This window comes from Mercenaria mercenaria, chromosome 7 (genome assembly GCF_021730395.1).
Source record: "Mercenaria mercenaria strain notata chromosome 7, MADL_Memer_1, whole genome shotgun sequence".
Taxonomy (NCBI): domain Eukaryota; kingdom Metazoa; phylum Mollusca; class Bivalvia; order Venerida; family Veneridae; genus Mercenaria; species Mercenaria mercenaria.
Window position 1 is genome coordinate 68819740 of NC_069367.1, and position 68373 is coordinate 68888112.

At 33.8% G+C, this 68373-nt stretch overlaps 1 protein-coding gene and 1 long non-coding RNA gene across 2 annotated transcripts; one reads left to right on the forward strand and one right to left on the reverse strand.

Annotated features, from left to right (window-relative positions):
- Positions 1-5578: 5578 nt before the first annotated feature.
- Positions 5579-47093, reverse strand: LOC123553984 (carbohydrate sulfotransferase 11-like). The gene is made up of 3 exons (XM_045343791.2): positions 46744-47093; positions 8573-8658; positions 5579-7262 (listed from the first exon to the last, which is right to left on the reverse strand). The coding sequence occupies exons 1-3, from the start codon at positions 46844-46846 to the stop codon at positions 6132-6134; spliced, it is 1320 nt and encodes a 439-aa protein (XP_045199726.2). The 5' UTR covers positions 46847-47093; the 3' UTR covers positions 5579-6131.
- LOC123553985 (uncharacterized) lies at positions 25682-31160 on the forward strand. The gene is made up of 3 exons (XR_006686928.2): positions 25682-26009; positions 26833-26929; positions 27446-31160. It is a non-coding gene; the product is annotated as an uncharacterized LOC123553985 (long non-coding RNA).
- Positions 47094-68373: the final 21280 nt, after the last annotated feature.

A 68373-nucleotide genomic window follows, 5' to 3' on the forward strand; every position in this document is an offset into this window, starting at 1 on the left:
TCTAACAAAAATGACATACCGTAAGCACCTCGTAGAAATCTATCGTTTATTTCATATACATATCAAAAGCCTGAGTGAAGTTGTCCACTTTATCCTTGTCCTGTAAGCTTGCAGTTTTGTTAACTGATTTCTGAAGATGTGATTTGTACATTATCAGGTGGATCTCTTAGTGTTTATCTCTGATTTTCTTCCCGCAATTTTCTGTATATTTCCTCATCTGTCTCTCTTGACTGATTGAAAAGTGTTTGTTTCCCCTGTTCATTTGGGTTAGCAACAAGTTTCTCACGTTTCTTAGGTTTTAGAAAGCATATAATACATCTATTGTTATAGTAAGACTGGTCCGAAACACGTGAACGCGTAAATGGAGATGGTCCAAGGTAAAAAACGACCTTCTACCTGAGCCTCATCTTGCTCTTCTAAACTGCTCAAATTTCTATTACCTCGTTATAGCTGTATGTATTCCAGACCTGTTAATAAGAAGATAAATTTTGTATTACACCTGCTTGGAATTTTAAACAATTTCTTGGGATCAGCTGTACAACCTCTCATTGTCAACACAAAAAAGACCATTTCATAAATCAGGTTCTAGAATGTTTCAGTATTTTATATCATTAATGAAAAGGTATAAAACATAGTATTTGAGTAAGCACGTGCACGTGCAAAAATATAGTGTTTGATATTCTTAATGTTGTTTAAATGTACAACGACTTATGTGCGATATTTTGCAGAAGAACTGAAATGTTTGAGAAAAAGACTTACTGTAGGCGTACATTTTTTAGTGCGGCAAAAATTTAGCGCAAACGCAATTTTTGGTAAAATATCTAATTAATGCGTTGACGTGAATTAGCGCTCTCGCGAGGCCTCTAATTTCTAATTTTAGCGCTGTCCGAGATGAGGCTCTCGGAGATTTACGGAGATTCGCGAAGATTTTCGGAAATAAACTTAACCGTCGGCAATTTTTCTGTTATTTGTTTCTGCTGTAATTATACGTCATATTGATGAAAATCTTGACGTAAACCTAAAATTGAGTAGATTTAAACCTATCCATGCTGCCTGGCTGGTCGATGCACACAGACATGTGAAAAAGAATCAGTCATGACATGGTGGCGCCTTACAGGTCTAATGGATGCAGTCGAAAAAATCCGTTAGCTAAAAACTTTAAAACATGTACCAAGTATGACTTTAAGATAGTGTGCCGTGATGATACTTGTATTTTTTCAATGATATTTCCAACGGTGATGTTGCTTTATGTTTACGTACAGTATATAAAGTATAATATTGCCTACGTAACTGTATTGTCTTCTTGTATTAATTATAATAATCTGCATGTTTTATATTCTGTATACTAGTTATAATTACTGAAATAGAACGGGATTGTCGCACATTTTAATCATTGAATCCCATTTGTCCTAAAGCATTGTGTCTTTAAGTTAATACAAACGTTCACACCTTTCCGTAAACAAGCGACTGCAACAACGAACATGGCCGAAGGTGATACGGAAATCGATAACAACTTAATCAAATGAGAAAAAACACAAACTACAAGCTTAAATATTTTATTTTGCATGGTCATATATTTAAAATAATAATATGAACAATAAACAGGAATATCATACGAACCTTAAAATATTAGCAAGCAGTGTAACTAATGCAAACTCTCATGAGTATTTATTTGCAAATGTTCGAAGAAAAAATCATCAAATGAAAATGTACATGAAAATGCTTGGACAAATTAATGCGCGGACATGAATTAGCGCACGTGCGATAGCGCTAAAAGCGCTGTTATTAGTACACCGCTAAAATAAGTAAGCCTACAGTATCTGTATGCAACTTTTTCAATGTTTTATATCATTTTTTAAAAAAAAGGTTTTTCTATCACTTGCAAGATTCATTTGTATTTCCAGTTTCAGGAGCAATTTGCCCCGGCAGAGGGAATAGCGTTTTCAGTAAAGAACCTTTTACTTTCAGGATGTTAGCTTTGCGATGTGTTTTCTCGATGGCAGAGTCCAGAGTTGATATTTACACTTTGTGTAATTTGTATACGAAATGCATAACACGATTTTCATTTTTGCAGGTGTTGACCTGAAGCAAAATCTGAAAAGCAAATTCGATGAAGCTGGAGTTGCTATCGATAATGAAGACTTTGTTGTACATAGAATGGCTTCTCATATTTTACAATCGAGAGCAGATGGAACCGTATCTAAATACTCTTTACATGTGAATTTATTCAAAGACTTTTGTGCTAACAAAAGATTTCCGGTAAATCCTGCATTCCCTATTCATGTGGCTATGTATCTTTCCAATTTGATAGACACTGGAAAATCTTGTGCGGTAGTGTCCGCGGCGTATTACGCTATAAAGTGGTACCACAACATCAACGATCTGCCCGATCCTACGAACAGTTCATTCGTTTCAAGCATGTTGGAATGTGCTAAACGTAGAAACTCTAAACCTGTTCAGAAAAAAGACGTTTTATCTTCCGATCATATGGCGAAATTGTGTGACATGTTTAGTGAAAATTTTGAGCATTAAGAGATCTTGCTATGATTTTAGTATCTTATGCGGGTTTTTCAGGTTCAGTGAAGTTAGTGAGCCAAAGTGTTGTGATATAAAGTTTCACCCTGAATATATGATAATTCATGTAAGAAAGAGTACAAGGGGCGTTACAAGCGCGTGTCCGGATACTATGTTAGATAGGTACATGCATCATGCCGGTTTACGTTCTGATTCTGATATGTATTTATTCTGCCCGGCCTGTAGATCCGGTTCGAAATGTTTTCTTTTAAAAAAAATAAAAACTCGAGCGAGAGAATATATTGTCGGTAAACTGAAATTAGTCACTCCAAATTTAAGGTTGGGAACGCATTCGTTGCGCGCTAGTGGCGCCACCACTGCTGCCACTGCTGAGGGCGTGTCAGACCGCTGTTTGAAGCGTCATGGCAGGTGGAAGTCTGATCTAACCTTTGCATTTGGTTCTATCGAAGTGTTGCTCACTGCAAGTAGTGTTTGTTATTTGTGAGAGGTACGTTAAGACTTGAAAGTTCTGCTCGTTACCTACGTAGCGGGGTACAAATGCACCGAGTCATTTGTGCGTGAAAGTCACGTGGTAATTTGGCGGTACAAATGTACGAGATAACGTAGATAACGTAGCGTTTTCAGTTCTAGGCTTGACTTCGTCGATACAACACGTCAACTGTTTTAAATTCGAAAACTAGTGTTCTAGTTTCAGTTTATTTCATATTTTAACAGAGTGGCTGTTACAAGTATTTTTGTATTATTAACGTGGCCTTGTTTAGCCAAAGGTTCATATAGCTACTTGAACATTTCTGGTAATGTTTGTCACATGACTTTTAAACATACTGTACTGTATTGTTCACACAAACATGTTCGAACAAATCTAGTAATTCTTCAAAGACTGTTAAGTTAAAACTTTGAGCAATAAGTACGTGAAAAGTCTCGAATTTAAAAATCCCGTAAAACATTATCGTGAGGGCAGCTTAACACTTGCAACGGGTAAAGGTTTCCTCCTTTAAAAAAGTGGGATTTTTCCTGAGCGGCCATGGTGTCTTATCAATGACGGATGATATTTTTTGTACGAGGTCAAATACATTATAGAAATTTAAGCAAAGAGTTGCAAAAATCCAATATGTAATGTAAATGATCATGAAAAACGTAGTTAAAACAGGTATTCTCTAAGACATTTACAATGTATTATCTTAGTAAATCATTCTGTTGTAGAATTATACGTGTACAGCATATTGTAATATTCAAACAGAAAATGCCTTTACATTTCATGATTGATGCTTTTTATTTTGAGATTTTATTTGTTAATTTTATGAGTCACCTGTAAACATGAACTGTATCACATTTTATATGAAAAAAATGTACTTATTAGCAACTCGTCCAAAATAAATCGAAGTCTTGCTCACTGCAAGTACTGTTTATTTGTGAGAGGTACGTTAAGACTTGTTAGTTGTCGGCAATTGGTAAAGTTACTATACAGTGGTTATACAAATATTTATTTGTCATCCGTCGGCAATTGATGTAGTTACAAAGCATTGATTATAAAAATAGAAACCTGTCAGCTGTTGGCTACCGATGTGGTGGTTACCATACGTTGATTATACAAATTTAAATTTGTCTCCCGCCGTTTTTTCATACATTGATTATACAGATTTTATTAAGACTGTTCTGTATTATCGCATATTCAAAAGAGTAGATGGTCTTAAATGACCCATTAGTATACATGTTTTATAGTTTATGTAACATTCCACTCTATAGAAACCGCAAACGTACCAACAAACTAGCTCATCATAACAAGTGTACCCATGTGATCGAAATCATTCGTTTGATTTTTAAACGTCCGTTTGAAAAACAGGACGTATTATGGGAACGCCCCTGGCGGGCGAACGGGTTGCTGGGTGGGCGACGGCCACAGACTTTGTCCGAAGCATATCTTCTTCGTGCATGGATGGATTTTGATGACATTTGGCACAGTTGTTCACCATCATGAGATTCGCAAAATCCAGGTCTTTAGGTCTAACATCAAGGTCACACTCAGAGGTCAAAGGTCAAATCAAAGAATGAATTTGTCCGGAGCATGTTTTTTCATGCATGAAGGGATTTTAATGTAACTTGGCACAATTGTTTACCATCTTAAGACGGAGTGTCATGCACAAGAACCAGGCCACTAGGTCTAAGGTCATGGTCACACTAAGAGGTCAAAGGATAAAAGAATGAAAACTTTGTCCGGAGCATTTCTTCTTCATGCATGGAGTGATTTTGATATAGCTTGGCACAGGTGTTCACCATATCAAGACAGAGTGCCATGCGCAAGAACCAAGTCCCTAGGTCTAAGGTCAAGGTCACTCTTAGAAGCCAAATGTCAGATACAAGAATGACTTTGTCCGGAGCATTTCTTCTTCGTGCATGGACGGGTTTTGATGTTACTTGGCACAATTGTACACCATCATGAGACGTAGTGTCATGTGCAGGTCCCTTCTTTAGAATTACTTCCCTTTGTTTTTACTAATATAGCTTATATTGTAACTTTTTCATTACTAGTCGTAGGGAAAATTCGAAACCACTTTTCTGTAGTTCAACATGCATGATACATCCAATTATGTGGTGTATTTTGACCTATCTCTACCTGGTAATGATTTTTGTGTGGACTTACAATTTGTTTTAAGATTAACTGCCCTAAGTTGTTACTATAAATAATTATATTGTAACTTTTTTATGATTGACCGTAGGGAAAAGCCAAGACCACTTTTCTGTGGTACCATATAGATGTTACATTCAAATTTTAGGTGTATTTTAAAGTATCTCTACCTGGTAAGGAGTTTGATTTTTTGGACTAAGAAAAACAAAAATAATTACAATAATTACTAAACAACCACACAATTAAAATTCTATTTGCAAAAACAGGTGCTAATGTAAAGAAATTTGCTGTGATGGGCGTATATTGTGACATTCTGGCACTCTTGTTCTAGTATACAATTTGTTCTGAATCCTAAGACGAACTTGGTCATTTATACGTATGCTATGCATAGTTATACTAGATATTTTACCTCGAATATAAGTCGACTTAGTTTTATTTCTAGAAAATGATTTTGTTCTAACATTTGACAAAATCATGAACTAAATTATTTGTATTGGCTTGAAAGATAACATTTATATGATCGAACTCTTTATGCTACAGCCTTTGTGTAGTTAACAATTGAAGTCGTAATTTCAGTACTGAATGCAATCTTGTCGTTGATTATCACCAGCCTAAAAGTATATAATGAACGATATTTTAATAGAATATCAAAAACACCTTTTTTCGTTTAATATAACGTTTATAGACTGGTTTATATAAAAAAACTAAAAACCAATGTTGTACTTTTATGAAAGTCATCCGATATCGCGACAGCATAAGCCGTTTTACTATTTATTCAGTTACTACAAGAATTGCGACAAAACTATTCAATATATAAAATATCAAGACAAATTTGTGAGCATCTTAATTTTTTTTTTTAAAAGGCAATGTCCCAAATAGCTGAAACTGAAATCTTGTTGGTGTTCTTCTCAAAATGACAAGTGTATTTTCCTCAGTTATTCCGTCATACTTCATCATTTTGTTAAAACCTTTAGTATATGTCAAAGTATCGGAATTTCGGTACATATGATTCTGCGATTTTGATATTTTCAGAATATGTCTCATAGCCAAAAAGTTCTGCATCGGCACTCAACTCTTTTCTCAATTCGGTACGCAGTTCATATGGTAGGGTAGAGTAGGCCTCGAGAAATGCTTCTTTTCTGTTTAACTTTCTCTTTTCTCGTGTCCCGGACTGCGCATGTGCATTGAGTAAGGCTTCTTTGTATTCATCGATATGAACTGTCTCTACTGACGTATTTGAAAAAGGAAACGGAACATCTTTACTGATTATTCCTCGTATTTGCAACTTTTTGTAAATCCTTAGGAGTGTCTTATATTTCGTTATGCATTCGTCGACTCTTTCATAAACATCAAATCCCCAATCAATTGCATCTGTTATGGCATCACGTTCAGTTTCTTTCTCAAAATTCTTTATTTGAATAGTGTTGTCAAGTCCCATTTCTTTCAGTATAAACAAAGTGTCCTCTTTGAAATTTTCCAGTTTGGCTATGTAATCATAGTCAATTTCACATGGTCTACAATGTTCGTAATTGTGAGAAAAGTGGACGTCCTTTCTAGTATTGGTTTTGTGAGAGTGAAGGTAGTACCGGACAAATTCTTCGAACGTGACGTCATCACCACAACTCGAAGCAGACGACCCGCCATTTTGTCTAAAGCTCTTTACTATAAATCTTCCTAATTCAAACCAATATGGCGCGTTGGGTAAAAATAATTTGTCAACGTATCCTGAAAGAAGACGTTCGTAAGGTTCTCGTACAAAGATGAATTTTGTAGAATATGATAGGATTTTACTTATTTCGTAAAAGGGCATCTTTTCAGCCGTTTTGTAACCTCCAAATGCAGCCATCCCGCGTGTTTTAAAAGGGTCCGTCACGTTTTTAAAGCCATTTAATATCTGGAACACTCTTCTCCAAAATGTACATCCGTTCTTTTCAATTGAACAATAAACTAATCTATATTTATCGTCAATTATCAAGTGTTGTTTTACTGCTACTTCTGATGCCAATGTATCAAGAGATATATTGCTGCATTTATCTTTTAAATGTTGCTTCCTCTCTATAAATCTATCAACAACTGTAGATTGTTTCTCGGAGCCTGTATTCTGAAATAAACACGTATATATAAATTGGTTGTTAACAAAATGTGTTCTGTAAGAAGGCCCCTCGGGCAGTTTTATTGCCAAAGAACGCTACCAAGTAAAATGATACCCCACCCGTCTTAAATTATTGTATTAATGTTTTAATAGAGGCAATTGAATATGCAGCACCTGACCTCTGTAATACATTGAATGGACACACTGTAATTCGAAAGGAAAAGCCGACTGAAATTCGTATATTGCTGAAATGTTGAAAAACAGTAACTGAAATATATTTTTGGGTCGAATCAATAATCATCAAAGTAAAGTTATGTCTTTTGTTTTACAGAAATGCATAATATGTACAATATTAGAAAATATCATTCTGTTTAATTAAAATAATGTTGTTATGTACATGTTTTCCCCATAATACTTCACTTTTTTTAATACTGATGAGTTATAATTGTTAACTGTGAAGCCTATCCTACGTTTTAGACATCATGTATGTCATGTTATTTATATTCTATAGTTTTCCTGAAGGTTCCTTCACATATTCTTATAAACAGGATGTTAACATTATTACAGTTTTTCATTTCGAAGTTTATAAATTATGACTTTTGAAAATAAGTTTAGTTGTTGATAAAAATTGCTTGTTTATTTTTCTGCTACTTTATGTTTTTTCAGCAACAAGCAATTGTTACCAATAGATATGACAATGATAAAATGATCGATGAATAGATATAATGTTCATAACATCGATGTAAATGTAGATAAATTTGCTCACATTTTTAAAACGTGTATATAGTTTTCATCGTATGCTTGTTTTAGTAGAAGTGAGTCCTCAATAGATAATTGGATTTTTGATCATTTACTTTTGTGATTACTTACTTACAATAAATCTAAAGAGATTAAACAAAACAAAGCTACTTTTTGGAGAAATTCACATAAATTGATTGCGCTTGTGTAAATGTTTGTAGCCAGACCAATAGGCATTTTCTTATAAACTCTTGTTGAAAAACAAAATATCAGTAGTGGTATAAAATTGTATTTATACATGTCTAAATCTCTAAATCTAAGTTCTAGAATCATGTTCATATTTTGAATGCATCTATTTTAATTTGTGATATATAATTGTGAAGCGCAAAAGAATATTTCATAATTTTTGCGCTATATGAATGCCATATATTTGTATTTGTATATAAATAGATCTGTATTGTTACCATTCATACAACTGCAATAGTTGCAAAAAGTATAAACCAAAATAAAACGTACAATTTTGTAGTTTAATCTATATCGGGCTCTAACTTCTTAAAAATGGTTACCAATCGTTTCCTTACCTCGTTCCTGGTTATTCTCTTGCCCTGTGATATATCACCATAGTAACGGCTACAACTCTGGCGTAACAGCTCATCTGTCGTTCTCACTGAAAAGGAAAACAATATAACTAGTATATAATAAATAGTGACGACTTTTAGTTGCACCAGATACTACGTCATAAAAAATATTGTTTGTCCAGGTTCAAAGTCTGCTTTTATTTTTCGGTCATACCGACCATGGCAGCTTTTAGGAAATATATTGCGTTATAGCATAGTAAGAGTAAATATAGCAAAGCATAGTAAGGAAAATTCCTATAAAACAGGACAACGAAGATTTTCATTAACACAGATTATTAAACATACACCTTGTAATTACATATGGATAAATAAACAAATTACAGCGACAACATGAATATGTAATTGCTGCCTCGGATGATGATCACAGCTTTATATCAGCTAATGTCTTATATCTAAACTGTTATTGTAAGATGGTGTGGAGAATATAACCTTCGTTAAGTTAATAGAAGTTTATCTATATGTTAGTAGATTTGTATCGGGAAATATGAACGAGTTCTGCAGCGGAAATATTGCGCGACTTTATTTGTATCGGGAAATATGAACAAATTCTGCAGCGGAAATATTGCGCGACTTTAGGAGAGCAATATTCATCCACTTGAAACGAGTGCATATTACTGATGCAAAGATAATAACCTTTCTATTACATACGTTTCTACTCGTGTAAAGGTAATGGCTACATTATGAATTTGTTAAATAGCCTGAACATAATTGACAATACTGAACTAAGTAAAAGAATTAACACAACGGCACACATTAAATGACGTCACGCACCTTGCATGAAATTCAGACGCCAGTTTACGGAAATTATTGACGTTTCTGGTACCATTGTAATAATCATCAATATTATCAAACAGTAAGTGTTGGATTGTATGACTTCAGTATGATTAATATCGCTGTTAGATTGTTCTTACAGTCAATACACAATTTTTTAGAAGTGTTACACGGCCGGTGATTGTATTACGTGTTTACGGAAACCAGATATAATTGGCTGGTGTTTGGCAGGATTTATATTTGGTTTTTTGTTGTTTCTTTTTTTTTTCAGAAATATGTATGAAATTAGAAATTATCTACGTAAAAGGTCTTGAAAAATATCTCAGGTGTCGGTTAAATGAAACATAATGTCTAAAATCTCCTCGACGTCTTTTATCTTTGAAAAAGAATCACTATTCCATAACATCCGGTGCCAACACCTAAATATTTATTAGGGGTGAGTGAGTGAGTTCGGTTTTACGGCAAATCGACACAAAATGGTCATATATCGCCGAGAAGAAGTCATTTTGCAAGCGCCAACTGTAAAGCATAAACATTGATGTAAAAATGTAAAGCATACCCAAAAACATCCATGTAAAATGTAAAGAACACTATGAATAATGTAAAACAAATCTAAAAACAGCCATGTAAAAATGTAAAGCATATCTAAAATCAGTTATGTAAAAATGTATATATTTTTGTGTTAAAATATCAGCTGCAAACATAATAATATTGAAAGATGTAAATAAAAATATGAAATGTGAGATTTTTTGATAAATTCCTATCTGCTTTAAAAACGATAAAATAATTCCGACTGAAACGTTTTCAAATAACTCTTTCAAAGATTGAACGTCATAATATGTACCGCGCTGTGTAGCAAAGTCCACACAGTCGATTAATATATGTTTCATAGTTAGCCGTGTTTGACATGGTACACATTCGGGTTGATCTTCTTTATTCAAAAGATAAGAATGAATCAAACGGGTATGACCTATTCGACAGCGAGAAAGAACAACTTCCTCCCTGCGAATAGATCTGTTCCCTTGGTGCCATTCCCCTAGAGTAGGTTTAATATCATGAAGTTTATTGAATGAAGCATTGTTCCATGACGGTTGCCATTTAGATAAAATGTATTTGTTTATATTGGGCCTAAAATCGGTATGTGGTAATTTCAAACTAGATTGTGATAATGAAAGGGATTTCTTTGCTGCAATATCAGCATCCTCGTTTCCATGAATACCAACATGACTGGGAATCCAACAAAATATGATATACTTTTTAAAGATTGTTCATGAACCCTGAGAAGAATATTTTGAAGAATTTATTAAAAAGGATCTACAAATAGTCTATATTTGCCTTAAGCTATTGTCAATATTGTCGACATCTGTTTAAGCGTGTTATCCATCATTCGTCTTTAGATAGATTAATAATTGCTAAGTCAATGGACGGATCTAAAACTGTCCATCATTAATGTTTACATTAAACAGATTGTCCAATACGATTGACATAGTTTACACAATATACCTGTGATACCGCTTGTGAGCACTTGACCTTGGTATGAATGGAATAACAATAGACGGAGGAATTAGATAAAATTTATCGACAAAAACAAAACTGGAACTGTTCATTAGTCATGATAAGTCCTTATCATAAAAAGACAAACAAAAAACGATGGCAATGCAGTTAGATTTGCTATCTTTCAAGACATCCGTTATCTTATTATGAAATGATGATTTATGTTTTATAAAAAGCAGTTTTGACACGATTATTTTGAGAAGTACTGCATGTTTTGTATTTATCTCTTCGATAGTCGTATGCTACGAGGGTCCTGCAAAACGTTCTGTCACTGGGTTCGGATTCCTTAAGTACGACGCTTTATCAAATTTATTTTTATCACAAACCTTTAAAATGTCCCCCCTTTACCAAACCACATGAAATGTTTGCAACTTTTTGCCCAATCGCGAAATGCGTATATTTATTTCCAGAAAGCATTTTCTTAATAACATCTGTAATAAGATCCGTTGGAAGCAAATAATGCAATCAAGAAGAATAATAGCAGACTCAGTTTGATTGAGTCTGTTCATGAGAGGTTATGAAATGTGTAACACCTCTCCGGCTTAAGTGGAACTATATTACGCATATGTTGAATGGACTCAATGATACCAAAGGACAAATAAATATAACAGCATTGAAGCACTGGAAATAAAAAAAAGTCACAGGGACTGAGGTCAGGTGAATAAAGCGGATGGTTTACAACTTCCACCTTTTCAGAAGACAAAAAAGACTGAACAACCTCACACTTTTGAGAGGAGGCGTTGTCGTGTATAAGATGGACTTCTGACCATCCTTTGCTTGGACGTTTCTTATTGTAAGACTCTTTCACTTTCTTCAGTACAGAGTTATTGTAGAATCTCCCAGTTACTGTATGACCAGATGGACAAGGCACTTGAACGACTAACCCACTAGAAATGAAGTATATTGCGTACGACATCATTTACGAAGTTATGGTTCCCTTGGCATTACAGGGGCGTTTTTGATCTTTTCGCTTCAATTGCTTATTATCAGCCGTTCTCTGTGGCTCAAACATGTGCACCCAGGTTTAGTTACCTGTTAGCAAGTTAGACATAATGCAACTATACAGCTTTTGTATGTTTTTAAAAGTTCCGGCGCGTTGTTTCTTTTACTCCTGAGTAAGTGAATGATGTACCCACCTAGCGCAAACCTTACTCAGGTCCAAACGCTTTTTTTTCAGAATTGTTTGAACGCTGCCTTCTTATATTCAAGTACAACTGGCTATATCTTTCACCGACAATCGCGCATCTTGTTCGACCACAACTTTTATAGCAGCGATATTTGCCTTGGTAACAGAGTTACCAACACATTTGTTTTTGTATTGACAGAACGCCATGATGTACAAAATTACTCGTGATTTGTCATTTCGATCAACACTGCCCACGCCCCCTAGCACCGGCTTAAGCAGTATTCAACTTTCAAATCTATTTTGAAATCAATGATCCCGAAGGACCAGAAAATATAACAACACTGATATGAAGTCAGCCATTTTCTTTTTGTAATACAACTGACCCAAAATATGACCAAAAACCAGTTCTTCAGATAAGCTTGCTGTGCACAAAGTTTGATGACAGTAATTAAATCCAAACTAAAATTATCAACCGGAAACCACCCTTTAATGATCGCAGTGAGAGAAAAATCTATTTCAGTAACTGTGACCTTGACCTTGACCCAATGACATGAAAATGACTATCATCAAAAAAAGAAGAAGAATAAAAAGTAATAAAAAACATATTGATGCATCGACAATTATGTTCGAGTGCTAAAATTACACATACGGAAGGTTTTCATAGTTTTCAAATAGTTACACAGAGTTCAAACAAAATTTTTACAATTGATGTTTGCAGCAGTGTGTATAAAATTAAATTTGCCTCAAAAATACTTGTCCATATATATTTTGTACAATCTGTGTTGTTCAGAGACAATCGATTCTCCAGTACTTTCAGTCCTTTGATTTATTATATCTTACTTTTTATAGTACCAAAACTGCATAATGACAGCATCCTGTGACACAGGCCAAATAAACGGAATCGGACATTATAACCGAAAAACGTAATAACCGGATATTGGAACACCTGGGAAAAGTAACGGTATTCTTTTATGTCATTTGACCCTGTGATTAGTGATGAAAATATTCGTTAACATCGATATTGTATACTATAAATTGATTTATTTGAAACAAAAGTAATCGTTATTGTGATTAGGTAAATAGTAAACTGTTCATTTGACGACAATTGCGTCCGTTTCGTGTTTATTAGCACATTTTGACTCGGGTTACGCCTTCGTACAAATATAGATTAACTTATGCTGATAGATACTTCAAGCTCGCAATTACCATCAAACAAGCGTAATATCATTTTTTATTTTTCACACCTGACAAAAACTTGAAGTTCATGTATTTCTATGAGCTTGGAAGATACGACTGATATGACCGAAAACTGTATCCTATAGAAACATCAAAGGCCGTTAATACAGGTAACACAAACAAATAATGTGTTTCTTTTCTTTTCGTTTTTGAAAGTTGTCTTGATTCTTGATGTCAAAGCTTGATTCGTTTACATCTTAGAATGTTCGTGAGTTTTCTTATTCCTAATGTACCTCCTCTTTTCTTCAATGTCTTCAATGTGGATGAATTAATTCTTAACCAAGCCGACAAATAATGTAGGTTGGATCCTTTGGTTTTCAATGTTTTAGCCATTGACATATTTTAAAATACAATGTATTAGTTAGGTATTTCAACAATCAAGCCTAGAGAGTCAAGAATGTTCTTGAAAACAAGTACGATTTGAAAGAAATTACATGGCTTCAGTATGGTAGAGTCTGTTCAAAGTTTTTCGAATGTTTCGTGTCATCAATGGTACGCTCAGTAATATCTGAGGGAAATGTATGTTACACTGAACGATACAACTTCGCTCAAGTGACACTAACTTTAACACCCTAGACGGCTAACAAAATTAGCGACAGATTATGGCGGTCGTTTGTCCAAATGGTGAACGATCTGGCCTAGCTATTGAAATACATTCAGTCTGAACATGCTTTGTCAAAACTGAAAACACATTTTATTTAGCATTTTATAACAATGATGTTAGTTTGTTAAAATCAAAATATCAGAAGTGTGTAAAATAGTTTTTAAATAATGTCCAAATCTAAATAATTCTGATCCTGTTCATATTTTGTATGTATATATGTTAAATGTGTGCTATGTAATTGTAAAGCGCAATAGAATATTTTATAATTTTTGCGCTATATAAATGCCATGTATTTGTATTTATTTGTATTTATATGTTTATTAACTATATCAACACAAAGAGCTAAAACAGGTGTTCGAAATGTCAAATTATTTGAAAAGTTTAAAATTTTTGTGATCTTAGTGATTTGGAAGACGAGTTTCACATTTTTTCGTAAGTGTAGCAAGTAATTTTAGACTAATAAATTATTAAACTCAAAATATAAGATTACACTAACGAAACTTGCATTATACATCACTAAGCCCGTCTAATGTTAGACCAGATGTCGCTAAGATATTAGGCTATTTATATACATTCGTGTTTTAAAATATACTCTCGCATCTCTTTGTTATGCTTATGTTTATTTTGATTTTCTCGCATCTTTACATGAACATGTTTATTTGTGACTAGTAATTAATTAATTAATTAATTATTAATTATTATAATTTTTAGTACACATGATTTTCCGTTTTAACGTCGAATAAGGTGTTTTTCAGTTTATATATCAAGTTTAGATTAATGAAAATGAAAGAAATATATCACTTGCTTAACAGATATATCTGGAAGCTTCTTGAAACGTGACAGATAGTTTTATTTGACACTTCTGTAAAGATATTACCAAAATAGTAATATATTACATAAGCTGTCACGTGAAGTGTTGTCATATATTCTATCTATATTATTATTATTATATTATTATACCAGATTTATATAGCGCCCTTTTCATGATAAACACGTTCAAATGCGCTTTACTTATAGCAAACGCAGCCACACAGGGCGCGAAATTCATCCTCTACTAGGACAGACACAGAGCGATCTGACCAGAGGGACAGAGTGAGATAAAGCCCCCAGAACAGATAGAGAGAAATCATTTTAGATACAGGCCTGTCCGGCTAACTTAGCCTAGCTCTTTGCGAATAGAAAGTCTGGTTCTTTAACGTGCCCGGTGTATAGCACCGATACACGCGAAGCTGTCTTTCCTCGGAAGAACCAGTACATGCCTCTTAGTAAGGTGGGAGACACTCAAGATCGTCTCAGATCTATATAGATAGTCCTTCATTTAGGTCATAAAGTGAACAGCTCTGAGACCATCAAGAAACCCTTATCATACATATCTGCTTAAAAATAACATGAATTGCGTTACTACGGAAACACGAGCCCCGCCGCATATACATTTTAAGCTTATAGTAGTTCTAAAAAAAGGCACGTCCAGATACTAGCTACGGTACCATGTTATATAAAACGCAGTCTTCTGTAGATAAGAGTTCATGCAAAATATGGTGAATGTCTTAAATATCAGTACTTTCCTTTTTATTCAATTAAAAATAATATATCACAAACAGTGATTTGTCGTTGAATAAAATCAGTTTAGATGCGAAGGAATTATATCACGTGGGCGCAGCCCAAGTGATATGATAATACGCATCTCAACGACAAACAATGATTTTATTCGCGCGCAAATCACTGTTTGAGGTATGTTTTATCGATTCTAACACGTTATCAGTGATTATTAATTCGTCCTTGCCGATATCCATCAAAAATTTGCCCGATTTCTATTGATTTCTTTTCAAACGCGTCGCTATGCCGTCTAACGCCATGACGTAATTAATTTTGGCGTCAGAAAACTGAATTGTTGAATAATAACACACAGTTTTCAACCTTCTTTGTTTATTAGGAAAACAAATCGGGTCGTGTTAGAAAACAAAATAATTTTAGAGGGTTATTTACTTTAAACCCGGATAAAATGTTTGCTTGAACGGACGAAGAAAAATAAACATTAGATTTCTGCATTCAGTTTTACGAAGTACAATGAAATTCTATTGCTTAATACATTTAAACCTACCCTTGTAACAAGGTATACTTTTTATTTAATACAGATGGTCGCTAAAACAGGTTAAACTGCTTTCTGCATAAGGCCGTTTTAAAAACATTTCTTTGCGCAAAAGAGATATTACGTTTGAAAGCCAGCACTGACAGAAAAAGAGAAGATGCAAAAGAAATCGTAGTGTTTTATAGCTTCCTCTGTAGGTTAACGTATTAGCACTTTATTTGAAATATAAAACATGATAACGTTAAGTGCTAAACTAACGGTAGAAAATGTTAAGTCACAGAAAGAAATATGACTGATCCCTATGCAAAATTAGATTTTGACCGATCGGAAATACTAAACATAATTTACTTCTTCCCGCGCCATATCGTATGGAGCGATTATTTTCAGTCACAGAACAGAGTTTCCTCATACATCTTTCAGAATACAACTATTTCTCAAACTAAAGAGATATCGCAAAAAAATAAACTTTTCCTGTAGTCACTGAATACGTAGTAAAACAGTTTGTCAAACTGAACTCTATAAAAAGACACTACTACATTGACAGTTCTTGGTGTTTGTTTGGTCTCCGTTGTCCATACAATTTACATTTATATTATATATTTTACATGTCAAAGTATTTTTGATACATTTTCCATTGCTCACCTTCAAACATACGCTGCTATAAGGTTTCAGTGTAAGGGAGGGGATCTTTTCATTTTAAAAAGAGTTGCCCGTCAACCCTTTGCATATTTATTCGAATTTTCAAAATAAAAAAAGCTTGCATTTGAAGTCCATCGTCTTTGAATTCGGACTAAATATGTTAGTAGCTCATATTTGTTGGGTATGATTGCTTAGTCGTGGAGAGTCTCATTTTCCAGTCTCTATATTGACGAATAGTCAGTATTTTTATTTAAGAAATAGGTTCCAAAGTGTGGTTTATCGTAGAATAACCCATGTTTTGAGTTCTTTATGCGTAAGAATATATTACGAAGGTCGTAGGCCTGAGTGATATATTGTTTCGCATAAGAACGAAAAACTAGGGTTATTCTACGATAAATCACTCTTGGGAACTTGTTATTTCGATTCTAACGCGACATACTAGTATCACCAGTGTTAGAAAAAAATGGTACCGTGCTACCCACCTGGATCGGATGACGTCATTGCACGCGAGTGGTTTATTGCAGTATAACCCGTGATATAGTTTACTTCACATGTATGTAGGTTATTCGCTGGTTGTGTTAGAATTATTCTTATTCTTAGAAAAGCAGATGACAAATGGAACGATCTTCATTAGGTGGTCGAAGCTTTTTCGCGTAAAAATGTTATTAAAAGTGAAAATGCCAATAACAGATCAAGTTTTAGGCTGAATAATTTAACTTTTCACAGTAGAACTGTCGGCCCCGAGATTAGATTCGGAATGCTTATTATGTTCCTCTTGTACTGTTTGCTCGGAAGAGGCAAAAGAACTTCACGGTGGAGTAAAATCTTAAATAAAATTGTAAGAAGAAATTTTCTAACGGAAAGCCATGGCAAATAAAAACAAGCCATCAGTAACTCTAAAGTCGTGCATTATTTTCATTAGTCTAAAGTATATAAATTTATATAAACAGATAAAAATATAATTTTCATATATCTAAAATTATGAAAGTTATAGAAAGCACAAGTAATATTAGAGATACATGTATATACTATGTACAATATGTTCAAACCATTTATAGAAAATTCAAATCTAAAATTCGTCATTTGTTCCAGTGGGCAATGTTATCAAAACAATTGAAAAATAATTAAAAGCAGTGATATTTGTTATCTAGATGCAAAAAATAAAATTCCCTCACCGTTCATAAATGTTAGCAGCATCAGCGCTACACCCGTCAAAATCAGCAAGTTCTGCGTAGCAGGTCTCTTTGTACATCTTAGAAATCTAAGCATTGTTATTAAGATCAGAGCTAATTTGTCCAATTTTAAGAATTTAACAAGCAAATCCGATGAATTGGTATCCCCCGCCGAAAGGGTTTGTGGTGAGGAATGGCAAAAAGATATACCGGCAAAAAGTTAAGGATGTTAATAAGAAGCAAATAATTTCATTAGTCAAAATCAATTTAACAGAAAACAAATGTTTAATTAAAGAGTACACAATAAATGTATGATACTTTGATCCGGACTAAAGAATTTATTTTGAATGGGATATGCTTACTGTAATAAGCTTGGCTTTTAAAATTAAATGCAGTTAATTGAAATGTGAGCTTGAAGTTTAACTGGAATGAAATATTGTCTTTGAGTGGTTTGGCACCAGGTGTTGCTGTTTTACATGTACATTTGAACTTAAAAGATCAGATGTCCTTAACAGAACACAGATAAGATATCTTGAACATGGCTGAGGGCAAGGTTTGTGCAGTCACAACTTAACATGTTGAAGGTTTGAACATTTAAAAAAAAAAAGGAGTGTAAATATATATATCTATATATTTATTTTTTTAGGGGGTGGGGGTGCAGGGGAACGGGAGAGGAAACAAAATTTCACATGCTGATTATAAATATTGATTGAAAATTAAAAATGAAAAAAAAAAGGTAAAAGGGTGAAGTTGGAGTGGGGGGTGGAGTGGGGGGGGGGGGCAGAGGATGCATGATCAGTGGTGGGCATGACTGGGTGGAGAAGTGAGGTGGGGGAATAGTACAACTTGGAAAGTTTGAAAAAAATCTAAAATAAATGAAAAAAAAAATGGGGAGGGGGGGGAGTGGGGTTGGGAGGGGGAGGGGGTGTGACTAAGACAAGTGGGTGACCAGTTGTGGGTGCGCAACTTCACATGTTTATAATAAATGTTCACAGAAAAGAATGAAAGAAATTTAATGAAATTCTGCCAAATGGTAAGTTTGTTATGTACAAATATGTGGATTTTTAGATAATTAAAGGGCAATAACTCTGAAGTTACAAAAAGAAATCCGTGATAAATTGTCTGTGCACAACCACGTTATAGTGCTCTAAATTCTGTTAAAGTTTCATAGTTCTAGGTCAAATATATCAAAAGTTATGATGCAGAAATTGGCATATCTATAGATCTATAGTACCCTATATAGTTAACACTAGAAACTTCTAAGGGCCATAACCCTGGTGTTACTTGGGCAATCTGTCTGAAACTTGATGGGCCCCATAACCTCATAGTGGTGAACATGTATATGAAGTTTGTTTGAAAAAAATCTAAAATAAGGAATGATTTTTTTTTTTTTTTTTTTTTTTGGGGGGGGGGGAGGGGGATAGGGGGAGGGAGGTGTGTGATCAAGGTAAGGGGCGACCAGGTGTGGGTACACAACTTCACATGTTTACAATAAATGTTCATGGAAAAGAATTAAAGAAATTTAATGAAATTCTACAAAATGGTAAGTTTGTTATGTACAAATATGTGGATTTTTATACAATTAAAGGGCAATAACTCTTAATTTACAAATAAATCCAAATGAAATTGTGTGTACACAACCACATTATGGTGATCTAAATTCTGTTTAAGTTTCATAGTTCTAGGTCAAATATATCAAACGTTATAATGCAGAAATTGCCATATTTATAGTACCCTATATAGTTAACACTAGAAACTTCTAAGGGCCATAACTCTGGTGTTACTTGGGCAATCTGACTGAAACTTGACGGGCCGCAAGAACTCATTGTGGTGAACATGTATATGAAGTTTTAAATAAATATTCCCAACCATTTCCTAGATATGGCTCCGGACGGACGGACGGACGGACGGAAAGACGGAAGGACGGACGGACGGAAAGACGGACGGAAGGACGGACGGACGGACGGACAACGCCAAAACTATATCCCTCCGACTTTCGTCGGGGGATAATAATGCAGACCACAGACCGAAACAAAGTAAATTCACGTGCAGTTGTTTAGAGATTCAATAAAAACCCGCTTAACGAATCATATAACTTCAGAGCTGCTACTCGAGTGCAGAATAGTCAACTTTGAAGTTAGTTGTATTGCTTGTAATATTTCAGATGCCAGAGCAACTCTCCTTTAAGTATATTTTTGACTACGTCATAAGCATTTTTCATAAAATAGATCAAACAAAGAGAACACGAGAGAATCGGTAAAACCAGCTGTCAATCTGAAGAGCAGTCATAATAATTGTCAAAGCATATTAATGGTGTGCCACTTCAGAAATAGTCTTGTCTTTGAACGATTATTGGAATGGATACATACATTAATGCAAATCAATACACAGCTGTCATCTGAATAGAATCTACACTATGTCCTAAGATATTTGTTATCGTTCAACAATCGGATGAAAGATGATATTCGAATACAATACTTAATTTGCAGGAAAGCATTGTAACGCTGATTTGATTTTGACTAATTCTTTATTAATTTTTTGATAAAATCGAATATCTCTGTTGCTATCGAAGCTTTTGACTTGAAACTTAAAGAAAACTTTTAGTTATTTAATACAGGGTTTACTCCAGGACAAAATCCCCATAACTGTCTGATTTGAATTTTGACAGAGTTATGCCCCTTTTAACTGTTTTTTTTTTAGTTAAAAGTTTTTGATAACACAAAATATCTCTATTGATTTGAAGGCTATTGACTTGAAACTTAAAATAGTTATATACTGTCAAAGTCTACACCATAGACCTTGAGCTGACAATTGACCCTGCTCCCCCCCCCCCCCACCCCCCCAGGACATTTAAAATACGTTACCATGCAAATTTTCATTTAATTCACCATTTGTGTTAATTTAATATTATAAACATGCCTGTTGTACAATTAATCGTAATAAACAAGTCGCTTAGATAAGTTTATGTATTTAAAATAGAAATTATCATATGTTCATATCATTTTAGGTGAATAGATGTTATGTATTATCCGTAACTTACGTTACTTCTTTTGAAATTACTAGAACATAGAAATATATCAACAATGATGATTTTTTAAATTGTAAAATACTGATAATGGCCAATACACAGTTCAGTAATTAAATTTATATATAATAAAACTGTCCCTAGAGTTAAATTATTCAATATGTCACATATGATACGTTACCTTTCCGAAATATGTGTTAAAGAAAAAATATTTAAAATTTTGTTATTACCTATATGGTCAGGATTTTAAAAATAATACACACTGGACTATAAATAAACATCACCAGACATGAACAACATTATCAAATAAATGTATATAGATTTTATAATTCATTAGAAATATTATTTAAATGTATATTAAGAATATATAGCTCTTTGAATGTACCAGTATGACTGCATATCATAATTATCATTAGTATAATTAAATAACATAGACTCCGCAATGCGAAGCAATATTAGTCCCTATAAGGTATGACCTCTGACGACTAAGTGTGACATTGAGCTTGAAGTGAAAAATGGTATTCACTATACACCCTTATTAGGGGTGGAAGAGGTTTCTAACGCTAAAAGGCAGATGGCCTTAGATTTCGGTTGTTGATGATAAATACAACTGCATTCAATAGAGTTTGGTCTAGAGGAGATATTCCTCGTAAACGATTGATCCTCCTAGCCATGTGATGTCGATCCTCCTCGCTGATTTGCTGTTTCTCCTGTGACCTCTGACAGTGACCTTGGTTACCATTAACAGCATTCTCACTACACTCCCCCAGCCCTGTTCTATAAAGTGGGTCATAAGGGCTTGGGAGGCCACAAATGGATTCCTTGCAGAATCAGACATAACAGGGATACCCTGCAGGATAATTAACATGGAGGTTTTGCCAATAACAGTCATACATCTAATGCGAAGCAGACCACAAGTACTTCCTTCTTAAAACAGACGAGATTCCCCAATGAATGGTTAATTACTATACTGAAGCAGTTATTCCACACATATCTTATAATAACAAAACTTAAGGTCATGGGATACCCTGACCCAAGTTCATAAACTTCCGGGATGCCTGGAAAAAATACCAAATTATCAAGGCCCTGGGATACCCAGAGCAAGGACCATAATACTGACACTAATGTATGCCAGGTGATACACATACTGCATTAGTTCATAAACTCTTGGGTTGCACGGAGAAATGTTCCAAATTATTACCGTGCTGGAATACCCATACTAATGTGTACTATGGGATACTCATTCTGACCTATATTTCTAAAACACAGTCAAGATACCTAGCAAAACATACAAATATGAGAAACTTGGGTTTTCTTGAAAGTTTGGCGGACGGATGGACATAGCATCTGCATCTTTCACAAGGATAAACCTGGAATACCCAGGAAGCTTGGAAGACTTCAGACAGATGGACACAGTTTCTGCGTCTATTGCTGTACTGGGCTTTGCCTCTGCTGACACATATCTAAACGAGGGTCTCAAGTAAATGATCCATGACCCGAAGTCCCTTTCCTAGGCCTCCAGCCCAAGAATCTCTATTGCTTAAACCAGACAGGTCCCTCAAAAGGTCCCGAAATACCAATACCCATCTGGAAGGGACTCGTGTTTCAACCCAAGTACAAAGGATGTTGTGGTTAAATAAAGGCTGCACAGCCATATCTACCATCAGTTTTAGAGACTGCAGTCTCACACTGGAGACAAGTCGATCTTGCCACCACTTAACTAAAATCCACACGTCCACTTACTGAGTAAGGGTAAGCAAGCCAAAACCAGACAAATAAGTGAGACTCTGGCACAACGTACCCCTACTGGTCTATCCATCAGAACAGGAGACATGAACACATCCCATAGACCCAGCCCCTCCAAGTTGATGTTTCCATAATTGTGTAAAGCCATAGTTTCAGGAGCAAGGTCCATACAGTAATTGTTGTCATAACCCAACCCTTTCCCCCGAAATGTGCACAGTAAGGGTAGTGTAAACTACCAACCTCGAAATGAAGGAATTAGTAAAATAGACATGAAGGACACTGATCCCCAAACAATGACACTGCAGTTTGCGACGCAGGACAAGTATTGCTCAACATATATTTGTTCCACAGTTGCTGTCATGGAGATGGACTTGATGTACATGCACTTAGGTTAAATGCAGGAAGATGGAACCCTGTTAGAGAAGGTGGTACCGAATACAATAAGGTTTCTAGTGGTGGCAACCACCAGACCTGTATGCCCTCATGACCTAGACAATGCCCTCATGACCTAGACAAAACAATGATAGATTGACTGTTGGTACCCAACATTATTAAAAGGCAACTGCCCAGTGTGAATGAAGGGCAGTACTCAAGCGGCTTTTGATGTTGATGTTGAATAGGGTTGCTAGTATGAGGTACACAAACCTTTGGAAGAAAGTGGCCTCCGAACTTCACACAAGTGGCTTGATTTTCAGTAACAATATTCCCCAATAGTGTTATTTGTCTCTGACCTTAGGTTCTCTAGAAACCAGTTGAGGTTCAAATGACTGGAAATCAAATAGGTCCTCTGTCTGGAATAAACTTGTCAATTGGTAACAGAATTCACCCATAAAAGTTTAAAGTCCCATATTTGCCATCAAAAGAGTTAGTTTTGTAAGAACTTGCCTTCAGAGTGGGCAATCAAATGCACTTTACTTTACCTACTAGAGTTACATTAATTTCACTTGCAGAATATCCTATTTTGTGCAGTTCCTATAATTGTCTTATTGAACTACCATCAGTATATACATGCCGTATTAAAAAAGTCACAGTATTCCAGTCATGACCATTACTGGATACCGGCTCCATAGAAGATACATGTACATGGTATATCTACTTAAGGATACAGTTGAGATTGACAACATGTTGGATGATGTCTATGTTGATGAATGAATCTACTGTACATTCAAAACAATCACAATTACAACATACAGCAGTTAACAAAATGTAAAATGTGTGTGCATAAACATGCACAAGATTTCTAAATATCGTGATATGCCTGTTTTAAATTTAGCATCTTTATAGAGCACTGTGTTGATCAATGTCTGTATATATTATAAGAAAGTCACTTCAATGTGCTTAAATAGCTGAATATATATATATATCAATTGTTTAAAAAATCTTTGGTTGCATAGTGTTCTCGTGAAGGTGTAATCATGGACCATGTAAATAAGGTTCTAGAATGTGTTTAGAATTGAAAGCAAAATATTTAAAACAAAAACAAATCATTGTAAGTTTGCTATTTTTCCAAGATAAAGTATATGTTCACAATACAGAATACATGAAAATGAATAGCTTATATGTTAGGTAACGTACAGCGTAAATTGTAACGTAGACTGTTTTTTAAATACATGGGTTTAAAGTTAAAATGCAAAGCTATGTTAAAACATATTTTGATTGAATTGTAGATATGCTTTTTTTAAGTGCTACAGTATATATTTAAGGTAACAGAACACAAGAGATATAGTTAGTTTGTTCGGTAACGTAAACTATAACTTAATTTGATATATTTATACGTGTTTTAAGTTAAACCTTCAGTTTGAAATGCAAAACTATACTTTTGAGAACAAAATTATATTGTTGTTTTTTTTTTTCAACTGATAAAGTGTGTTTAAAAGAAAATGAAGACATACAATATAATTTGTAAGTTTGGTAACGTAAAATGTAATGTAGAATTCAATGTAAGACATCTTACAAGTTAGAGGTTTGTTGATAAATAAGTATATAGTTGTATTACATGTAACTAAAGAATGTCAATATAAAATTGATAGAACATTTTTATGAAAAACATGTTTGAAGTAGGTATGATTGAAAATTAGCATATTTTGGAAAAATGACGTTACATTTTAAGAATCGCTAAAAGTATGCTTTCCCTTGACTTATACTAGCAATCTATACATCATTGTTTTTGCTGAACTTTGAACTTTTTAATAGTAACTTCAATTTCTAATTACCTGGTCATCTAAATTTGCAATAAAAACTTCATGCCAAAAATGTTGCTTTTTTTAGGGTAACGTATCTTTTTCCGATATTTTTCTTCTTTAACATCACATTTTAGATATTGAAATTTTATCAAATCGCAGCATCTAGTATACACCTTGTAATAAAATATGCGAACTTGAAATGATTTACTAACATAATGGTACCATTCGTCTGTAAAAATTGATGCAAAAATTATTGGTTTTGAGGGTAACGTATTTTAAGGTGGTGTTACGGAGAAAAGCCCCACTCGCCAGTTGCAAACTTTATGCCAAAATGTTCACCACACATTGGAGTTTCAAAAAAATATGGTCCACAAAATTCCCCCTGGGGGGGGAGCAAAACCCCTTCTGGCTCATAGTCTACCAGGATTTCTCCTGGTATGTAAACACATAACTCTAATCTAAATTTTGATAGAGCTTTGCCCCTTTTTAACTTAAAATTGTTGGTTAGAGTTTTGAATTAAGTCAAATATCTCTGTTACTATCAAAGCTTTTGACTTGAAACTTAAAATGGTTATTTACACCAAAGGGAACAATCTCTATAACTCTGATTTGAATTTTGACAGAGTGATGCAACTTTTTAAGTTAGACTTTCTTCACTACAGTATCATAAAATTTTCACTGGCAAAGCTCTAATTCAGAGTCAAGCACTACGGACAGCTTTTGTATTAAGTTTTAATAGAATTTAGATTCTTAATATGTTCTTAATATGTATGGGCGTTTTTAATTTGTGTACAGTCTATTACAAATCAAATTTGATTTGTATTATATTTTGTTTGTAACTGTATTATTTGTGTTTGTATTGTTTGTCTCATATATGTGACGCACCATGACATTTTGGGTCCAAATTCGGCGTTACGTCATTTGAGAAAACATCGATTAAAGTTACGTCACAAAAAATGGTGGACATTACCACGTGTTCGCGGCAATTAATGCATTTCTTGTTTTCAATAATACTCTACCTTGCCACAAGAAAAAAATGAAGTGACATTTATAAACATTTCCGTGTTTTGCAATTCCGTTTCTTTAAAAAATTTAAATGATTGATAATTTATCGCCCTTTGAATTGACACGCCATTTGTAAACATCGAAGGTCGCGGAGAAAATGAAACTACCAAAAACAATTATTTGATGATTTATTTCGATTGTATAAAGAATGACAGTTAGCGAATCTCAAGGTAAGTAAGTATTTAAGCGATATGTAGTGTTAAAAATATTATTTGAGTTCATATCGACAGTTTTGTCCGATATCTTTTCCAAAAATAGCCCGGATTTGACACTAATGACAGATTCGAGGTAGATTTAGCGTAGTTCACATTTTATTTACAAGTGTCAATATATTGTAGACTATATTTTATTTACTAAATCTGCCATGAATTTAACTTTTTTAAATCGGTTTTGACTATTATAAATTCAGTAGAATCTGTATGCAAGACAATTACAAGAAGTATTCAGTAGAATCAGTATACAAGACAATTACATGAAGACCTTGTGACTCTGGTGCCAGACAAAATTACAACAGTCAGTCATAATGTTTAGTTACATATTAAAGTTAAAGCCCTGATCATTTTATAAATATAGCCATGCCATGAAATGACTGATTAGGAATAGTTGAAACACATCTGTTATCAGCTTCAACCATTAATTTCTTACATGTAATGTCAAATCAGTTCATACATAAAACTTCTACAAGGCATAAATACTGTTTTTATTTGGAAAGAGACAGTTTTTTCCAAAGCTTTTCATTTTAAATTTGCATACTGTTCACTTGGCCATTATTTCTGGATTCCTCACCATTTTGTACTGTTCTTGGCAAGTGACTAAAAACCAGTTAGTAAGATAAATAAACTTCAGATACATTTTGTTTTGAAAGCCTTGCCAGGAATTCAAACCTATTACTCTTTTTATAGAAGTCTTTGTGCTAAATATGTACTGAGCTAACTGCCAAGGGCATTTTTATCTCACATTTCAGCCTTTTTCAGTATTTTTTTCATTTTACAGATCAACCACTGAGGATTGTTTGGCTTGATGCAATGACCTTAAACAGTGAAGTGATTTTCCAGGAAGGTCTATACACAACAAGTTGGATTTTATGGGGGTTTGTAAATTTCTTCAAACATTTTTTAGTTACTATACTGCTATTCTAAGAAAGATAAAGACATTAAAGTAGCATAAACATAAATGATCTATTTCATTCATAACATTTTAAGAGAAATGATTTTGATTATAGACCCATTCAACAAATATGTGTAATTTATTAAGAAGTGAATAAGTAATGACGTACAATAATTGAATATATCATGTATGTATTTTTTCATATTTTCAAAATTATTTTTACAGTATTTGTGTTTACATTAAGTTTGATTGCATGAATTGTATGTCTAGTCTGTAGGAATCTTAGCTAGTTTATGTATTCCTGAAAAGCTACTTTTTCTGCATGAATATTGTAAGATTCTTGGATGAGTTTATACTTACCAAATCTGCTTTCAGTCAGCTTTTAACAAAAAGACTCTCTTTTAAAGCTTAAAAAGATGCTTTACAGTCTTTTATTCTGTAACCTTATACTAATCTTATTAAAATGAAGTTCTAATGTTGATGAATTTTTGTTTTGCAGTGATGAAAGAACTATGAATATGTAAATGGGAATGAAACAGAAGGAATGAATATGTTCTACTGATCATCCAGCTGAAATCATGCCTGTGGAATAGAGTGCATGTCACAAATACTGATATGAGCAAATACCTCCATATTGCACAAATAATGTGATGTTTCCTGCCCTAATGACCAGAAAAAGTTCAAAATTCTAGTTCAAATTACAAATGTGTTTCAAGAAAAAGTAAAACTTAGTCAGCTGTGAGAAATATTGGGTAAAAGTAGTGTTTTGATGTCGTGACAGCTGTGAAGTTGTTTGAGAAGCACTATCCTAATTTTTCTAACAATACAGAATTTAACTTATAAATTTTCCAAAACTGCATGCATGAAATACTAAAACATGTCTGTTGAATGAATCCTAGTTGTTTCAAAACTACAACATGTGTGACACTAAAGCACAACCTTTGGAGGAAACATTTTTACAATAAAAACTGCCTTGCCAGTGTGAGTGTAGGAAGGATTTTTCCAGAAATGGCAGAAAACTACCAATATAGCAGAAAATATTTGTTACTGGCTGAATATAATATATTTTATTTCAAGAATTAATCATGTTAATCCATGATTATAATTGTGTTAAAAGATATTTTTACATGACATGACCTTTGCAGAAATAGCTAATTTTTTTTGGCAAAACATTGTGAGTTGCCATGGTAACACAAATTTGACTTAAATTTAGATTTGTTTGATTATGTAAACAGCGTGTGTCATGTTTATATTCTGCTAATCAGACTATGTTCTGCAAGAAAATATCTTTTATGTGTAACCATCAACAAAACATGTCGTAACACAAATCTGCCATAAAATGGCAGAGCTGTAATGCAGGTAGGCATATCAGGAAAATATGTAGTTCTGAAAGACAAGTTATATTACATAAAATGATGTTTGTTTCTTATAAATGATCATAACTGACCATTTATGGTGTAAAACAAATGTATACTGAACAGATGCTAAATGAATGTTCTGATTCTTTCTGGAAAATTTTCAAAAAACTACTATTTTAAGAAAATAGTGCATTGTTGCCATGGTAACATTAATTTAACTTTTAACTTATTTTGGATATCATCATATGTAAACAACATCTTTCTTGTTTATATGTTATATATGTTAAGCTGTATTATGTTAGTGAATATATTTTCATTTGTAATAATTGCATCAACAAAGCACTATGTTATTACACAAGCCTGCCTTAAAATGGCAATAGTTGTAATTGAGAGAGGTGTATCTGAAAATTATGTATTTCTCAAACCATATTACATTAATTTTCACGGAATGATGTCTACCCTCTTACTTTTAAATAAGAAAACAGACAGCTTTTGATGTAAATATATGGAAAAACACTTCCAATGTTCAATTTATTACAAAGAAATTGCCAAAAAAGTCAGTATTTTTGTAAGAAAATACCACATTGTTGCCATGGTAATGTTAGTATTTTTGTAAGAAAATACCACATCGTTGCCATGGTAATGATTCACTGATCAGTATATCTAAGTCTTTTGAAATTTTAGCAATCTCACAGTTGATAATAACTGTCTAATAATTATATCTTCTTACCTGATATTCTTTCTTACTGTTTAACAGATAAGGTGTCTATAATAATAAGATTAATGTCCTAGTTTTTGGGATGTTGTCTAATTTGGTATCAAATAAATTCTGTATCTTGTTCAAAAGAATGTCATAAAACAGTTGTCTGTAAACTGTTAGCACACTAGAAAAAGTTAGTTGTGTATTTAGTTCACATTCTATGTAATTTATTGCTAGATTTATCAAGAGACTGTTAAAAAAGAGGTTAAACAACAGTGTTGCTATAGAAACAATTTTTAGAACATAAATATTTTTATACTACATGAAAGAAAGAGAAAAAGAAATACATTCCATTAATTGCATGTTGCTTTTGTTATCTTATCATGTATTTTATCTTGATATTATATAAATATGGTGTCATTACTAAGATATACTGCCTCAATTTTGATACAGTTAGACAAAAACATAGTGTCCGAAAAGTGGTAATATCTCCATGACAACGACTGATTTTTGTTGTCAAATTGAAGATTTTTACTCAGAACGGGTCAGTCTGTCAGATTAGCCCAAATCCCCATTTTTGACCAAAATTGCATTTGAACCCAAAATCTCATACTCTGTCACATATATATAACAATATGAAGAATATCATAACAATATGAAGAAAGATGGTATTCGAATATACTTAATTTGCAGGAAAGAATTGCAGCAATCATATCCATTATTGTTATTTTTCATTATCCTGTGACAAGTATACAAACCTGATGGTTTTTGACACAATAAATCATTTTACATAACTTATATTTAAAAAGAGTTTTATAAGTGTAAAAACAGTGTAAGATCAATTAAATATCTTTCAACGAGTGAACGCCAGATGCAAAATAAGTGCCAAACCGCGATTTTATATGTAAAATCTGGGGAAAAAAATTACCTGATATACGATTCGTAAACAACCGTATATATATATTTATTTCATGAATTTAAAACGAAATTCTGTCGATTTTCCCAACATGAATACCGGAAAGACCACATTCAAAGGCAATGGCTCTAACGGAATTCCGTACATTTACCCTGTGATATCGCGATGAAAACATTCGTTAACATCGATTTTGTATACTATAAATTAATATATTTAAACAAAGTAATCGTTATTATGTTTTGGTTAATAGTAAACTGTTCATTTAACGGCAATATGTTGTTTGTTACGTGTTTATTAGCACATTTTAACACGGGTAACGCCTTCGTACAAATATAGGTTTATTCGTGCTGATAGATATTTCAGATTCGCCATTGCCATCTAACAAGCGTAATAGCTTTTTTATTTTTAACACATGACAAAAACTTGAAGTACATGTATTTCTTTGAGCTTGGAAGATACTATTGATATGATCTAATATTGTATGCTATAAACTGTGTACAATAACAATGAACAGCTATAGTAAGGACTAACATCTTGTGCCTTTTGACTATATAACTCATTTTTCTAGAATGTAGTAGAATTAATCCTAAACTAAACCGATAAGTAATTTAGCTTGGATCCTTTATTTTTCAATGTTTTAGCCTTTGACTTATTTTAAAATATCAGTTATATGTTTATTGACTGTGGCAATACAAAGAGCTACACCAGGTGTTTGAAATTAAGTTTGAACAATATAAACTATAGACGTGCTATTCTTAAGAAAGACTGAGTTCTTATGACTTACTAATTGAAAAAAAATATTTCTATGAAAATCGGAGTACTTTTAAATTCATGGAATTATTAAACTCAAAATATAAGATTACACTAACGAAACTTGCATTATACATCACTAAATCCGTCCAATGTTAGACCAGATGTCACTTAGATATAAGTCTATTTATATACATTCGTGTTTTGAATATACCTTAGTATCTTATGTTATGCTTAATATGTTTATTTTGATTTTCTCGCATCTATACATGAAACATGTTTATTTGTTACTATTTATTCATTTATTAATTATTAATACAACATTGACTTTATTATGCTTTCTATACATGTCATAAATTAATGTTTATACGTTTTATGTGTCAATGAGCTTTTCATGCTTAAGATGAATAAGAGTTATGTCATGTCATGTAATGTCATGTAATTGAAATATAATGAGCAAGGATAGAAAATGAATGTTGTTTTTTGTATCTTATTTTGAAATTCGGCAGATACAATTTTATGTTATGCCATGCTATGCTATGCTATGCTATGCCATGCCATGCCATGCCATGCTATGCTATGCTAACATCATGACGGTCTTTTTCAAAAAGATAAATTGGGCAGTTTGACTTGTTTTCCCGTTTTAACTGATAATTTGGTATTTAATTACAAATGACTATGTTAACTAAAATGTCCACATGTCAATAGAAAACAGTGACATCGTGAACTAAATTAATGTAATCACGGAAACGAACCCCGAAATTTATGTATATAACGTCAAAATTCGGCTTTGATCCATGTCTATTTAAGGAACACAGTTCCAACTTTTCATCTGTTTTTCAAAATGACCAAGAGAATAATAGATGCAAGTACACATGATTTTCCGTATTAACGTCGAATGAGGTGTTTTTAAGCTTTGGTATTAAGTTTAAATTAATAAAAAAGAAAGAAATATATTACTTGCTTAAAGGACATATCTGGAAGCTTCTTGAAAAGGGAAAGATAATTTTATTTGATATTTCTATAAAGATATTACCAAAATAGTAATTTATTACATAAGGTTTCATGTTAAGTGTTTTTAGGTCATAAAGTAAACGGCCCTGAGACCATCAAGAAACCCCTTATTATACATATCTGCTTAAAAAATGACATGAAATGCGTTACTATCGAAATACGAGCCCCGCCACACATACATATTAAGCTTATATTAGAAATCCACGCCCAGATACAAGCTGCCACGTTATCTAAAACGCAGCCGTCTGTAGATAAGAGTTTATTCAAATTATGGTGAATGTCTTAAATATTATTACTTTCCTTTTTCTGATTAAGAAATAATATATCACAAACAGTGATTTGTCGTTGAATAAAATCAGTTAAGATGCGAAGCAATTATATCACCTAGGCGCAGCCCGAGTGATATAACATACGCAACTAAACGACAAACAATGATTTTATTCGAGTGCAAATCACTGTTTGAGATATATTTGATCGATTCTAACACGTTATCAAGGATTATTACGTACGTCATTGTCGATATCTATCAAACATTTGCCTGATTTATGTTGATTTCTTTTCCAACGCGCCGCTATGCCGTCTAACGACATAAAGTATTAATTGTGACGTCAGAAAACTGGATTGTTGAATAATATCACAGTTTTCAGACTTCTTTGTTTTTAACAGGAAAACAAATCGGGTCATGTTAGAATACAAAATAATTTTAGATGGTTATTTACTTTAAACCCGGATAAAAAGTTTGCTTGTAGGAACAGAAAAACAAACATCAGATTTCTGCAGCTAGAACATTCAATTTTACGAAGTACAATGAATTTCTTTTGTTTAATAAATTTAAATCTACCCTTGTGACAAGGTATACTTCTTATTTAATACAGATGGTCGCTAAAATAGGTTAAACTGAAATTCTTTAAGTCTTAAAGCAGTTATATCTAACAAATGATCTTTCTGCATAAGGCCGTTTGAAAGACATTTCTTTGCGCAAAGGGGATATCTTTTTACGTTTGGAAGCTAGCAGTGACAGATAAAGAGAAGATGCAATAGAAATTGTAGTGTTTTATAGCTTCCTCTGTAGGTTAACGTTTTAGCACTTTATTTGAAATATAAAACTTGATAACGTAAAGTGCTAAACAAACGACAGAAAAAGTAAAGTTACAGAAAGAAAGTTGACTGATCCCTATGCAAAATTAGATATTGACCAATCAGAAACGCTAAAAATAATTTGCTTCTTCCCGCGCCATATCGTAGAAAGCGGTTATTTACCCGCCTACTGATTTAAAAAAAGTTTTCTGGTTTAAGAGCAAGGGTTTTCACGTCACATGCTATCTCTTAAACTTTAACACATTTTTGATAGATTTTAATAGATACTTCCTTCAGAGAGAGAGAGAGAAAAATGAGAATGAAATTTCATTGTCGCACACTCTATCTCTTTTCAAAAATAAGATATCTATCAATCTATCTATCATAAAACAGAGATTCAGCATAGCTCTTTCAGAATATTGCTGTTTCTCAAACTAAAGAGATATCGCAACCAAAAAATAAACTGTTCCTATAGTCACTGAATACATAGTAAAATAGCTTATCAAACAGAACTCTATACAAGAGGGTGAGCTTAGTTACATACTGATGCATTATTATTGATATACCTATTTGCGTCATCATGATGTAACACCTGCGTAGTACTGCTCCTACAACAAGCTATTTTTTGGTTAGAAAACGAAACTTTCTTCCGGTTATTTTAGTCATAAATTGTTAGCAGTGATTATTAGCAATTTCTTTATAATTTCCGTTTACGTTTGATTGCTATGGTTTGAAGCAACCACCAACAGATTGATGAAATATGGAAATCCTTAGCTGTCTTACTGCTAGATATTTGCACTGCTGTTGAACAAGTTGCATACTATTTAAGTCATCTGAGCCATATATATTCGATCAATATAACATTATTCTCTGATCATTTTACAGCGAAATATGTGCACATATTATAATTTAATAATGAATACACTCCATGAACTGTTTGTGCAGCGTTGCTACTCGTTGATCTGCATTTTCCATAACAAAGTTTTTCCTTGATTTTAATTGAAATGTTAGACTATACCATAAATTCTATACAGTATTTTAAAACAAATCTCAGGGTGGCAATAGGACTTTTTAATTGTCAAAATCTCTTGATAAAATTTGAATTTGGTAGGGTGTTTTGAAATTAACGACCATTTTGGACACTAAAAATATTAGAAAAAAATAAAGCCGGAATAAGATTTGTATTTTCCCCAATTCACGTCAAAAGTTATCAAATATGTATGTCGATAGTTTTGATAATCATTGCGCGTAAGTGTTATGAATTAAATCATTTTAAATGCGGATATACTAATGTCAAATTATTCAGTCTGATGTTTACTTTAAAACTAACCTTCCCTACAAAGGTTGTTTACCTGTTTGTAAGGATTTTCTGCTGTTAACAAAAATTAGGGGTTTATGATGTTCCTTTATGTTTATCAATAAAACGGGTAATCCTGTATATCGAGTTTTGTACGAGTCTTTTCTTTGGCATATTGGCATAAACATGCCTTTGGCAATTACAAAATAATATCTCAGAGGGCCAAGACATACATACATAAAATACAAATTCATGATATTAACAGTATATAATGCAAATACAGTGTATTGTATAATATATTGAGTAATTACGTGACATAAATGCACATGCAATACTAAATAAGTTCACAATAAATTGAATTAAGAAGCAGCAGTATCAAGTTTTTTTACGTATTTTCATAGCATGAAATACATACTTGGCTACGTTTCTAATAGTTCTAACATTTTTGATGATAATAGTTTACAAACTTTTTAACTGAAGGAAAGGAAGGATCAATACAATACTTTTGGCGTAGATCACGATAAAAAGGACAACATAGCATAAACTGGTACTCCGATTCGACATTTTATACATATATCTTACAAGTACGATCATTTCTAGCTACATTCATAAATCTACCACTCTCAACTTCTAGGCAATACGCAGACAGTCTAAACCTAGATAAATCAATTCTTTAAAGAAACCCTATCAATAACATCTAAATAGTTTTCATAGCTAAACTCAGTCTCGAATTTTCTTAAATAATTTAATTTAGGCAGATTTGATATTTATCGTTCCATTCTTGAACATACTGGTCGCGCAGCCTTTGCTTAAGCGAAGATTCGTAATTACCAGCAAAAAGGTTAATAAATAGATCTTTCACCGACAGAGCCCAAGAGTTTTTTTTTTTGTTTGTATTGTTACCAGTAGTATTAAAGGCATCAATAAATACATCGTGAATTATAGAATCAGAATTTTTCATTATTTTTTAACCATTGTTTCAATGCACGTTCGTTACATATCATAGACAATGGGAAACGACCAAGTTCTCCTAATACAGCAGCATTTGAGGTCTCAGACCGCACACCAAGAATACGTTTACAAATTCGTAAATGTAATTTATCAATTTCTTTTACATTACCCCCACTCCCTTCCCCCCAACTGCCCCTCCCTCCCCATCCCCAACAAACTTCTGATCCGTAAAGACATACAGGTGTAACAAGAGAGACAAAAAGAGACAACTGAATTTAATATCCATAGGAACTGAACTGCAAATTGATAATAAATTATTATAAGCCTTGAGAGCTTGGTCGTTTAAAGATTTTACAGCATATTGCATATAACCTGTGTAATAAAATTTCATACCTAAATAACAAAATGAATTTACAACTTCTATATTATTATCATTTATATACCAATGATAATTCCGAGTGATTTTTCTCTTTTCAAATACACAAATTTATGTTTTTCCTACATTTATTTCCAGACCCCACTTGAGCGAGTATTCGTATAATTTTTTAAGCTAAACCTAAAGACTGTTAGGGTTTGTAGTGAATAGAAAAATATCGTCGGCAAATAATAACATGTACACAGACAATAAGTTTATATCAGTTTCAGACAATTGTAAAAAATCAATAATATTCTTTACATCATTTATAAATAGTACAAACAGTAAAGGCGACAGTGGTTCACCTTGCTTTACGCCTAACGTTACATTAAAAAAGTCAGAATACGACAATATTACAGTGTCTTTTACACAGGCTTTTACGTTACTATATATAGACTTTATCATTTTTACCATTTTACAAGTTATTCCGGGTTCATTTACTTTAGCCTATAATATATCAATATCCAATAATTATGTGAGCAACCTGTGTGACAGGTCATTAAAATGTAAACAAACACTGTAAAATTACTGGTGGAAACGTTGTTGCGTTATTAAAAATATTCTGATAATAGTTTGAGCGTAAATAACTGGGGATCGGCCATGTTTCTCGGTTTAAATTGGCATCTGTATTAAATGAAGTAAGTACCTGATTTTCTAAAAATACCTTCACACACTTCAATTATGGCTTTAAAATAGAAAAAGTGGAAACTTCACAGGTCGCTCAACACGACAAAAACGAAAATGTTGCAGGCTCGGTTTGATTGAGCCTGTTCATGGACGGTAGTGGAAATGCATGCTACCGTCCACGCCCTCTAGCCCCGGGTTGAGCAGAACTCAACATTTACACATGCTAAAAGTACAAAAACAATTTAGAGACATCCGCAACTCTTAATGATGGCCTTATTTGTAAACTTTCAGGATATCTAAATTTACTTATAAGCAATATTTGCAGCAAATCATTTGTAAAATTTCTAAAAATAATATTTGTCATTGTTATTATTTTGTCCGATATTTTTCAATCAGAAACTATATTTCTTGTCGTAAATTAGACTTATCGAAGAGTTTTTAAAAACGATCTTACTACCACCCTCAAAGATCTTTAGAACGGTATACAGTTTACATCTGAATTTTGCAAATCACAGTTCACGAAAACCCTGTTACAGATTACGCAGATCTAACTGTAGTCACTCGCACGATATACAAAGGGTTTAATATGTCGATCAGCAAAGCCTGTCACAAGCTAACTACGATTTTATCCAAGGCCACGACCAGATGTAAGATGCTACGTTATTTATAGTCCGATCGATTCGTAACAGAAAATGCCAAAATAATTCAGAAAATGGGAAAAGCACCAAATTTGGCACAACTTTTTATTAAAGCATAATAAATCTTAAATTTGAATCAAAAGCAAAAAATAACAAGTTAAATGTTGTTAATTTCTTTCTGTTTCCATGGTAACGGTTAAAATCAAGCCTTTAAAACTCAGTTTAATATAATATTATCATAGCGAAACCATTTTCTTTTTCATATTTTAAAGATTTTGTATTTTACTATATGCAATTTATATCAATATGTTACTTGTATTCCCTCCACGACAGTATATTAAAACATTGTTGTTATTCCCCCACCAGTGTTTAGCAAGAGGGGGCTTATGGGTTGCGCCCATATACCTGTCAATACGTTAGCCATGCGAAGTGGCATACTGCAATAACTTTGAAACTACAACAGATTTTTTCATGATACTTGATACATAGACAGATAGTGGAGAATGCCTGCGTCATTTAAATTTGTTCCTATGATACCAAATGTTGTGGCTATAGCAACAAATAGTCCACGAATATGACAAAAAGCATCATCTTGCATTTCTTTAAAACTAAGAGAGATCGTTTCTTGAAAAATTGTACATAGATAGGAGGAAAAATTGAAAACATGCTTGTTATTTTATTTTCTCCCTTTGTAATCTTTTCATCCGTCTGTATATCCGTCCATCATTTGCAAATGGTGGATTCTTCAATAACTTCAAAAGTACAAATTCTAAAGACTTGTTTATAGATAGTAGGTAATATGGAGAATGTGAAGGTCTATTAACTTAGTTCTATGTAAAATTGTAGTTCCTATGACACCAAATACGACAACTACCCCTTCGGTTTGGGACTTAGAATGCAATAATAGATTATAACGACGGACTAGTAGGATCATTTAAAACAATGTTCATAATAATGCACCCGCTGTCACAGTATCTGCATAATAAATTGATCACATAATTCTTGATTATAATGCTAACTGTGTAACAAAGAAGAGTAAGGCTGAAAATATTAAAGTGGCTTTCATTGACAACACTTAGCAACTATTCTGTGAAATATTTTACTCAGAAAAGTCAGATGGAATTTTTGAAATAAGGTACATGTCAGAGACTGGTGCTTGAGGCAAAAATTACCAGAAAGGTTCCAATCCATAAAAGATACCTCTGGTCAGCCTTATTTATCTTGACTTGTAATCTTAGAAAAGGGATAGAATACATGACCCCATATGTGCCAAACCTGATAGGCAACCTTTTTAGTATGTTCAAGAGGTGTAGCAGATCTTTCCGGAATGCACACTGTAGCCCTACTCTTTGTGTGAACAAAGGGTTGATCAGCTGTAACTTGACATGTTTTGTTGTAAAGAAGAGTATCGAATGACTCGTTGGTATTTAATCTAAGTTAGACCCAATTAAAGAAGAAAAAACAAGCTCTGAGAATGATGCTGTGAAATCAAAGAAACTGATCAAAAGTTCCAAAGCTTTCATGAAATACCCGTAAAAGTGCTCTCATGTCTTCACATTTCATTAAAAATCGATGAAACTGTTATATGATGTAAAATGGGGAATTTAGTTGATATGTCAAATTAGAATTTTCTTTCGACAAATAATAGTTGCTAGTCCCCATGGCAATGTGTTCATCCGGCCCACTTTTGTCTAATTTCTTATACTGCATTCGCTAAAACATTATTTGCCACTTTTCTCAGTCTACATGTTCTTAAATCAGGTGAATATTTATGTGAATTGTGTTATGCCAAAAAATCAAATTATCAAAGTAGCATATTTTCTGAACAGAGGTCTGCAATACAATGTTTTGTTATGAATCAAGAAAAGAGACAATGCTTTACTGCATAAGGGTTTAGTAGGGACAGTAATCTAAAGAAAACAAAATTTTATCAGTGATAGTGGCTAGGAGAGTATCATTGATGGTTAACAATTCAGACGTCAAAAAACAACGTCGTTCAGCAATATATTGAAAATTAAAGCTATCTTTGATATGGATCGATGTACCACAGTTAAGGGTCCCATTTCATTTATACCACAGAAATATTATATGAACACTTTGTTTGTAGGAAGGCGTAGAAAATGCATTTAAAAGCTTGATTGACCGGTAATCACGGATAGTACTGGTTAGTTTTGTTTGACAAGACAACGTCATTCTTACATTGGACCGCTTAAATGGTAGTGACATAGCCTTACAAATGGTAAATAAATAATATTTGTCGTCTTAAAACTAGTAAAAGTACTCACATTCAATATGTCCTTATCTATTTTGATTTCGGCAAAAATATCCAGAAATATATATTTTTTGGGTAGAAATGGTGGATTCTGCTCCTAATTAATACCCTCATCACACTCAGCCACGTTTCCACTACGTTCCAAAAAACTGCCAGGACGCTGTTAGAACTTGTACAATGTAGAAGGAACACAGTAGACACGATAAGAACGTGATATGGTCTCCATGGGCGTGGAGGGCGCGGTCGAACTTTGGACATGTTCAAAACAAACATAGTGAGGATGTGGTCGAGTCAGGAGGCAGCAAGAACTTAATAAGGACGTAGTAACGACGTAACTAAAACCTAGTAAGACAACAAGCGAGGTGCGGACGGGAAAGACTGCATGGCGTTCTCATTGCGCTGTCACTAGGCTGTCATTGCGTTCTTGCTACGTCAGTGGAGTACTCACTACGACTTCTCCGCGCGTGTGTGCTATGACCATGGTACGTCTGTACCACATTGTAGAACACTGCATTAGGTTATCAATACGTTCTTTCGGTGCTTAAAATGTCTAGGTTCTCACCGTGTCTGTTTCAGATTCTGAGAACTGAGTATGAATACTGGATCCAATTCCCGATAACTTCATTTTTAACCAGCAACGGGTGTGAACGCACTTCATAAGGAATTACCACATAATCATGGACTCAGCAGCACTGGCAGTTTGTGGTGGACTTCTGGACCCTCATATACCCATTCACGATGTCTTTGCTTTTGCCACAATGGCCTCTCTATAAGACTGCTCTGATTTCATCGGTGGCCTTGTTGTATATTATATTTGATTGTTGTTGAGTGTAGATGCGGACACAATATAACTTGCAGAAGGGATGAAAAAGAGGCGCGTGTCGTAGTATTTATAAGTAGCCGACGAACGCAGTGAGAACGTGATAAGAGCATGGTAAGCGCCTGGTAAGCGAGGGGTGCAATCTGACTGGTGGTACTAAGAACGTAGTAAAAACGCACTGGACGTGAAGATGGGTCATGTAAGAAAATAAGTGGGAACGTGTTAGACGCAGTGAGAACCTGGCAAGGAGTTGTAAGTGCGCAGTATGAACATTAAACTATAAAACTATGTTATGGCACAATGTGCTACAGTTTGACAAAAACAGAATATTACAGGAACATTCAAATGTAAATCTGACTAGGCTGATCAAACGGCAATGACTTTTCCCAAGGAAATCATGATTATCTGACAGGCCAGGGATGTTCACATGGTCTGTCGCACTAACATACTTAATAAATTATATAGTTTTTCTAAGTGTCATTAGTTCTCTAAGTGTAAATAGATTTAAATGAACACAGCAACACTAACAAATTCTGAGTCGCGAAAACTAATGACAAAGTGAAACACATGTCATTTATTCACTCGTACACACTACAATCAAACTTCGTTCGCTCGAACTCAAATAATTCAAACACCATCATTCTCTCGAACCCATCGTCAGGTCCCGACCAAATTCATTTATAATATATTGTTCGATCAGTCAAACTACCAATAACTCGGGCACATTTTGTCGGTCCCGACGGGTTCGAGTTATCGAAGTTCGACTGTTATTTTAATAATTTACAATTGTTGTAAAGTTCTACATAGGACTCTTGCCATTTGAAACATTTTGATATCCCAGTTACCATTGTATACTTAATTTTGACTCGCATAAATGCATTCTGACTTTTGTTCTGCTTAATAGCACATTTCATCCAAGGGAGACAACTTTTGTTTCGTTTTTGATGGAAGTGCAGTATTTTTTGTTAATATAATATGTTTGAATTTGTTCAAACAGGTGATTTTAGCTAATTTTAGTGATGACTGTAAGTGTCTGTATAAGTTTTATAGATAATATTAGGTATTTCTTAAAATATATACATGTATGGTGGCCATCTTGGATTTTTCGGCCATATTGGATTTTTTGGAGTGGGTCTCATGTTCATTTTTTTGAGTTTTGCCCTAAAGTATTTATGTACCAATGTTTATGCTTTTCCCATTTTCTGAAGTTTTTTTTAAACGATTTTACTGGACTATTATTTTAGGCCACATCGAGAAATGACAGCCGCCATATAGCATGTAACAAAATCTTGCTAAGCAATTCACTAATTTTGAATCAGATATTGCGTGACATATTCCAGTTCTTAATGCAGGTAATACTCAATGATTTGTATTATTTAAGAACTTATCTATAGCAAAAGAGTGTTTTAACACTTCTTTATGCACGACGGCCGGTTATATATCGGGCGTTATAATTTTTCAACAGTCTAAAAATGTAGATCAAATATAGTAGCGCTCTTTCCTGGTCGCAACAAAAACATTGACGTCACCGCACGTTCACATGATGTCATTCTAGCGTAAGAGTGTTTTAACAGAGACAAGCATACTACAATAGGTTATTTAACATTTTTCTGTACAATACGGATATATATTAGGAAGAGTACCCAGCTGGGTACGAGTCCAAATATATCTCGTATTGTACATTACAATGCTAAATAACCTTATTATTCTGTATCTATTTTGTTTAAGTTTAAATTAGAAATGATTCATTGAATATTATATTTCTGCCTTTTCTGTATTTTACCAGCTTGGTATGAGTGCAAATATATATAATACAGAACAATGTTAAGCTCTAGATAACCTTTTAAAAACAAACGACAAATAACTCTGATTTCAAGAAGCGTTTTGCGTAATCAAACTCTGTACATAGACTTGAGCGCCTACTTCACCCGATTTACATTCGGAACATTTTCACGCGTTTCGGGCTTTATCGTATCACGGCTACTAAACGCTAGCGCCACCGCCACATTGTGGTGATAAGGAAAAGAGCTATCAACATTTCCGTGGTGCAGCTATCGCCCATTTCTACTTGTAAACACGTGAGTAAAATTTATAGTTTGTCTTATATTTTCATTGATAGAACTTTTTTCGAAAATTGGAGAATGTAGTTCCGTGTAACAACACTTTTACTACAGGTCGAATGTAATTTCATTAAAATATTATGCAAATTGTGGTGCCAAGAGCTTTTCTCCCGAACTTGACAGTGGCATATTTTCACATCGGCCAGTATTCGAACACCATTCCGATGAACAGACACATTGTAAGAACATACCTGCGCATACAAATGGTGTAGAAATGAATTACACGTATTCCAATACACCAAAGAATTATAAAAACACAGTAAAATGTTAAAAAACGAGTATTTTTTGAAAGTGGTGGCGTTATCACTAAAGTGGTGGCGCTATACAGTAGTGGTGGCGCTGTTGTATATTATTAGTAGCTGATATATTCAATTTTAATATATGAAAATGTCTGTCTGCAAGCCACGGTAATTTCTACAATAATCGATGTTATCAACCGATCCCACACTACACCCAAATTACGTTACTCAACAAAATACATGTAGTAACTTCTACATGACCGCAAAATAATCTACATGTATATGGATTCAGATTGTACATCTAAGCTCTATTGATAAATCATATTTAATCAATTGAATTGAAAATGTGTACTCACTTTTCAGAAAGAATTGTGAAAGTAAGATCTTTTGTTTACAACGACATGCAAACGACGTATAAAAACAAAGGGAAGTAACTTTCAGAATCTTAATATAACAAATAAATTCTACACTTACTTCAAATTATTTCCTGGACACAAATCTTTGTTTGAAATAAGAGTATTGCTTCTATTTTTCTTGACCTGAATTTAAAGTACACTTACGTTTGTATTTAAGTAGAATATTTAAAGGTAAGAGATAATTCTAAATTAACATTTTAAACAAAGGAAAATATTTACTTTGACTACAAGAGTCCCAAGGGTCTGTGAGTATTTTGTTCTTTTTTTCTTAGATAGAGAATGTTTCATAATGGTAAATAAACTATTATCGTGTTTTTCTTTCTTTAATAACATAATTCCTTGCAGGAAAATTATCAGTTAGAGAATGCTGGTGTTTGTTTTGTTCCGGATGCGTCAACAGTTCGTATTATTGAATGCCGTAACAGCGCCACCACTACTGTATAGCGCCATCACTAGAGTTATAGCGCCACCACTTTTAAAAATCCTGGTATATTTCTTCTAACCAGAGATTCTATTATTCATGGTGTGTGCGTATATAGTTATTTATCATTTCTACACCATTTGCATGCGCAAGTATGTTCTTACAGTGTGTCTATTCATCGGAATGGTGTTCGAATACTGGCCGATATGAAAATGTTCCACTGTCAGATTCGGGAGAAAAGCTCCCGACACCACAATGTGCATAATATTTTAATAAAATCACAGCCAACTTGCAGTAAAAGTGTTGTTACACGGAACTACATTCTCCGATTTTCGAAAAAAGTTCTATCAATAAAAATATTAATATAAGGTAAAATATAAATTTTACTCACGTGTTTACAAGTAGAAATGGGCGATAGCTGCACCACGGAAATGTCGATAGCTCTTTTCCTTATCACCAAAATTTGGTGGTGGCGCTAGCGTTTAGTAGCCGTGCGTATGTTTTACATGGAACTGTGCGGAAAACAAGAGCTCGTCGAACACGAAATGCCCCCCTTAATGCATTCAGTAATTGCACAAGGAACAGAAATTATACGCTCACGGTAAACAAAAGTTCTACTGTTCTGGTATAACCTGACCTTGACCTTTAATCTATTGACCTAAATATTAAAAGGGGTCATAAAAAAAGAAATGGAAAAAATGGAAAAGGTTTAAATGGTCCTGGTCAATGTATCCTTGACCTTTGACCTACTGACTTCAAAATCTATAGGGGTAATCTGCTGGTCATGATAAACCTCTCTATTATCTTTCATGACCCTTGGCCTAAGAGTTATCATCCAGAAGCTGTTCAACTGTTCCTGGCCAATGTGACCTTGAACTTTGACCTAATGACCTCAAAATCAAAAGGAGACATCTGCTGGTCATGACCAATCTTCCTAAACATTTTCCTGATCCTAGGCCCAAGCGTTCTTGAGTAATCGCCCGGAAACCATTTTACTGTTCCTGGTCACTGTGACTTTCACCTTTGACCTAATGACCTCAAAATCAATAGGAGTCATCTGCTGGTCATGGCCAACTTCTCTATCAACTTTCATGATCCTAGGCCCAAGCGTTCTTGAATTATCATCCGAAACTGTTTAACTGTTCCGGGTCACTGTGACCCTGACCTTTGACATACTGACCTCAAAATCAAAAGGGGTCATCTGCTGGTGATGACCAACCTTCTTATCAATTTTCATGATCCTAGGCCCAGGCAATCTTGAGTTATCATCCGGAAACTGTTTAGTTGTTCCGTGTCACAGTTACCTTGATCTTTGACATACTGACCTCAAAATCAATAGGGTCATTTGCTGGTCATGACCAACCTCCCTATCAACTTTCATGATCCTAGGCCCAGGCAATATTGAGTAATCATCCGGAAACCGTTTAACTGTTCCGTGTCACAGTTACCTTGATCTTTGACATTCTGACCTCAAAATGAAAAGGAGTCATCTGCTGGTCATGGCCAACCTCTCTTTCAACTTTCATGATCCTAGGTCCAAGCGTTCTTGAATTGTCATCCGGAAACTGTTTAACTGTTCAGGGTCACTGTGATCTTGACCTTTGACATACTGTCCTCAAAATCAATAGGGGTCATCTGCTGATCATGACCAACCTTCCTATCAACTTTCATGATCCTAAAAAATAAGCCCAAGCGTTCTTGAGTTATCATCCGGAAACCGTTTAACTGATCAGGTTCACTGTGACCTTGACCTTTGACATACAGACCTCAAAATCAATAGGGGCATCTGCCGGTGATGACCAACCTTCCTATCAACTTTCATGATCCTAAGCCCAAGCTTTCTTGAGTTATCATCCGGAAACGGATTGGTCTGCATTCCGACCGACCGACCGACCGACCGACCGACATCTGCAAATCTTCGAAGGGGGGCATAAATATAGGTTACTTTTGCACGCACATTTGTCCAATACGGAAAAATATATTGTACGGTCACGTGTTGCAAATAAACGTTCACGATTGGATAAAAAGAATAGATATAGAATAAATCAAGATATCTACAGACACTATGGTGTACGATTTGCTGATTAAAAATTTGGACACTACCTCATTGACAGTTCCGGGTGTTTGTTTGGTCTCCCTTGTCCGCATACTTTACATATATGTTTATTATGAGGTTATTTAACAGTGTTGAGTACACTGAATCTATTGGACGAGTACACAGCAGTAATAATCCATATTTGGACGAGGCGAATGCTGAGTCCAAATATGGATTATTACTGATGTGAACTGTGTACTGCTGTTCAATTACCTCTTTATTTCACACCATAAAAAGTTAGATGTAGAAAACAAAACTTCATGCATTTAGCTCGCAAACAACAACACACATTAATATAAAATACGTTCTTATCTGAGTGATGACACATAGATTCTATACATTTTGATCTACTCTCAGTGCAAACAATTTGGAAAACAACTTTTCGTGAAATTTTGAACCGAAACCATGATAATTGGATAGGAAGCGTTCCAACTAAGAAATTGAATTGAAAAAAAAAATTACTGCTATCGCTATATACAAGGGAAGTAACTCGAAATCTCCTTATAAGGAATCGGAAGAGTTGCCCCGGTTAATTTGGGACTGGCGTCAAATATAAAAAAATATGAAATTTGTGGATTGTAGATTTCGGATGTTACTATATATACTTAAGAAAATGTGACACACAGTACAATACTGGTTTCTATTGTATTGTCAAGTGATAAAGAAAAACATCCAGTTGGTTAAAAATATGTAGGTGTGAAATAAATTAATATATTTTACTTGTCAATGTATTTTTTGTACATTTCAGAATGTTCACAAAACATACTCTGCTATAGGGTTTCAGTGTAAGGAAGGGGCTGTGTTTTTCTTTTCATTCTAAAAAGAACTGTACGTCACCCCTTTGAATTTTCATTCGAATTTTCAAAAGCAGCTTGCCTTTGGAGTCCACCGTCTTTGAATTTGGACTAAATAAGTAGCTCATATTTGGTTTGAAGGGCAGTTTGGGCATGATTGCTTAGTCATGGAGGGTATCATTTGCCAGAATCAACGAACATGCAATGTTGTTATTTATACTGATTCTGAAAACAGTAGATGACAAATAGAACGATCTACATATTAACCGGCGTGAAGTTAGCAGTAGAGCAGTAACATCAGTAACAGCAGTATTACTTTTTTTACAGCTATAACCTTGTAGCAGTAATAGCATAAATACTGCTGTTACTGCTGTTACCGCTCTTATACTTACTTCACACCGGCTACATATTATTATATAAACGTTCGAAGTTTTTTTGGCGTAAAATGTCAAACAAATCAAATGCTAGTAAACGGAAAATTCCAATAACAAATCAAGTTTTAGGCTGAATAATTCAACTGATCACTTTTAACAATGTACTGTTTGCTCGGAAGAGGCAGAAGAACTTCATTCTGGACTAAAAGCTTAAATAAAGTTGTTAGAAGAAATTTTCTAACGGAAAGCGGCGGCAAATAAAAACAAGCCATCAGTTACTCTTGTGTCATGCATTATTTGAATTAATCCATATAAAAAAATAAAGTTTCAATTTTCCTATATCTAAAACATGAAGCCAGGAAAGCGCAAGCGGAATGGTAATATTATGAATTTAAACTATGTGCACTATTTTCAAACTATCTATAGAAAAACTAAATCTGAAATTCGTCATTTGAACCAGTGAGTAATGTTCTTGAAACAATTGAAAAATAAAATTCCCTTACCGTTCAAAACTATTAGTAGTATCAGCGCTACACCCGTCAGAATCAGCAAGTTCGGCGTAGCTGACCTCTTTGTACGTTTAAGAATTGTTGTTATTAATGTCATAGCTAATTTGTCCGAAACTAAAGATGCATACCACAGACCGAAACAAATTCAATTCATGTGCAGTAGTTTAAAGATTCAATAAAATCCGCTTAACCAATCATATTACTTCAGAGCTTATATTTGAGATGACAGAGCAACTCTTCTTTAAAGTATGTTTTTGACTACACAACTTGCACGTTCCATAAAATATATCAAATAAATAGAACACGATGTCACTACTCGCTGAGAATCTGTAACAACAGCTGCCAATCTGAAGAGCAGTGATAATTATAGGCAAAGCATGTAATTGATTTGCCGTTTCGGACAAAATATTGTCTTTGAACGATTATTGAAATGGATACTTACATTAATGTAAAACTGTGCATAGCTGTTATCTGAATAGAATCTACATCTTTAGATATCTGTTATCGTCCAACAATCGGAAGAAAGATGATATTCGAATACAATACTTAATTTGTGTCACATGTTGCTTCGGTAGAGCTTAAAATGTTGCTACTTCAGCCGACCTTTGTCTATCCCTGGCAACATATTTATTTGCATGGGCAGATGGTTCTACCTTCCAGACTCTACTGGCAAGAGGACTGTTATGATAATAAATAATATATCATAGATATATATTTATTCGACAATAACAATGGTGTACGTGTATATCACTTATCGTAGCGATGGCGAGTGCAATGAATAACGTATAACATCACATAATTATTAATGAATGGAGCATATCATGGAAAACAATACCATACACATTTATAATGAAATGAGAACGTTTCCTTTTACAACAGTTATATGATTTAAATTACAAAGTAGACAATTAAAGCATATTATATGTTTAGAGTACAATCAATGACTAAAATATGAAACTAACTTGTAATGATAATAAATAATATATCATAGATATATATTTATTCGACAATAACAATGATGTACGTGTATAACACTTATCGTAGCGATGGCGAGTGCAATGATCCATCGCTTTATTTCATAACATCATTGGGTGAATTCGGCATACAAACTCGTGTAACTCTGACTAGGTCACCCGAGTTCACCTGAGTGACACGAGTAACAATTGTAGTCCGAACGCTTTGTCGAGCAACTGAAAATGATGGAGAACGTTACCTATACAGTATGCTAACAGTTCAAAAGTTTCTGAGCTGTAACAAGAATAAAGAATGGTAGCTACTTTTGACACATACTTACTTTATTTTCCAAAATAAACAGCTGATCAGACGAAACAGTATCCCTCGTATCAAAAATTGTGTAAAATTAGTGGTCTACATGTATGCGGTATAGTGCTGTTAGTTGATTGCATTGTCGCTGCGTGTATCTTGAATAATGTTTGCATTTTCAATGACAATGAAATAAATGATTTTTGTGAAGAACCTAATATAGTTTTGTTTGATGAACATAATGAGGACAGAAAGTCTGGTATCGTTGTTAGAGATGAACTGCTACGATTTCTGTCAGAGTGAAAAATCAGCCTGGATTATTATCAATCGACTTTTCAGATTCTGGGATCAAGTAACACTTGGAAAAAATGTTCAGCCCATAATGTTTAATAGACTAGAAATTTCTATTTTATGTTAATTTATTCTTAAATTCATTTCTGAAGCAAGAGCTACAACTTATATTAATCCTCTTATGTCTAAACATGACTCTACTACCCCGAACCATTTCAAATTAAAAGGGTGTTTGGTATAATTATTTCTTTTATATTTCATTGTTGTGACTGAAATTCATTTAAGGAAACAGTGGAGACCCTGATCCCATGATCTGTTTTGCGGTGTTCAACTTAATCTGCATTGTTTGCCAAGACCCATGTATAGTACACTGGGCATAATAATCACTCTGTACGGTAACCATTGCCACGCAGGTCACGGTGAGAGAATCCACTTTCCACATTTTAGCTGAATGCCAGGAACAGTTGCTGATACATTTACCATTTTCAACTACTTTTGTTTATCTTGACAGGTGATCGAATCCGCAACCTTTAACGTTGATCTATCATTTGCCATGTTCATTGAAGAAATATGTTACGAAAATGAATAAGCTCAACTCTGCTGTCTCAAACTCAAACTCAAACTCAATCTAGTTTATTGCGTTAAAGGCCTCCAGCCCATACACATATACAATACAATCATAAATAATAAACACAAATGTGTGTGTGACTGTACACAGTATATAACAAACAAGATAAAACGAATTCATAAAGACTAGTAAAGTACCACTTACCAAAATGTATATCTATTTCATAATTAGAATTTTGATTATATATATTTGCAGATAAATATTATGAGATAATGCTGAATAAGTACAGTACTTTTAATTGAACTTTACAGAATATACATTCGGATCTTAGATTATAATTCCTCTAGCTTTGAAATACACACATATAAACTTTCAATGCATGGAATGTATGACACTACATTCAATTTAATTCACTTCATTCTTTATTGCATAATAAGGCCTCCGGCCCATACACAAGAGAAATACAGAACATATAACATCTAATCACATGTGTGAAGCAAAGGTCATTTACATTTACATAATAATATTATAAGGTACTTGTCAATTATGTATTATACAGTAAACACATGTCAGTATAGTTTTGTACCAAATACATGTTCAAGTAAAGTCTGAAACTAGCCTACTTCTTTCTTTAAAAGCATAATATATATACATTGCTAGGTTTCTAATAATTTCATCACTTTCTGTTGACATTAGATCATAAAATTTGTGTATTGTAGCATTGTTAACAAAGTGGTATGGAATGTATAATGACCGAATATTTGAATACAAAGGACATATAAGTACAAAATGAAATTCGTCTTCAATAACAGCTTCACAATATGGACAGTCACGATGTTCTCTATCTAAACCAATATGTCTACCTTTTTCAATCATGAGATTATGTGAAGAACTTCGAAAATTTGCCATACAGGATCGAAATTTTGCTATATCTACAACAGTAACATACTTTTCAACCTTGTACAAAGGTTTAAAATGTATAATGACAAAGTTTACTACTTTCATTGCATCTAGTCCTCCAGTTTTGAACATATTGGTCTTTCAACCTTTGTTCAAATTGAAACAGAAAATAGCGTGGGTTAGCGGCTTCTTGGCGTTCCCAAATATATCCAAACCCGTTTGTATATAAATATTGTTTTACATCTGTAGTCCAATTTATATAACCTAAATTATCATAACATAAAAGCATTTCATAGCACAATTTGATATATCTGTTTCTAGGCAAAGTAAGCAAACGCATCCAATATTTGATACAACGTTTAGCTGAATATATATACATGGGGAATCTACCAACGTCCCCAAGAACAGCATCGTTACATGCACTTCTGTTCACTTTAAGAAAGCGTTTACACGCATATACCTGTATTGATTCGACACATCGCATATGTTTTAGTCCCCATAGTTCTGAACCATATAGTAACACAGCCGCAACTTTTGTATCAAATATTTTAAAGAACGTTTTATAGGGTAAACATTGCAAATTTTGTAGAGAATTGAAAATATATATCAGAACTTTTTTCGCTTTAACCGACATAGCTTCAGCCATTTTGTACAATGACAGTCTGTTAGAAAAATATATGCCAACATAGGTAAAACCATTCACAGTATCTATTACGTTATTACCAAAGAACCAGCGTTCTCTCCTCGCTAATCGTCCACCTCGCTTAAAGACCAGTACTTTTGTTTTAGAAATATTTACTTAAGTTTACTTGAATTACAAAAGGTTTCTAAAATATTTAATTGCCTTTGTAACCCTACTACAGTATCTGCTAAAAGAGCAATATCATCTGCGAACATAAGTTGGAATATTTCCATAGTATCAGGAAATAACTGGATGCCTCTAGTATTGTTTTGACATAACAAAGTATCCAATTCGTTTATAAACATGGCAAACAAGATGGGACTCAAGTTACACCCCTGACGTAGTCCAACAGGGCAAGAAAATATACTGATAAAACCTTGTTGTGTTCTAACACATGCTTTAACAGACACATAAATGGATTGTATAGCCTTGTATAAATGACCTTGAACACCATTGTTTTTCAAAATATCATACAATATTGACCGGTCAACCGAATCAAAGGCTTTCTGAAAGTCAATGAAAGCTACGTATATCGATTTTCCTTTTACACTTAAATATTTGTTAACAATAGAATACAGTATAAAGGCGTTATCAACTGTACAATAACCAGCTCTAAATCCAGCTTGACATTCTGATATTCTACTATATGCTTCTACATAGAAAGTTAACCTTTTGGTAATTATTGATATGTAGACTTTACTTAAAATATCTAACAAAGCAATACCCCTGTAGTTATTTGGATTGCTAACACTTCCCTTCTTATGCAGCGGAATAATTATTGACTTGGCCCACTCATCTGGAAATTCACCTTTTGTAAATAATCTGTTGAACAATTTTCGTATAAAAGGTAATAATACATTTACACCATAAACTATATGCTGTGGAATAAGGTTACCACCAGATGCCTTGTGTATATTTAAAGACTTTACAGCATTTACAATCTCGTCATCTGTTATACTAGAATAAAACACTAAGTCCTCGATCTCATCGATATTTATATTCATATCAATATCTCTATCGTCCTGTTCATAATCAATATTGTCATCAGCAACATTCGCTGCAAACAGGTTGCTAAAATGTTCAAACCAGCTGTTCAAAGATATATTTGGTTGCGACTTGGGTTTATCTGTCAATTTCTTCAACTCACGCCAAAACATCTTTGAATTATTTACAACAGATTCTATTTTAGACACATATTTTTTATTATATAAGTAACGTTTCCGTCTACACATATTTTTATAAACATGTTTGCTATTTATATAGTCGTTCAGATTATTTTCACATCGGCTGGACCGAAACTTGTTTAAAGCTTTTCTACTCTGTAATTTTGCAGCTTTACAATCACTGTCAAACCATAGTTTATTTTCTTTACGAATAATCGGCCTTCTTAATTTTTGAAATCTAGCACTGCTATCTACTATAGCCATTTCCAATTCGCCTACAATAACGTTTATATCAATATTACTGTCGTCTAGCATGTTATCTATCGGGTTGAAATAAACATTCAGTATATTTTCCGATAAACATTGTAAATACTCCTTACAATTGTCATCATTTAGATTGTAACACAAGTGCAGATTCTCGTCAGTGGTCACGGGTGTGTCACCATGACTTAATTTCAAACTTAGTCTTATAGGCATATGACAACTCTCCGTGTTCGGTGAAATCTGGAACTGTTGAATGAGGTCAAACAAGCATTTAGATGTTATAAAATAGTCAATAGTACTACAACCATTACTATTAACGAAGGTATAGCCGTTACTCTCTGGATGCACACCAAAACGACCGTTTGCTATAATACAGGAATACACTTTACAAAATTCTATAAGCTCATGACCGAATTTATTCATCTTGGTGTCAGACGAAGACCTTGCAATAACTACCTCACTGTCAATAATATCTCTAAATTCCGTTAATTCTGGTATATTGACAGAACATGTAACATAGTCTAGAGCGTTAGAAGTTCGGGCATTAAAGTCACCATTTAACAACAATTCTGTATCAAGTAATTGAATTGTTATAATACAATCCTCCAGTTCTTGTAACCCCGTCATATCCTTATAATCATAAAACGGAGAATTTTCTGCTGGTATATACAATGAAACATATAGAACATCTCTATCTGTGGTCAGTAATGTTTTATCAAACAACAGCATAACGCCAAAAGTAAACCATTCACATACACGCTTCACAAAAGATGTCATATCACTTTTAATTAAGACAGTAACACCGCCCATATGCCTTCCACCAGCATTTGATTTTTTAGCACTACAGGAATACACGTTATATTCAGGAAAATATTGTTCACAATAATCTGATTCCAGCTCCCATGTTTCTTGAATACCAATGACGTCATGACTTTTCAAAAAATCCAATATGTCAAAATTATTTAACTTTGATTTAAAACCTTCTATATTCCATGTCAATAAATTAAGTGTATCTCCTGTATGTATTGGGCTTTGACCTTTATCCTATTTTTTGGTGTGATTGACCTCCAAAGAGACCGACTCCATGGCTTCAACATCAGGTTCGCCGCTATTACCACCTTGCCTGTTACGTACTACACGCCTGAAAGTTCTAGTTTCTCCATTATAATCTTCATCCTTAGAAACCGGTTTATAAGTATGCAGATTTCCACCTTTGAAATACCCACGTAAGCCCTTTCGTTTTAGCTGTATGACAATTCATTAGAAATACGGATGCCATTTCTCCTAAGACTATCTCGATATTTAAAGAGTTTAAATTTATCTTCACTACGTGCAAACTGTGCAATTACCATCCTTGCATTTTCTCCATCTTTTTCACCAATGCGTTTAACATATTTTATAGTGTCAGCATCGAAATTTTCGACTTCATTCGCAATACCCAGTACTTTTTCCCCAACTATGGCCTTCAATGGCCTATCATCTGTTTCTATCTCTTCAAGTCCAAATATTCGCAAAGAGCCTATCAATCTATCTGATTCAATAATATTTAATTGGTGTTAAAAAGTGCAGATCGTACTTTTTCCATATACAGATCATTAATAGAAAAAGCTATACCCCAAGAAATGATTTTCTTAAGGTCATTGCATGAAAAATAAACATTGCAAGATTTTTTAACATTGTTTCATTTTTTGTTGACAACAACGAATTAAACTTATGTAGGGTAGGATAAGTAAAATAATGTCTATCTATGTATGTTGATCTAATAGTATTATAAAACGGACAAACCAATAAGAAGTGGTATTCATTTTCTACAATATTTTCACAATAGAAACAGTACCGTTGCTCTCTTTCTATACCAATATGCCTACCCTTCTCAATCATTAGTGTATGGGATGATGTTCTAAATGCAACAAGATGATATCGAAATTTTTTAATATCTAACACATCAAGATAATTTTCATAATTAAAAGAGGTCTTAAAATAGCTATAAGACATGAATTTTGAACTATTACTGCATTCATTGTTCCAGAATTGGATATACTGGTCTTTTAGTCTTTGAACATGCTGATATAAAAACAAGTTTTCATTTAAAGCACACTGATTCTACCATATATAGCCAAATCCATTTTTATACAAATCGAATTTTACGTCTGTTACCCAGATTTTGTAGCCAATACTATCATAATATAAAAGCATATTATAACATTTTCTAACATATCTGTCTGGAGGCAAAGTCACAATTCTAAGCCAATACTTGATACAACGTTTAGCAGCAATAATTTGCATCGGATATCTTTCACAATCGCCTATAACTGCAGCATAACATGCTCGAAGAGGGGCTGACATAAATCGTTTACAGGCATATGTTTGAACTCTTTCAGTATGTTCCATACGGTGAAGTCCGCATATTTCGGATCCGTATAATAAAATCGGTACAATTTTTACATCAAACAATTTAAAAAAACACATGTCTTGGCATAGGCATTAGATGATTTAAAGAGGACAATAGTGATATTAAAACCCCTTTAGCTTTCACAGCCATGCTCTCTGACATTTTAAACAATGACATTTTACTTGTGAAAAAGAGTCCAACATAGTTGAAGCCATTTACCACTTCAAGTTTAATACCCTTATAAAACCACTTCTCATGTTTCGAAAGTTGTCCACCATTTTAAAAAACTACTATTTAAGATTTTTGGACATTGAGTGTTAGCTTCCACTCTCTACAATAGTTACATAGTATATCAAGCTCTCTCTGTAAACCATTAATAGTATCTGCGGTTAACGCTACATCATCAGCAAACATAAGCAAGAAAAATTCAACAATGTCAGGTGTCAACTGTATACCATGTATATTACTTTGTGCAATAACGTCATATAATTCATTTATAAACAGAGAAAATAGGATTGGACTTAAATTACAACCCTGTCTTAAGCCAATAGGGCAATCAAATATTTCACTATGAATAGTACCATTTCTAACACACGCCTTAACAGATTTATAAATACCTTTAACTGCGTTTAACAAATTACCCTGAACTCCATGACGCAAAAATGCAGTATACAGTTTTACTCTGTCAACACTATCAAAGGCTTTTGAAATCTTTAAATGCTACGTACAATTTTCTGCGTTTCTGACATAAGTATTTCTTAACAATAGAGTATAGAATAAAACCATTATCAATCGTAGAATAACCTGACCTGAATCCACCTTGGGCTTCCGTGATTTTACTAAACACATTTGCATAAAAAGTTAAACGTTTGTTCAAAACACTAACATAAATTTTGCTTTAAATATCTAATAATGTTATTCCTCTGTAATTATCCGGATTATTTAGAGAACCTTTCTTATGTATAGGAATAAGAATTGCAAGAGACCACTTGTCAGGAAAAACTCCATCGACAAAAATTCTATTGTAAAATTTACGTAAATACGGCAACAAAATATCAACAGTGTAAATAATATGCTCTGGTATTAGATTCCCTGAACACGCTTTTCCTTTTTTTAATTCTTTAACTGTATTCAATATTTCATCATCGGTTATAGGGTCATTTAGTAAAATACTTTCCAGTTCAGTCATATTTTCTATATTTTGAGTTTCTCTTTCTTCAAGGTCATTTTCTTGAGGATAATTATAATGCACATCTTCGATTTCACCCTGTTGGAAAAAGTTTTTAAAATGTTCATACCAGTCTGATGTAGTTATATTGTTTATATCTTTATGTTTTTGTTGTGAACTATTTACTTTTTTCCAAAATTGTTTTTGATCATGTACTTTCAGATATTGAATTTAACACTCGTCTCATATGACCTAAAATTGTGTCGGTGCGACGTTAAACCCAACAAAATAAATAAATAAATAAATAACACTCTTCTGTTATATTCTCGTTCTTTCATTCTGCACATATGGTTAAACTCCTTTTTAACAGCTAGATAAGAGTCAAGGTCACTAAGTTTTCGTGTTTGTCTAAACCTTCTTACTGTTCTATTTCTGTTTAGCTTCATCTGTTTATAACTGCTATCAAACCATTTACGATGATTAACTTTATGCTTTCGCTTCACAATGAACTTTTTTACTTCTTTAGAACATTCTAATATTAAATTTTCAATTATGTTAATTGTAACATTTACATCTGCCGAGGGGTTTTGTATGTGGTTTTCCAATTCATCAAAGTCACCACTGAAAATGCTATTCCGTATATTCTCTCTAAATTTTAATTCATCCTCGTACCCAGAAAATTTATAAACTACATTTTCTTCCTGGCAGTCAGTTTTCTCTCTTAAGACTTCCGCAGGCATAATGGGCACTTTTAAAGAACACACTACTGGTAAATGCTTACAATCTGCTATATTATCAATGAAAAAATCTCCAATGATAGAAAACACGGAACCCGATACCAAATAATAGTCAATAACACTACATCCCACAATATCAACAAAAGTGTATTCACCTATATTTACATCTTTACCTGCCCTACCATTTACAATTGATAGGCCATAAGTTTTACAAAAATTTATCAACGTTCGACCGAAATTGTTAATTACTTTATCTTTAGAGTTACGCTTTATTTTGACAGATACATCAAATATGTGAATATATTCACTTAACATAGGTACATTATCTTCACAAACAACAAAGTCATCAGCATATGCCGTCCTGGCATTAAAATCGCCACACAACAGTAAGTTCATATTATCTATATTGTCAAGCTTAAGAAGTTCAGACTCCAAACATTGGAAACCGGATTCAATTTCATCCGCATAAAATGGAGACCCTTCTGGTGGAAAGTAAACATAAACATACAATAAATCTTTGTCCAATTGTAGAAGGTTTCTATTAATTTTGAGAAAAATTCCGTACGGGAAATCTTCATTTATACGTTCTACATCGCGAGCTATTCTCTCTGTTGCTAATACAATAATACCACCAAGGTTACGACCACCCCTTTTGACTTCTTTGCTGGGCAATTAAAGATTGTAAATTCTTGAAAATTAATCTCAATTTGTGACATATCTATTTCCCATGTTTCCAACAATCCTATCAAATCAAAGTTAGAGATATATTTAATAAAGTCTTCATCCTGCAATTTATGTTTGATACCTTCGATATTCCATTCTAAAAGCAATAACTGAAAGTTTAAGAGGAGGAGATATTCGTGTAATGCCTTGGCCTGACCCCTATATATTAGTTTGTTCCATTTCCTCGGAAATGGTACTTAACATAGAAGACTGGTTCGTATTAGATGCTACTGGATTATGTTTATCATAAGATCTTACTGCTCTTCTTATATAGCGCGTTTTAACGGAATCATCTTGGCGATTTTCATCAGTGTCTGCATCATCAGGTAATGTATGTAAATGACCACCCTTGAAGTAACCTCTTTGGCCTTTACTTTTTAGGTCTTTCAGGGTTTTGCGCTGACGGAAGGTTAGATCGTTCGCTAGCTTAACACCATTTGCCCTTAATGCTTCTCGACCATCGTATAATTTAAGTTTATCAGTGAAATTATTCAGCTTCACAAGAACTGGTCTAGCTTGATCTGGATTATAGCTTCCTAATCGTTTAGCAAATACAACTGAGTTAAGATCAACACTTCTATCAGGGCATGCTACTTCGAACCCCTGTTCAGAGATCGAAGACTTCAAACTATCTATAGATTCATTTGGTTGTTCTGTAAGGCCAAATATCCTAATTGAATTTTTTCGCTGCTCGGATTCCACCTGATCTAGACCGACTTCAAGCCTATCACACATATCATTATGTCTTTCAATCTTATCGTCCATGGCATCTATATCGTCAGTTAAAATATTCCTATAATACTCTAAACTATCGATTCTACCTACAGTTTCATCAAGCCTAGTGGTGAGGGAGGCCTGCTTTTGTTCAACCAGCTTCACCCTATTTTTCATGAAAGATAATTCCTCTTTTACACAGGCAATATCGCTTTTAATTGATATAACATCACATTTTACCTCTCTTATTTCTCTAGAAGTTTGTTGTTTAGCGTTCTCAATAGCAGCTAATTGACTGAGTTTCATTTGACGGACCTGGATTTAATTCCACATCTGATGCAAGAATAAGAAGTCGCTCAACGAGAAAAGCATATATGTCTAACCATGTTTCAACTACTGCTTCATCCAATATTGTCCTTGTACCCCTCAGTATGCAGATATTTGTTGAAGACACTCCCATTGAGCATTCATAATTTCCAATAAACACAGTTGCAGAAAAATCTTGATATGACTGTAGCACATAATCACATGCGAGCAGAAGAAAACCAATCACAACACACGAAGAAAACACCCTGATATATATGTCGGAACCTTTTGTGAAACGGTTGTATTCTTTCTCAATGGTAGTTTTGTTGATTCGTCTTGAGTGTCCCCCACAAAAGACGCCTATTCTACTCCTGTAAGTTGAAACATCGACTCCCATCTTTCATGCGAATAATGTTCTGTAAGGTTCTTTCAACTGTGCACAAGATGTATGTGTCACTTTTATCACACGACTTTTAATAGTTTTGCGATACTTTTAATCCTTTTGGTCCCTTTGCGCTTCCGTAGATTTTATATTTATAATAATACAGGTAACATTTCAGGTAACTTGCATCAATCACTATACAGATGGACAATGGACAAATGGACAAAGGGCGGATTAACTGGCCATTCAGCTATGTCCCTTTGTGTTAGTTTATCGATAAATTATATATGCTATGTATCTATTGTATCTATTGTTCTATGGAAAATGTCAAATATCTTTCAAATCCAACATGCAATGGAATCTATAATCATACCATCAGAAAGTCCAAAATCCAACAAACACATCCATATAATTTTCAAAATAGTAATCCATTTAATATTATCACAATCAGTGAAAAACCACAGAGTCTATAAAATACGTACTGATCAAGTCACACACCTGCTACAAACTATTCCCCCATGCTAATGAATTTCTTTTTTTGAATGAAAAAGTCGTTGTTTAAGATGACATAAATGAATCCACCATGCTCACAAATAGCACATAACAAACATTATGCTTTTTTCAAACTTTGTACGTAGTACAGCCATGAAATGTGCTAAATGCTAGTTTGACTTTTAAAAGACCAAGTACCAGTTCTTGATGTTGTTCAATTGGGTTCAACACCATTTCCAACAATCTTATTGCCATACATATGACTGACGGTCTCTAATGGTAACAAATGTTCACTCTCCCTGGCAAGCTTAGCAACCTAAGTGCACTTTCATAAGGAACTGACAACTCTACATTTGCATGAACTGAGGTAGACTGTAAATGGCCATGGAAGGCATTTTTTTCGCTAACTGGATCAAACCCGTGACCCTTTAACTGGCAGTACAATGCATCAACTACTGAGATAACTAGACAACAGTATCATATGTGTCTGTGCAAAGAAGGTTTGTCGACAAGTAGGGAGGTTGAAATTTTTACTTATAACTTCAACATCAATGTGTGGCTTCTTTTGTGGATTATTTGCTCTTATCACCCATTATGTGTTCTTAAGCCTAGAAAGAAAACTTACAAGCTTTAAGAATCAGATCGAGAACCCTCGAAATATGCTCGACATAGATGTTGCTGTAAGAAGCAGATTTCCCAACCTCTGTCCCATTCAGCAGTATTTACAGAGAGGGGCATGAATGCCAAAAGAGCATTTCAAAGTTACTCTGCATTTAGAAAAAAGTAAAAGGTTTTAAAAGAACATGACAGCACGCTCCACTATTCGAAGGCAATAGTCAATATAAATGATTTTCGGTTCTAGAATTGAAATAATGATTCAAGGATTATTTGACAATTGTTTTGGCAAGAGCAACTTGACTACAAAAAAAGGGACATAACTTTGCCAAAATTAATCAAATTTTATGGGACTTAATGCTTTTACCTTGCTTTACAACCCTGAAGACATGTGAGCAATTTCAACCCAATGCCCCCGTTAGTTTTGGAGATAGAAACTTGCATGTAAACCCAACAATATCTATGAACAAGAAAGAGGACAAAACTTGTCGAAAATTAAGGTTATGGGAATTGATGCTTCGACCTTCCTTTACAACACTGGAGACATGTATGGAAGTTTCAAAATATCTGCATTAGTTTCCGAGATAGTAACTTGCATGCAAAACTTTAACCAGCTTTTTCTAAGTTTTAACAGTGGGGCATAACCTGGCCAAAGTTCAAGTACGGGTTAAGGAAGTTGATGCTATGTCCTTTACAACATGGAAGACCTGTGTGATGTTTCAACCCAGTATCTGCATTAGTTTCAAACAAATATAACTTGCATGCAAACCTTTAACCCCAAAAAGGGGTCTGTCTCAAGTAAGAGTTATGAGGCTTGTGATATGTTGATATGACCTTATTTTACAGACCAGAAGAAGTGTGTGAAGTTTTAACCAAACATCTGCATTAGTTTGGTTATACTAACTTGCATGTAAAACTAAAATCTGCATTTTCTAAGTCCAAAAGGGGCATAATTTTGTCAAAATACATATGAGAGTAATGGGACTTGATCATCTGCGGTTAGTTAATGACCTTAAAAAGTAAAATTAGGTTTCAAAGCAATATGTATATAAATGAGACCCATAATTTACATTAGATACGATCAAGAGATATCTAACTTGGTTATTTTGATAGGTCTTATGAGTTGAAAAAATCAAGGAAGAATATCCAACAGGGGAAGCCGCTTTCTAAAAACGCAGCCTCCCCAAACGCGCACATGATCAACACACGGACACCACACACACAAAGCAAACACACAAGGACAAAACAAACAAACAAAGGAACACAGTGGGGCTTGTTTGGAGTTTTAATTCAATATCATCTGCGGTTATTGAGATAAAGCCTTGATAGTAATTGCACCCAAAACTTTACCAGTTATCAAAGATCGACGCCATGTTTAAAGTGTTAATGCATTCGGATACGATCACCCGCCTTTCCCAGCTTCAGGAGGTGGGTAAAATTCGGGTGACACAACTACCATCGCCCGGGTTACACGAGTTATACTCGAGTAATACCCAGGGTGACTCGAGTTAGCTCGAGTATGTATGCCGAACGTACCCAGTGTTGTAATGTTACGGGTGGTGGGTTAGTATTATGTTAGTGAACTTATGACGGGATCATGTATAGGACAATATAAGCGATTAAAATATAGGAGATAAGGCAAGGAGTTTAATTGTACTTAGTAATACGCTGGACTTGTAGAAATATTTAAGTTATTTCCCCTTAATATTAAGGTTTACGAAAAGGGATGAATACAAACGAAAACAACATGCTGAATAAATATCATGTTTTATAACTGTTTTATTTAGTACAATGGATGGTAAATATTTGACCCTACGACATTTGCAGGAAAGCATTGTAACACTCATATCCATTATTGTTATTTTGCATTATTCTATGAAAAAGTATACATATCTGTTGGTTTTCGACACAATTAAAGAAAAAACATTTTACATATCACTTACAGCCAGGTAAAATAGTGTATACCTGTTTCAATAAATAATCGGTAATTCACTGAAGAATCTTGTCCATATGTTCATATCTGTGATATGTAAAAAGCGTTTTATAAGTTTAAGAACAGTGTAACAGTGTAAGATCAAAATATCTTTCCCTGAGTGAACACTAGATGCAAAATAAGTGCCAAGTAGCGACCTTATACGTAAAATCTGATTTATGCTGAAAAAAATTATTTTGACCTGATATATAAGCAACCATATATTCTTTTTATTTCATGGATTTTAAACGAAATTTTGTCGACTTTCAAGTATGACGTCTCAACATGAATATCAGAAAGACTTAACTGATATATTTTATTCACATCCTAAAATATTTAAGTCTTTATTGGATTAGTCTTTGATATCAATTCATACACTACATTCTTCCACACTCAAATATACGTTCGCACCAGTGAAATAGAGACCATTAGGTTACTGTCTAATAAATTTCAATTTATTAGGCGAGTTGAAGAAAATATATTAGGCGAGGCTCTGCCGAGACTATTTTTTTTTCGTAGACGATCCTAAGAAATTTAATTTTTCTCAGACAGTAATCTAATATTTTATTTATCCTACCTGCTCAGAAAGTCGTTGGAAAGAGCAACAGCGTGTAGATTTGACGTCATTTATGACGTTTGCAAGTACAATTAAATTTGTGGATAGAATTGAAAAAATGCAATATTATATTTGGTTCTGGATACAAACTTTTGATATTACCTTTTATTTTCTTAGTTAGAACATTTCCAATACAATGATAACGGTTTCAAAATACTAGTATGTGATTTCAAAAGTTCCCGCAAATCTGATATCTTGACACTGACTAGATAAAGCAAAGCTTATCAGGCAGACCGATTTCGTACTATATATTGCATGAGGGTAGGATAAAGGCTATTATGATAATCACTTAAATTAAGTATTTATTCACCGTAATTTGAAAAAAGAAATGTTTTAAAAATCTGTGTTAAAATAATTATAGAAATAAACAAGTACAGGGATAAAAATATTAGTTACAGAATTTTCCCCTTACATGAAATATTGCTAAGTTGAAAATATGGGAATAAGCTTGTTGAAAAGAAAGAAAACAGAGTTACGGGACCTGTGTGTTGCAAGTCATGTTGCAAATATGTGTCAAGTTTCAATCCACACCCATCAATGGATATGAAAAGATCCTTTAGAAGCATAGAACGCTAGGTAATGAAATGTGCAAATCCTTTCTAAAATGAAATTCAATAAGAGTAAAATTGAAAGTTCTACAAAGATAATTTGAATTCACTGTTGTTACATTTTCTTTTCCTTTGGTGTCATGGCCCCGTTCATTTTACCACAATACAATTTCCCTAAACTTGTTGCAAGGGATTTGGGGCGTGTAAGGAGTGTTGCACATTTAATTACCTCTCATTACCAGACTGGGTCAAATCGAAACTGATATTATTTTGCATGGTTGCTTTCTTTTCTTCAAAAGGATCTTGTTATAGTTTTATGACGAAAAAACTGCAACGTTGTTACGTAAGGACAGAACTTTGCAAAAATGCAAAATATAGCTATTGAACTTGTACAGTGCAAGTCAGACCACCACACTGGAACACGTTTGTAAAAATTCATTCCAGTTCCACAAGTGGTTACTGATACCGGGTATCAGTTTTCACACAAACCTTAAAGAAATCGAGACATCTTCGCCGACGACTGTCCGAATAGTCGTGCTAAACACCTGCCTTTACTCAAGTTTATTTATGTTTCAAAGCAATACGGTTTGGATATTACATCGTACATAAAGAAATTGAGAAAATAAAACAAACGAATTTTTAAGTGGCATAATGCAGTTTTCATTTATAATTTATAACAGTGACAAATACAGATAAACCGATACAGAACAAATTGATTAATCATTGAGATCAGATAAGTATTCAGGCTTTTCAGTAACCCAATTTTAACATACATGTCGGTATCTGACATTTCTTGACAAATGAATTAGGTGGTTCTAAGCTTTAATGTATCCATCAAAAACTCCCAATTAATTGACTGTTAGTGATTTAACAATCAAATTATTATTATTATTATTGTTATTATTAGTTGTTGTACAGTAGAAGTAGTCGTAGTAGTAGTAGTAGCAATAGTTTAGAATTACAAGACCCTTTTCTGATAACAGACCTGATAATTATACTAACTAAACTTAGTTCTGATACGACGTGCAGAGTTAAATTCTGACTTAACGTTTCTATACATAGCAAGTTTGCTATGTTCGAACTTCTTTAAAAAAGTTATTCTATGTTTTTCTTAGGCTTATAAACAGAAATCAGTATATTTTAAGAAACATTCAAGAACTCCAGTGTCTTTTCTTTTCATTTACTATCCATTTCACTGTAGGTTATATTACAAATTTCATCATATGAAAATGTGAATCAAATTTTGTACTGCTCTAGCTTACAATATCACCGTTAATCCGGACTATAATGGCATCGCCATACATAAAGATCGCACGGAATGTGTTCCAAATTATCAAATAAATCACTAATCAGGACATTACGTGACGAGAATTTATACGAGGCCAATGTTTACGAATAAAAATGTAAAAATTAGCAGCAGGTAAAAATACCCGTTATACGATAGTTAGCACAACCCTATTATCTCGAGATCAAGATTACACAACAAATTTTCACAAAATTCACAACTGTGTACGGCCCATGAAATAAAATTCCATATAACTATACTTAATATATTGATCATCAGACTGGGTATTATTCTAGTAGCCTAGTCTGGTACGTATAATCTACCATAAATTAGATTTCAATTTTCAACGTTTTTTTTTTTTCCAGTTTTACTTGATCTATTATATTTTTCATACAAAGATTAAAGATTCATCTCTGTCAAATCACAAAGAAAATATCCTCAATCGTTCTGTTTATTGCGTTGATTGCTTAACTAAAATTATTTATCGGTGTGACAGAGACATTAATTTTAAAACTGATTTGTCTGGGGCCTGGGACGCTATTTCATCTAAAATATTTGCAGGTCCGATGAGCCTTCATTATTTAAGCGTACGAATGGTGATCTTGACAGCAATGTCTTTCATGATACCACATACAGTTTCGTTTCAATTTTCAGAATAAAACTCAAACAATATTGTTTTCACGATAGAAATGGCTAAAACGGTTAATGTGTTTTCCAGCGTGTCCGAAAATGTCTCCCGCCAACTTATTTTCGTCCTCAAACTCCTTGCACCGATTGCGAAATTCAGAACTTCACCATTGAAGGCTTTCATGGTGTTCCCATTAGATGACATTGCAAGTTTGTTTAGTTCTGCCCATTATTTTCTCGTTTTGGGCAAACCCATTATTATATCTGGGGACCATACGCCTCTTTTCATGGAATTACACGCTAGAGTATCATTGAAGGTTCTATGTGCACCGCCGTATGAACAAATCTGCGGATGTCTCTAATTTTTTTTTTTTTTGTACTTTTAGCATGTGTAAATGTTGAGTTCTTCTCAACTCGGGGCTAGAGGGCGTGGACGGTAGCATGCATTTCCACTACCGTCCAAGAACTGGCTCAGTCAAACCGAGCCTGCAATATTTTCGTTTTTGTCGTGTTGAGCGACCTGTGGAGTTTCCATTTTTTCTATTTTTATACACGTCATATCTGTAGCGAATGTATCTACTTGTGACCTAACCTTGTTAAAACGGCTTTGACCCCATCAATTGAATCTTTTTGGTATTTCAGTTTCAACTATGCAAATACACCTTTCCATTGACTGCTAAGCAAAAGAGATCCGGAAAGCCAAGGTTGAAAGCTTTTTCATTAATTGTTTTATGTGAGTTTTAATTGCATTTTGCAATAAAACATTATTTTTGGACTTGTGTAGCGTGCTAACAGATGGATGATAGAGGTCTTCTTACAAATATTTTCAAATCAATTTCCGAGTCTGCTGTCTCTGACACAGTATCCTCTATTTCAATGTCAATATCGGAGAGAGATTCAACATCTTTCTCGCTAGTACTTTCACTTCCCTTTTTCCTCTTGTTAGATACTGTGAGGCCTTTTTAGTTTTGCTGACCATTTTGGAAGATGAAATCACATATCTCAGCCATACTATACCGTAGTGTGTACAAACACAGCTCGAGGCTGAATGCTCACTAGTTTAAAATTCAATTATATATCGTCACCTTGGAGCAAAACGCCGTGTAACTAACATTTTTTGCGAAAGTCACTTTTTGGCATTTTTAGGTTATAAATATCAATTTGCATTATCCAAAAAAGTTTGGAAGCTGTATTTTGATTAAAACTACCTTTTTTGGCAAAATAATTAAACACGTAACTGCACGTTTATTTTTTTCTTTTTTGGCGCAAAAACTATTGTAAAGTGCACTTACTAAAGCTTTTGCACCAAAGATCTTCAAATTAACTATAAATTATTTGGTGCAAAAAGTATTGTTACTGCACTTACCATACTTTTTGCGTCAAAATATTTTTGAAAAGTAATATTATTAATTAATTAATTGTTGGGTGCTAGGTAATTCATATATATACAGTAAAACCCAACTGCAAAACCTCCCTTGGGGACTGAAAATGCTGGTATTTGTATAAATTTAGTTCTTCAAGACAGGTAAAGTGTGACTTTTGTAAGCAGGTTTTATGTATTTAGAGGTTGTCTACAGCACGGGACTGACTGCATTTGTTAATGGGAAGAAGCTACATAATTATGTTCCGTTGATATTCAATATCTCAAGCATGATATGGCAGTGGAGGCTGGTTATGGGAGTTCATCACTTCTTAAGCAAGGGTAAATTACCAAGTAATATAACAAAAAAAAAAACAAGATTATGTGGGATAAGGCCGTGACTTTATCATAAAGTTTTAAATGAAAGTTATGGCATATTGTAAATACATGACATGGTATATAGAAAATTGATGAGAAAAAATATGAAAGACAAAGCTCCAGCTAAGATGCGTGGAAGCAACATAGCAGCGCGTATGAAAATAAGTGCAGAATATACTAGACCTAATAGGAAATTGTAGGTTCTAGTAAATCTCACTAATGAGAAACGAGGCGAAGATGCTCTCAGAGATCTCTATGACATGAGATGATATTTCAACAAATAATATTTTTCCTAAGTTAAATTAATACGAAATGAAATATAACACGTACTAATAGATCAAAATAAAATCCGACGTAAGTTAAGAAAGACTTCGGCAAACCAACGCACAAAACATAATAAAATATTAAAAAGTTTTACTGTAATATAGAACAAACGGACCTGGTACGAGGGAAGGGTTATAACAAACTATGCTACAATAAATAATATAATTCATCCAAGCGATTGACAGAGCTAACCGACAGACTGGAAACGTAAGAAAACATCGGGGATTTACATGTATGTTTCAAAATAACCCATGTGTTAGAGGTTTGTAGCAAAGTGATCCACAAATTATACAATATGTAAGGACCCACACGTACATATACTCAATGCAACTTTCGACTGATCACTAATAATCGTATGGCCGATAAGTTGAATAACCCTGTTTATATAAGACACAGCCAATCCGAGCGCGAGGTTGCAGATACGAGAAGGTTAACCTAGACAAGTGAGCTGTTATTTTTGATACTGCCGTAGTATATAACAATCAAATATTTTGTGGATCATGACATATTGCTCACAACACGAACAAAAATTAAAATGAAATTAGAATTGACTTGAGCCAAACCTGTTGATAAAGAAGACTTTCTTCACTGTACCTCGAATAAGGTTTACCAATTTGTAAGCGTCATTTAAGTCACGACAATAAAATAATTCTAAAATGATGACATCAAATCAATGCAAGTAATGTACATTTGTACGTTTACTAATGAAATTAAGTAAATATACATATACACCATCTGTGCAAACGCCGTACCATTCGAAATGTTTATAAATGAATACATGAAGTTTAAACATCAAGCTGGTTCCATCAAACCGTATTGTTCAATGATGATTAAATGTTCCAATAGAAGCATACTAGAAAACTTGAGTTTATACACACGCAATGTAAAGAGTTTGTTCTCCAATAGAAAAAGTATTGTATACCGTAGATTACCGAAGCGGTGGGACATGTTTGGTGCAGCAGTAAATTTGCCAGTAGCAGGGTTCAGCGGTATGGTACAACATTGTGACCCTGAAATAAATTAAACTTGAAGGCAGTTGTTAAAACAACAAAGTTACGGTAATGTGAATCTGGGAAGGGTGGGAGGGAATTTTTGTAAACAATCCGTCCTCTACGAATTTCAGATAAGGAATGTACCTGTCACTACACTAAATGTGCCCATGAAAAACCCGTGAGATTGAAACTTGTAAGACTAGTATTTGAACTGATACGACTATAAATATAAATATAGGTGCGGATAAGCACTGAGGCATTACGTTAGGTAAGACAACACCCACCAAAATTAAAAGAATTTATTTCTTATTTACATTTTTATGTTAGAAGCTTACACTGTCAGAATCTGATTATTTGAATGCAAGTTTATTTTTATTCCTCAATTTAAATAAATACTCATTGATGATGTCACTGATGACATCAAAACGACATTGCACACTTCTATCATAACTTTTTATTCTACAGATTTTTTTTCTTTTTTCACTGTATAAGCGGATTTCAACTCATTTAGATTTGAGGATTGAATTCTGCTTAAGCCGGTGCTAGGGGGCGTGGGCAGTGTTGCATTTTCCATTACTGCTCATGAACAGACTCAATAAAACCGAGTCTGCAATTTTCACTGTTTGCTTTGTTCTCGGTGCTTCCGAGGGATCTACGTTCCAGATTTTATTTACTATACAACAGCGGTAGTTAAGTGCTGTGTGGCGGCCGTAAAAAGTCGCCCCGACTTCATCTCAGTGTTGTTATATTTTCTGGTCCTTCGGGATCATCGATTTCAACTCATTTAGATTTGAGGATTGAATTCTGCTTAAGCCGGTGCTAGGGGGCGTGGGCAGTGTTGCATGGGCGTGGGCAGTGTTGC

Bases quoted from the DNA above. Each gene is read 5' to 3' on its own strand.
- LOC123553984 (XM_045343791.2), bottom strand. From the start codon at position 46,846: ATGACATTAATAACAACAATTCTTAAACGTACAAAGAGGTCAGCTACG. The intron at 8,659-46,743 runs GTAAGGGAATTT...TTTCCTTTTCAG, and splicing joins ACTACTAATAGTTTTGAACG to TGAGAACGACAGATGAGCTG. The intron at 7,263-8,572 runs GTAAGGAAACGA...TGTTTATTTCAG, and splicing joins AGAGAATAACCAGGAACGAG to AATACAGGCTCCGAGAAACA.